This window comes from Agelaius tricolor, unplaced genomic scaffold (assembly GCF_023055355.1).
Source record: "Agelaius tricolor isolate 1412-34295 unplaced genomic scaffold, bAgeTri1.0.p SCAF_34, whole genome shotgun sequence".
NCBI lineage: Eukaryota > Metazoa > Chordata > Aves > Passeriformes > Icteridae > Agelaius > Agelaius tricolor.
Genome location: NW_027269294.1, coordinates 5163054 through 5235142, shown reverse-complemented (window position 1 = coordinate 5235142; position 72089 = coordinate 5163054). Strand labels below are relative to the sequence as shown.

At 41.9% G+C, this 72089-nt stretch overlaps 1 protein-coding gene across 1 annotated transcript; it reads left to right on the top strand.

The window, feature by feature from the left end:
• Positions 1-22132: 22132 nt before the first annotated feature.
• On the top strand, positions 22133-62188 carry ANKRD50 (ankyrin repeat domain containing 50). Its single transcript, XM_071452302.1, has 5 exons — positions 22133-22315; positions 23103-24380; positions 44431-44660; positions 53413-56960; positions 59192-62188. The coding sequence occupies exons 2-4, from the start codon at positions 23902-23904 to the stop codon at positions 56955-56957; spliced, it is 4254 nt and encodes a 1417-aa protein (XP_071308403.1). The 5' UTR covers positions 22133-22315; positions 23103-23901; the 3' UTR covers positions 56958-56960; positions 59192-62188.
• The last annotated feature ends 9901 nt before the right edge of the window (positions 62189-72089 follow it).

Genomic DNA, 72089 nt, shown 5'->3' with positions numbered 1-72089 from the left:
TCCTGATGCACTCCCACTGTGATACTGAGAGGTCTTTCAGACTTAAAGGGGCAAACTATCTGAAGCACCCAGAATTTCTTTAATTTCTTCTATTTGCATACAATCAGCTTGCAAGGCTTTACAGGTTAAGGATGCCAGGTAGGATGGCTGAAGATATGGTAAAATTAAATGTGATCTAGATAGCAGAGTCCTACATGCTGACTCTGTAAGTTACTGTCCCTGGATGGTTTTAATATGGCTTTGCTTACACCATTCACAATTTCAGCTCAAAGAGTACCATTACAGCTAATTTTCTGGTGGTTTTATGAGGATCTCGTGCCTGACTTCCTAAATTAGGGTAGCTCCTTAAAAAAGACCTTTTAAGCAAGCTCCTATCAGAACAAAGTTTCCCTGATGTTCAAGGTGATAAATCCTACAGTCCAATTTTTCCACTTGGAACCTTACAGGGCTTCTGAGGGAGTAGCCATTTGCCACTTGCTTCTTTGGAAAAAAATCCATTTTTTTACTGGCATGAGGAAGAGCCTTCTGGAATCCACACATTGCTTGAACTCTGGAGCTCCTTGTAGTGACTCTCTGGAACGTGGAGTGTGCTGAAGGCAAATTCAAACCACATAAAGACTAATGTTGACTAGTACATGATCAAATTATTGTTGATATCATTACTTAGATTCTTACTCCAAAGCATCAAAGGAAAAGTTACGGCTTTGTTGATTATTTTTAAAGGCAAGACTGACTAATGAGAAAAATAATCACAGCATAGGAAATCTTGGGCTTTTTTGGGCTCTACATGACAAAAGCCTCTTGAGATGTTTTTTTTCCAAGGTCAGGTTAAAGGCTTTACTTTGTACAAAAGGGAGAAATAGCAACCCAAGTTGTGCAGTCTCCAGTGCTTGAATTAAAACAAGATTCTACTGGAGATCTTCCCATCTTCTGTCTGGAAAACATGTAGCTTTAAGATCTTTTTCATTCTGTGTGTGTTTTGTTTTCCTTTGACTCGTGTTTGCTTAATGGAGAACATCTTATTGCCATAAATTGCTTTATGAAGTAATAACCTACGGATGTCATGAACTGGTGAATCAAACCAAGAATTATTTAAAACCTTATGTAGGTATAATACTTTGCTAGGTCTCCCAGAAAAGAAGCAGGATTCAGAGGTGAATGTCATCATTTGCTCATCTGATTAAACCATAAGATGTGATAAAAGAATTTGAGAGAGAAAATATCTAGATTGTGGGTGCAGATGGTTGATTAGTACAAAGACAAAAGCATGCAGAAAGTGTATGGCAAATACTGTTTTCTTTCAAGATGTTCCTAACACAAAACACTATCAATGGGACATCATCAGGAACACTTTCTGAAAAGGAGCCACGGAGATTTAGAAATTAAAATACTTTGTGGTTTTGAAAGCACGAGTATTAAAGCTGGAACTCATAAAATTTTGGGACGTTGTTTCTGTAAATAGAGGCTGAACTCTTTCATGCAGAGGAGCTGATTCAGTGTTGTACAGGAGCAAGAGAGGGTGTGTGTGTGTGAGATCAAAAGGAGCTTTAGAGGCCTGGTTGCTGTGCTGCACACTCAGTCCTGCTGCTCAGTGCTCTGTACTGCTTGGGGGTGTACGCTTGAGTGCAAGCACCCATTCAACCGTCTTGACAATGTTGGTCCTGTCTGAGGTAGAGAAATCAAAAGCAGTTTTCTGACATTATGGCTCTGCTGGAGACCATGAAGGTGACTGGGGCCAGCAGCACCTCCTGTGTGAGGCTGGGAGAGATGGGGCTCTTCACCCTGGAGAGGAGAAGGTTTTGAGGTGATTTAGGGCATCTTCCAGTACCTGAAGGGGCTACAAGAGAGCAGGACAGGGACTTCTTACCAGGACATGAGGGAATGGCCTTAAAATGAAGAGGGTAAAGTTCATTAGGGGTTGGGGAGAAATTATTCTCTACGAAGGTGGTGAGGCCCTGGCACATGTTGCCCAGAGAAGCTGTGGATGCCCCATCCCTGGAAGTGTCCAAGGTCAGGTTGAATGTGGCTCTGAGCAACCTGAGATAGTGGCAAGTGTCCCTGCCCATGGCAGAGGGTTGGAATGGGATGGGCTTCAGGGTCCCTTCCAACCCAAACCATTCTGTGATTCTATAATCATGTCACATGGACTAAGAGGCACATAGGGGACACTCAGTACTTAAAACAGGACTTTGAAAGCTGCTCCATTGCTTGCTGTAAATGGTGAGGCAGGGTGACAAGTGATCATTTGTCACTGACCTGGATTTTCTAGTAAGTGGAATGTGAAAACTGTGTATCCCTGTCATAACACTTCAGTCCTTGTAGGGGGATACAGTATGAAGGTGGTATAGAATGTAATCTTATCCCCTAAAGAGTTGCAGCTGGACCAGTTACTAAAGATCAGGAGCAGGCCTGATCCTAACAGGCCACACCTGTAGCCAATAAGAACAGTGGTATAAAAGAGTGGATTGGTGGGAGCTGGAGCCACACCTGTAGCCAATAAGAGCAGGGGTATAAAAGAGTGGATTGGTGGGAGCTGGAGCCACACCTGTAGCCAATAAGAGCAGTGGTATAAAAGAGTGGATTGGTGGGCTCTGGAGCCACACCTGTAGCCAATAAGAGCAGTGGTATAAAAGAGTGGCTTGGTGGGCTCTGGAGCCACACCTGTAGCCAATAAGAGCAGTGGTATAAAAGAGTGGATTGGTGGGATCTGGAGCCACACCTGTAGCCAATAAGAGCAGTGGTATAAAAGAGTGGATTGGTGGGAGCTGGAGTCAGTTGGCTGCTGCAAGGACCAGGAGCAGTCAGTGCTTAGAGGAGCTGGCTGTGAGAAACATGGAGGAGGTATGGAACTCTGGTGATAGGGATTCCTTGCACTATAATGATGATAGAACTCTTGATATGTGAGACAACAAGTCCTGGCGTGGCTTGTTCCCAGTTCTTCAGGAGGTGGACCAGTGGACAACAATTTTATTTGCTTCCTAGTACACCCATGCCTGTGTTTCAATAGATGGTAAAGCTAAATGAGAATATATGTAACTAGTGTCTCCCTCTGCATACATCGGGGGAAGTGTTTTGGTTTGACTCTAGGAAGAAAAAGCTGCCAAAGGAGCTTGGGCTGGAAAGTGCTGGGGTTTGAAACAGGCTTTAATTCTTCTGTAAATGAACTTCCCACTCTTTGGAGTACCTTCCAAGAGGACTGCAGCTTGAGATCAATGCCTTCAGCTGGCTGCAGTTCTGTAGAAATGCTGTGGGGAGTGGGAGGAATAGCCCACATTACCTCATTCCTCACATGTTTTGGATAGAATGACTGCACTTTGCCTTTGCCACCAGCCCTTACCCTGGGAGATCTTCCCTTCCTGCCTGGTATGCCAGCATACAGAACCCTGCTTCCAATTTCAGCCTGAGGAAAGCAAATCAAAGCAATCTGGGGACTCCTGTGATGTAGGTGCAGGTATGGAGCTAGCTGTGTCTCCCACCAGCACCCAGGCACCCAAAAGCTGCCTCTGCACCCACAAAACAAAATGCTGCAGGAACACAGGGGAGACCAGAGGCTGGGGGAAACTGGGAGGAAGGAGCACTGAGATGCTCTGGATGTGGAGGACCTACCAAACCAGCCTGCCTTCAGCTGGTGGCATCGCTTCCAGCCTGGAATATTCCTGTCAGGAAAGAGGTGACTCCATGCGTTCAGGAAAGGGCTGGCTCTCCTCTGAGCACGAGGAGCTGCAGCAGCCCAAGGGCTCCTTGTCCTTCCCAGGGCCTGAGAGGGCACCCCAGGGGTTGAAAGAAGAGTTTTAAAGCCTCCTGTTCGTGTGCTCCCCTCGCTGCTGCCCCAGCCCTGCCAGCAGGGCCAGGCAAGGAGCTCCTCACACCTCCTGCTCTCCTCTGACATTCTCATTGTGGCCATTTCTGCTGCTTTCCTAAGATTTCACAGCATGGATTCAGGCAGCCAAAGGATCAGAAGCAATGTCATGTGACACATAATCTGTCCTCTTCAACCTTTCAAATAAGACTTTTGAAAAATAACCGTGACAATTCTTCATAAGTGTTTCAGGAATCCTTTTTTTAAATTTTTTTTTTAGGTACATGAGCAATTTTTTTTAATCAAAGGTAGTAATTTCAGCAAGGAATGTTCATTGTCTTCTGAAGACAGTGACTTTGCTAAAAAGCAAATATTTGCTTAAAAAGAGCCTAATTATTTGATTATTGATCTTTCAGCCAGGCAGTTCTGAAAATGGAAGAGCACAAAGTATCTAATGGGACTCACGGAAACGCCAGAGCAGGCAGGTAATTAAAAAGGGAAGGAAATTTTACCAGTTGTACTTTAGATTCAGTCGTATCTTTTAAATTCTATTTAATGTTTAGGCAATGTTAAATAACATGAAAAACCCAATTCTTTTGAAACAAGTCAGTAATATACCTGCATCTGGTTTACATCAGGATACAACTTCTATGAGTTAACCCTTCTAGGGTTCATTTGAAAATGGATTGAGAATGTGATTTGTCAGGCAGTTTCTCAACAGAATGCAAACCATTTATCTCTTTTTGAAATTTTTTGTGTCTTTTGTTTGTTCTTTTTTGGGGGGGGGTTGGGTTGTTGGGGTTTTTTTGCTTCCTTGTAGTGTTGTTTAAAAAGAAACATTCAAATATCTTCATTGCTTTTGATGTGCTCCTGCAAATTACTACAACACAGCTTGAAATATTTTGTGGCTCTTAATTTATTATTGACAGCAAAATTTTAAACTTGCAAAATAAGAACTTATTTAAAATTCCAGGTTTAGAAATATGAATGTTTCGTTTGACGCATTAACTGACCAAAAGTGAGAAGTATATTGTAATAAATGTTTCATTTGGTTCTCTCACATGAGCCATTCAGACTAGTACATCTAAATTTTTCTTATATTAATTTATATTATATATGTGTCAGTGAAGAAGCCCAACTGATTTATTTTTGTTTTCTTGTGACTCTTCAAATTCTCACATTTAATATCCTTTTTCTCCATTCACTCTAAGTTTGAGGCAGGGATAAGGCCTAATGACTCATTCTTACAACTGACTATAAAGTACTTACTCCACTTTAATTGAACCACCTGCAGAATATAATACAATCTATTGCCAGAAAGATTATTAAAAATCAAACTTTAGGTGCCTTAGTCAGGTTCAAGACTTGTTTTTGTAGAGAGACAAGAAAATCCATTCTCTAGGAGGTTTTTTGAATCCCAAAATGCTTTCCCCGAATTACTTTTCCAGTGGGCCTTCCTGTATGCCACAGGAAGTTATGAAAGCACTCCAATACTGAAGATACATAATTATTAAAGCATTTATCAGTGTGCAATATTAATTTCTTAGGTGCTCATACATATTCTCAGAGATACTTGAAAAATGAAACTTTATCTTGTTGCAGGGACAGACAGGACAAATGGAAAGAAGGAAGGGAATTTTCTATTATTCTTTGGGGATTCCTTTCATCCTGGAAAAGGGATTTGTACCATATAATAGCATTAAATCACCTGTCCCTGCAAGTCAACTCATAAAACCCAGGCCATTAAAAATGAAGGTTGTAGACATTAAAATAAATGGAAAGAAAAGGTTTTAAAAATTGTTCAGTTAAATGTAAAAAAATTGCTGTGAAGTACTCTTTTGTCACAAGTTTCTGAGGGCAAGAAAAAGTGAAGAAAGGCAGAAAAGTGTAATTGTTTCTATGAATTCCTCTCACTTAGGGTTTTTCCTTAGGAAGAAAGGAGCTTTTCCTTGGCAGAAATTAGTCCTTACCCATCCTTTGCACCTTAAAAACTGCTGGGTATGGCCCCACTAGTAAAGCCTTGCTTATGGCAGCGGACAGATTTAAAATGATTTAGCAAGCTCATTTCACCATTGTATTTCACAAAATGTCATTAGATGACACACTTATTAAAGTTTGGCAACTATTTGGGAAAAAAAAAATCTGCCATGTCTAATGAAATCTAATAGTTATAAGAGAGGCTTAATTCACATGCTGCACCATAGCAAGGGGATTCAGTTCCTCTGGGGGAGAAAATTAATGAAGAGATTTAAATATGGTCTTCAAATCTTGGAAAGGTCAAGATCTAAGGATATTTATCTTAGGACCCCCTGATAAGGCAGTAAGTCACATGAACATGTTATTTCATAGTAGATGGGTTATCTTGCATTTTCATTGCCAAATGGAGAAAATGAAGCCATTCCTGAACTAATGCTCTTTTAAATATTTCTGTTGGTCTTCTATGGATGATGGTTTGATATTACAGAATTCTGTGTGCCTTCAGTTTTAGCTTCAGTTACTTTATTTACACTGAAACTGGGAAGCACATTTTGCTTTTTATTTATGTTGGGACTGGCAACTATGTTTGCCACTTGTCTTGAAAAGAAATGTGTTTATGAAAGTATTTAAACTCCACATTTGCTAAAGACAAGTATGTCTGTGCTTCTTCAGAGCAACCAAGCACATCCCAGCTACAGCTCAAAGCCAGAGGTGATGGCTTTGCATTCCAGCTCTGCTCCCTACAGGGGAAACAGGTTTGAAGGAGAATACTTCATCCAAGAGAATGGAAAATAAATGTTTGTGGCAGGGATATCTGTGCCATCAGGTGAGCAGCAATGCAGATCTGGCATTGCAACTGAGATCTGATGCTATCTGTGGCTGTCTCCAGTCGTGCCTTCCTCTCACTGCTGGTGCAGCCCAAAGCAACTGGGACAAATTAAATGCACGAGGTTTTGATGACTGCAAGAGGGAAACTCATTCTGAGGTTTCGTTTTTCTCCCCTGCCTTCCATCCTGACCACGCATTTTGCTTCAAAGCTGCAGGAATCCGGTGAGTGATTTGTTTCCAGATGTTTGATTCAATGTCTTTTCCCTCAGTAAAAAGACTTTAGCATGTCCTAGAAGTAGCTGACTGGTTTCCCAAGTATTTTTTTCCACCATTAAATGGCTTGTAGAATGCTTTGTTGGAAAATGAGGCGTCTTCCAAATCTTCCAAACTTAGATCTGTGTCCAGTCCAATAATTCCTTCTTTCCAGTAACTAAGTATGCCCATCAACACTGAGCAGCCAACCAGACACATGAGTCAACAGAGAAATTGTGAACAAATACTGCCATACCACTATCCCATGTCAGATGGTACATGGAAAACCTTGAATATAAAAGATGCCTTCTTACCTACAGATAGAAAGGTAATTTTTCTTTTTCTTCTTGGACACAGCTACTTGCATGGGATGGGACTCATGTCAATGGGAAACAAAAGGTTCATTTTACTACAAACAGGTTAATCTTTAAGAATGTGTCTAAGCACTTTGCATGCTCAGAGTTCTTCATGTTCAGGAATGACCATAAATTTGTGCAGAGCTGGCAAGATTCTAAATGTACCCATTTTTGTAGCCCTTCCTGACTGAAATATGGGTGTGGATAAATAACAGTTTTGTCCCTCTGATTCCCTCTGATCTGTTCAGAAAGCAGCAAGCAGCTTTCATGCTGGAGGGACAGAGAGAGCTGCCTGAGAGAGCTCATGCTGAAAGTGTTCACAGGTGGAGCTGCTCTCTCACAAGACCTAGGAGGAGGTACAAAGATTGTGTTCCTGTCACAGTGGATTGGCAATCTTGCACGTTTTTGGCCTAATTCTGTTGGATTCACTGAAGTTCAGTGTCATTCTCATTTCTACAGCCTCTCAGAAATCCTGAATTTAAGAGCTGGATGGTTATCTCACAGGATCCATCCAGTCCCCTGCTGTCATTGCCAGAACTATTTTGTCATGTCTCAGTTTCATCTGGTTCCTCACCCAAATCCTGTTCCTGTCATATTTGGTGTCCCCAAGTCACAGCCTATTGGTTTCTCCTGATGGTGGTGTTATCACATTGTGCTAGGACAAGGTTCCTGGGAAGCACTGACTGGAAATATAACTCCAAGAAACAGGGAGGTGCAAAGCCTTGACTGGCAAGTAGAAAGCCTTCCTGGTGTTCCCTTTCCCACCATTTAAATGAGAGGCATTTCCAGATGTCATGGCCAAGAACCTGCTGTCCCAGAGCTTAAAAAGAAATGCTTTTTGTCAGCTTGCTTGCAAAGCCCCAGTGCTGGTAGATCACCAGGAACTGTGCTCAGAGGTGATTCTTGCATAAGGACAGTGAGCAGCATCCTCTGGCAGATTGGTGTTTCACACCACTTCCCACCAAAGGACTAATATCCTTGGCTGGAGTCCAGGAAGCATGTTCCTGCTCATGTTTATGGATATTGGCGTGTTTACACCACATCAAGGGCTGGACCAATGTTTTAATTGTGGTTAAGTGTGCAAGGTGACCCAGAGAATCAGTATTTGCATGGGAAGAAAGCTGTTCTGAATTGCTCAAAGTCATGTCTTCAATTTTACCTGAATCAGATTATCAGTCTGTTTTCTTTCCAATACCTCACTCCCATCCTGGGGCAAAAATAGACTCTAAGCCTTACACATCAAGATTTCTTTTACACTTTCCTTGGATGCCATGAACTAATTTTAATTTTTTTTTTTGTTGCCTTTGGGTTCAGCATAAGGAGAAGCAGTCCCACTCGGCATCTGTCAAAGCATTTTCCTCTGAGAAATCTGCAGGGCTGTTACCCAAAATTCTCTTCACACATTTGCAGGGCTCTGCACTTGTCCTTGCCTCCAAGAAATAATGATTGATTTAGAGGGCCAGCTCTGTGCTGTGTTTAATTAAAGCCTACACTGCCCTCCTTTTTGCTATACTGTCTTCCACATCCCAGAACGCTTTACAGAGTGTATAGTCGGTGTTGTAATTAAATCCTTGCATTCTGGGACCTTGTTTTTTACTACTAACCACTGTGTTTTCACCTTTAGAGCAAAGTTTTGCTATTCCTAGAGTCCCATGACTTATGTCCTAGAGTACAGACTTCACTCTTCCCTGTCAAGGTTTCCTAACTTTCCTGCCCTGCCAATTTTCTGACTCTGAGGAGCCTCAGTACATCAGTGGCCTTGGTACACTGCTCTTGCCTGGACACGTGTGGCATGCTCGTGGTTTTATGGCCATAAACCCCATCTTTCCAGATATTCCTGTCCCTGTAACTCTTCAAAACGCTTCTCTAGACCCTCAGCAGCAGTCACAGCATTTCTAGTCTCATGTTTCTTGCAGAGGACCTTGTTTTCAAAGCTGCACTGTGTGCCCTGCTGGGCATGCCCATAGCCTTTTCCCCAGGTAAAGGCATTTATCAGCAGCTATTTAACCAAGGTGTGTTGGTGTGCACTGAGTGCTGCTTCAGGAACGTTTCTCAAGTTCACAATGCTGATGTGGCTATGTGAAGGGGTGCTTATTCTTATCCAAAGACTTGCTGGTGAGTAATCTTTTTTTCCTTTACCAAGCAGTTTATAAAGTTTGCCCATTTGTGTTATAAATAGACCGTGACAAAACAAATTTGATATTAAGTGATGCTTTAAAGAGGTCTACATATCAACGAAGACTTCTAGTGGGTTTTCCATATGAATATATTTATTATGTCTGAATCTGAATGGTTGCACACACTGAATGCCTAAAGGAAAGCAATTCAGCTTTAAGGATCAAATTTTTAATAGGTGTCCAAGTAATCCATGATATTCTTCCTTGCATAACTTGGGTTCTCAGAGGCAGACAGGCATCTGTGGGGTAGATAAGCATGTGCTAAATGTCTGTATTTACACACCTTCCTGTGGCACAAAGGTACATCTGAAATACATCAGTGGAAGTTTGAGACTTTGGCAGCATTAGCCTGAGGTAACCTTCACCTTTCTTCAAAGCCACCTCCATAAAGAGGTCTGAGAAAACCAATTTGAATATGGAACCTTTATTAAAAAATAGCATTTATGGTATTTATATATTATCAGGCTCCCTCACTGAGCACAATATGTGCAACTTAATCCATTTTTCATCCACTTTTATCTTTGTCCTCTGTAATCTGGCTCATTTCTTCAGTGTGGGGAAAAACACAGGGAGTCAATCTGCTTCACCTTCTCCTCTAAATATAGGATCTGTTTAATGCAGCAAAGAGAGCAAAGCCAACAATGGATAAATATTGACACATTTAAAATGCATCAGAAATCCTTCCTCTCAAAGTATCCCATAATTTTGAAAAACTAACTCTAAAAAATTATACTATGTGGAAGACAATTTGGGTTTTTCTCCCTTGACTTGCTAAATGAGACCTTTCCTAATTGCAATGAGCACAGTTCAAATAATCTAAAAAACCAATTTGATTAAAACAAAAAATTGGTTTCATTTCACTAATTTAAATGAAATATTTGAAGTACCAAAAGCTTAAATAGGAGAATGCAGATTTAAATTAGCACAGATGCTATTAGTAATAGAATATAAATTTGCAAATCACTGACAATGAGGATCATGCTTCATTATTAACTCAGCAGGATTAAGTCCAAAGTTGAACAACATTATTTGATGTGTGTGCTCAACACATTGACATCTTCAAGGTGTGATTTGAACAAACTGTATTGGATGTCATAAAAATGTCATAACATTTTTAAAGGAAATGTTGTTTATAATTCTATTTTTTAAGGGTGGTAGAAGAATCTTCAGTGACTCTTTCAGTTTTTCTATATTAAGGATGACTGCTTCTCAACAGTAATGACTAAATCTTCTTTTTTTTCTTCCTGGATGAAGTAATCCAAAAATACCTGGCAACTGTGAAGAATGATATGACTGAGATTCCACCTTCCCTGGGATTTTGCTTCTGTAGTGACAGTAATTAATAATTATGAAGTCATTAGGATTAAATGGAAATGTGACATTGATGTTATTATTAATGAAGCAGGTTCTCCTAGAGGTGACAATGTGCCTCGCTTACAAACCAGTGTGATGACAGCCACTACATATTTTTGTGGCAACTGGTGTGGTCCAAATTTTCTATGCTCCCAGGAACAGCAGCAACATGTGTTGGAGTCATCTGGCTCTATAATCAGAACATGAATGTAATTACAGACACACACACACACTGCTCTGACTCCGTGCCCACGAGGGCTCCTGCTGCTGCTCTCTCCTTGTAGCACCTGGGGCCAGCTCCCACTTCATGCTGCTTCCCGGGCAGGGAATGCGTTTATCCTGGGCTTTTGTCCCGTTCTGGAGCTGGAAACACTTCGTGTTCAGCCATAAGCTAAGGAAAAGTCTGGGTTTCTGAAACACTTGTGTTGCATTTTCCTAACTCGGCTTGTGCTCGTCATCCCTGCTCCCTCCCAAAAGCTGTGCATAAAAGCAGGCATTGGATTCAGAGTATTTAGGAATCTGATTTCCTGAGTTGATTGTAATTCTAATAGAGTTAATAATGTTTCTCAGAAAGCCAAATTATCCAACTAATTATTATACATTTATAGTGAGATAACACTGAAGCTGTCAGTCAGCAGCCAGTGATGCTGTATTTATTAAAAATGAACACAGTTTCTGCACTCCTCTGCTTGCCTTTAAGTGGTGGCTGGTTTAGTTTTGTTTTGTTTCAACTGCACAGCATCTACTAATCTACTTCTCATTAACAGCACCAAGGCAAATCCTTTCTTTCTGCTTTGGCTGGCAGTTTCAGAACTGTCTATACATAGAGTGCAAACAAATTTTGCCTCATTAACACCAACCGCCCACCTCCCGCGCATCTGATGGATCCGCCTAAGCCATGGCGTTCGAGAAACACCTATTGCCATGGTATAATTACATTGCCAGATTAAACAGCATCTGATTCCACTGGGAGGGAAACACTTCTTGTGGCATGGGTGGGTCTCATGGAAGTTTTGGAAGAAGCTCCTTAATGAGCTGCTGGGGGATTTAGTGGTGGTAACTCTCTGGTGGGAAGGCAAAGCACTGAAGAACGTGACCAGCCCGCGTTTATGGGAGAACAAGGAGAAAGTGAAAGAGTGAAATTGGTGAAAAAAGATATTGATGGGAGGATGGAGCCTTGCTTGGACCACTGCTGCAGTCCCCACCACCCTTGTGTACTGCTCACGTCTAACTTTGGTTTATGCCAATAGGATTATAAAGCTGTTGATCCACATGAATTCTATTACCTCCAGTAATAAGATGCTGAATTAGTAGTAAAATACTTAATCTTATTCCACTGAATTTAATGCTGTGAATATAGTGCAAGAGAAAACACAGACAAGTCTAAACTTCCTCAGAAACAGACATTTAGCTATTGACTTCCCTTAAAGGCACCTACTTGACTTCCAGGGATTTCTGAGATCTGGAACACTTGTCAAAGGAGGGAAATTATTGTTTTCCTGTGTTGGCAATGGCATTAATGAATGTCTTAACATGGACAGTTAATATAGTGGCTTCATACAGGGCCATAATTTATCATTGTTAATTAGAAAATCTTTGAGTTTGTTTTCTATTTTTTGACAAAACCTGACAGAACTTCTGATAAATATGGCTTGAATCAGTTTGGTTTGATTTACTGTAAGAGTAATAGTGATTAGTGGTGAAAGGGGAAGAGAATAAATAGCTGCTAAAAACTGCAGAAAAACACAGCAGATATGATGCTGAAGCCCCAGGCACCAAATGGATTCTTACCCCTTGAGAAACACAGATTAATCTGAAAACAGTTGCAAAAGTATTCTAAAATGAGGCTCTCGGCAACGAGATGGAAAAGCTGTTGATGTCATGGATACACTCTGATTTCTAGTGCATGTCTATCTGCTGTACAGGCAGCTTCCTCAGTTATTTTCAGACTACTTTCAATCCTCTCCTTTACAGTAAGATTGTCTTTGCCATGGTGACTAATGACTTTTTCCTACGTTTGTCAAGGTTGATTTTTGTGCTGCCCTTCTGTCTCACTTCACCGAGTCTCTAGTGAGACACTGAAGGTTCCTTCTCACACTGAGAATTATTCCCCAGGCCGGGGATAATGTGTGAGACACAGCTTCAAGCATTTCCACCACTGACTGTGTCACCTGAAGGGAAACTTAACCTGCACCAGCAAATACAAAAATCCCTTTAGTCCCAGCACTTCTCCAGCAATTCACACCTGACTCCCACCCTGATAATTTAATCTGTGGAGGCTTCAGAACTCTATTTATCATCTCTCCCTCTTCTCATTTACAAGACAGCTAAAGTTATCTCCACCTCCTTCTGCCTGGGTCCCATTACCCCCTTAATCCATTTAAATCCTTCTATTATTTTTTTTTCCCTCTGCTAAATCCTCAGCTTCAAGGTCCTATGTGCCACCCCTGAATGTTTCCAAGAATATTCAGCACTCAAGTACTGGAGTGGTTTTTGCCAAGACTGAGTAGAGCCTTGCTGGCAGTTAATCTTTGGCTTTTTTCCTGCTGCTTATGATTATGCAGCAAAATGGACTTTGGGGTTTTTTTTCCAGTCTTCTTGCAGGTTCAGGATCTCACCTATGAGGAAGTGAATAATGATTGGACTCAATGATCTTAAAGGCCTTTGCCAACCTAAATTAATAAATCTGTGAATGGTAAATTTGTTTAGTTGTGTACAGCATGTCAACAATAGACCAGTTTTGTTTGGTTTTTTCCCCCGAGGACAAATTCATGTTTTTTACTCTTTTAACCTCAACTTCATTTGTATTTTTTAGACCTTTTGTTATGAGACTTGTTTCCAAGAGAAAGCTAAAATAAGAAGATGCGTGCTGCTCTACATCTAAATATCCTTTTGGGCAGCGTACTCCATAAAACAATCTCATAAACTCTCTGCTGCCTCAGCCAGGCCTTTACCTCCTCTCCCAGGTTCCATTTCAATTGTCTGTGTTGTAAGAACGTCAAAAGGATTTTATGAAGATGACACACACACATGGAAACAGCCAGAACCCAAACCCTTTGATCTTGTGTCCTAGATTTTGACTTCAGTTAGGATTTCTACAGCGTGCTAATGCCACAGGGAAGGGGCAGAGAAGGGTGCTGGGGAATGCGAGCTGAGTGGTAGGAGATCAGCCAGTGGAAGATGCTCAGGAATGCACCACCACACTCAGGGCTGATGAAGAGCTCTTCCAAAGCTGTCATCGTGTTTGTTTCCCAGGTTCCCTGACACTGACTGGGCCAATCCAAATGCTACTGAAATCCAGACTCCTTTGGAAAAGTCTGCATCTGTCAGTTCAGGGGAGATTTGTGTCCATTACCAAAAAATAGGGAATTTGTGGAAGCTGTTCCTGTTATTGATATTACTACTATTATTCTGGTTTATGGCATTTCATAGGAACTGCCAACAAATATCCAAACTTAGTATCTGCCCTGAATCAACTTAATGTACTTTCTGAATCTCTCCTGAGTTACCTTTACCTTCTGAAGTGTCAGTATATCATAAGGCTTATGTGTTTGGTAAGTGCAGAAATCACTGGTTTTCCCACTATGACACAGCAAGTTCAATTCTACTTCAAAAACCCCTGATTATTTTTTTTTCATGTGGGAAAATAGCAAGTGGAAAAGTTGGTTGCTTTGATGCAAGTATGTGTCAAAAGTTTTGAGTTATTTTGTTGTGTTGCACGAGGAAACATAATTTGATTCTTTCCTTTTCATTCCCTTTAAAAGGGATTTTTTTGGATTCCTAAAATCCATTAGAATAAACAGTCTGGATGATGAAAAACAGAGCGAGTTCCTTATTTAGGGGAAGGGAATGAAATTCTGCTTATCAAATGACACTAATGACCAAACTAAACTCACTTCCACACAAAATGCACATGCTGTTTTTCAATCAACATTAATTTGTCTTTCTCGTTCTATTTTCAAAGTCTAATGGGACATTTCTAAGGATATATTTTAGCTGCCTCTTCTAGATTCAGAAGATCTGCAATTAATCTAAGCAAGCTTATCCAAAATATGCTCTAAAAATTCTTCATCTCACTGTGTCTCATCTGTGTTTAGAAATGTGTTAGAAGGGGACTAATCAAGTGGTTTCATAGATGCAGCGAAACAGATTAAAAATCTTTCATATTTACCCCTGTTGATTACAATTTGTCATGAATAATTTTATTTTCTGAGTGTCTACAAGGGTTTAGTAGCCTCAGCCTGGGAAAAAATATAGTTTATATTGCAATATTTTTTAGGATTATGCTGATTACTTGTATTTACTAACTTTGTGAGTACAAAAATGATTTTGAGTATTATGACTATTCAACTAGACCTTGGTGGAGCAGTGGAAGATGCTGAAACAGTTTTGCAGGGGCAAAGGCCACAGCTGTCCTATGAGGAATTTTGCCAGCAAGGGCCACCAGGACAGCTGTGAACTTGCTCCTTCTGCTCCTGGCTCCTCCAGTGCTCCCACTGAGCTCCTGCAGGTGCTCCCTGTTCCTTCAGCCTCCTCATAAGAAAGGAAGATCTGTATTTGCTATTTTGAGCACACTTTATGCTAAGGAACAAAGATGGGCATGATTGCATTCCATATTATCTTCCAAAGTGCTGATGAGTCTGGAAGCTGAGGTTATAGATAACCCCAGATTTGCATGTGATAGATGCAGCTCCCATACAGGTAAGGGGATGGAAGGCAGAATGCTGTCCCGGCTTCACAGGAAACAGGCTGGGTGGGTGAGGTTTGTTTGAAAGGATGGGCAAAATTAAATCCTGCCATTTTCTCACTTCTGAGGTGCTGATTTACAGAGCCCCCACAAACTGAGAAGAAGGACAGCAGTCAGAGCTAAGTGACCCGGGCAGCCTGCCTGCCTGCCTAAGGACTGCAGTGGAGGGCCTAAAATGCACAAATTCACAAATAGCACCAAACTCTTGAGCCAGGGTGAACTAGATGGAGAGAAAATGTGTTAAAATGACTCATGATAGTATCACAGTGTGCCTTCTTGCATAAAAGCTTTTGAGCTACTACAGGCTTAGGGCAGAAGTTTGTGAGAGCTTATACAGCAAAAAGTATTTTGGTTATTTATTACTCCTGGTTTAGCCTGAAGAGTTTATCTTGATTCAATAACATCAGTCAAACTTACCTGGTTGGAGCAAGTTTATGCCTATCTTGTGTTACTGAAGTGGTACAAAATATTTTGGCAAACCTTACTTTAGCTTGCTATTTGACCAGGCATAAGAAAGGAGATAGGAAAGATTTACTGTTTTTATTGTACTGATGGAGAAATAGAAGCAGGTAAGGTGACATGAGTTGCTCAAGATCACAGAGCAGGTCAGGGCAAGTGTTCAAACACTGCCTGTAACACAAACTGATAAAAACACTGAGATTATGTGAGAAATATACATATATATATATATTTCCTTATGTTATTTGTACTCAAAATTTCCCAAAGTTCACAGCTTATTCATGTGTCACATAAAGCAAATATTTTGTTAGGTTTCACTAGGTTTATACAGAATCTTGTGCCAGCATAATGTCTTTTCTAATTGTAGTTATTCTGCATATTCACATGTGAATCAGTTGCCCAAGAATGTAACAATTTCATTCATTCCTGGTCTGAGAATGGTACTGAATATACTTCTGGACCAACTCACATAAAAAGTCACTTTCATGATTTAGTTTTCTCTTTTGACTTACTGCTATGGATTTATTTTCTTTCTACTCCACAGACATTTTCATGCCATCACTTAACAGCATCTAAATTCTTCCCTTCCCAAGGAACAGACAATTATATTTTCATCCAACAGGACAACTTATCAACTGCAGCACCTGTTTTCAAGAATATCAATTGCTTTGGTGTTAATTTTGGCTGGCCTTGTGCATTGTCAACTGTTATTAAATGGAAGGGTGATGTTACACCACAATTCATATTGCACAAATATTGGGTAACGTGTTACTTCAAGGTAGGAGGAAGCTGAAGCAGATTCATGTTCCTGTACACACAGAAGTATTTAAAATAAGAATGACACAGGCTGGGCAGACCACAGCACTCCAGAGCACTACACCAACTTGTATTGCTTGGATACTAAAAGCGGTTGTTTGGGATTTTTTGGTTTTTTGTGTAGCTGGCTAAAAATTGTGATGCATTTTGCAGACACCCAGCTAAACCCTTGCCCAGTAAGTATCAGAGGTTGAGCATCAATTATTAATCAGAAGATTCCTATCTTCCTCTGTGAAGATGCATATTTGTGTGGGTATAAATATTACACATACATATAAAAAAGATGTTGCAGCAAATCTTTAAAGCCAATGCCTGAGTTTTGCTCAAGAGGCACAAAAAGTGCCTCCAAGCCTATTGACTAAATTTAGTGTGCAATTGGGAGGACGGTGCTCTCCTGTCAGCACAGAGCAAGAAAAAAAGCTACTCCTGAAGGAATTCAGAGCATTTAAACTGATGCCCTATTTTGAACAGTCACCTGGCAGAGTGTTTTCCTTGACAGAGTAGCAGTGAGGAGCAATGGTACCAACAGGATGATAGCAACACACAGCAGTAGTAGATGTAAGCACAGTTATAACTACATGTGATCCAAATTATCCTTTCCAGCCATGGACAGCAGGTCTTTTGAGTGTATCTTAATTCTGTTATTAAGCTGCGAAATGAACATCCACCACTGCTGGGTATTTAATGCACACATGTATTTGTACAGAGGACGAGGATATGTGGGTGCAAACCTCCTGCTTTCTCTTTTCTGTGGCTACAGGACAGACCCCGGCCCCTGTGTATCAAGGGACAGAGAATTGCCTTTTCTAACCCAAAGCACAATAGCCATTTCTCAAACAAAATGCAACTAGATTATGTTGTGGTGGCAGTTCTGTAATGACCTAGAAATGAATGCTGTCAGCCTGGAAACTGGAACTATTTCCTTTTCAGGGAAAATGCGAATTCAGCTCCCTCCTCTCCCGGCCAACTGTTCCAGCCACCACATGATCCTATCCCAGATCTTTTGTTTAATTTTGCTTCAACTTAGTCATTCTTGCATCCTTTGTTCACAGAGCTCCAGTTTCAATAGATGGGATAGATAGTACTCCTACCCAAATTACCTGGTAATGAGGAAGGGTGAGGAAAGAGCTGAAAGGAACTATTATGCTTCCTGGCTATATTCTTATGTAAAAGAACACTATTACCTTCATCTATTGAAAATCGAAATTGTGAGTGCAAGTCCCTGATAGTTAGGGAAAAAAAAAAAAAAAGCCAAACATAACCAACCTGCATTCTGTTCCTCTTTAAAAAAGACGAGAAGGAACAAGATGGTCAGCCTCACTCAGCTCCTGAGGAGCTCAGGAAGCACATCCTCTTGGAGTCCATTTCCAAGTACGTGACTAAGTCACCAGCTGACTCTGAAGGATCAAATAATTGTGAGTAAGAACTAATCAGCCCTTTTTGAGGCCTTTGACATCCATCCCATTTAGGAGCTGAGGGATTCTGACCTGGGGCATTGGATGACCAGAAATGGATGGATGGATGGATGGATGGATGGATGGATGGATGGATGGATGGATGGATCAGAGACTGGCTGTGGCTGCCAGACTGGACATGGGGCATTCAGGAATGGGACTTCCAGGTGATTTTATGGAGGCATCTTGTATGATACTGACAGTCCCAAGTGCATCTCAGCCTAGACAGAATTTAGGACTAAGACCTGAAACATCAGTATCAGAGGAATGCTTTTGCCTGAATACTTCACGTGATAAGATTTTCACTATTTGCTTGGGAAATTATAAATTTTTTATGTTTATATTCCTATGTTATCCTAAGTCTGCACTATCTTTATTTACCATCAACCTCACTAATTTTACCTGTCAGAGAATGAAAGCATCTGAATTAAAAGACAATGATGCATGAAAATCAGTAACTCCAAAGTTACAAAAGCAGTAAAATGACTACTCCGTGCTTAAGCAGATAATCACGCCTCAGGCCCACCCTTGCAAAACATTTCTTTCTGGATGTGAATCGCGGCCTGCCCAAAGCTCTCCCCAAGACAGGAGGAGCCGGGGAGGACGTGCAGCCCCGGCTCCGAGCTGGCTGGGAGCTGCGTGCACCCCGACCAGCCAGGGACCCGCACGGGTGAGTCATGCCCCAAGCACCGCGGAGGGAGCAGCGCTCCCAGCTACACACAGAGCCAGCCCAGGTTTGTGCACACACGGGATGGGTCAGATCCTGATGGCTTCGGGTGGGATCCGTCATGTTCTCCCGTCCATCAGGACTGCCTGCTTCCACACCCAGGGAACATCATACTGACACTGGTGAAATAACTGAACAGCACGTAGCAGCCTTTCCGAATACTTTGCAAAAGATGTGGCAAATCATAAAAGATTTTTGCTTAACCCAGCCCCTCAGGTTTTTCCACTGTTACTGCAGACTTCTTAATGTTACAACTTTTTGTTCAATCTTTTGACTCAAAGTTTCTTCTTTTGTTAGCCTTAACTGGCTAAATACAAAACCATACCTAAAATCACGCACAACACAAACATCGCATCATTTAAAATCAGGTGCCTCCATGTGGCTCAGATCAACCAGGAAGGTTCCCATAGCTTCAGACCACTGAAACAAAAAGTATAGAGTGTTTTTGAGTTGGTTTTTTGTTGGGTTTTTTTTTTCCCAGATAGGAAATTTTGCTCTGTTTCATCTTGTTTTAGGCCTTATCTGTCAGCCCTGTAGCCTGCAAGGTTGCAGCCAATTAGATCATGGCTTGTTTGCTATCTGTGTCAAACTCAGTTATACAAAACCACAAAAATAAGGTTTGGTTCTTATCCTGATACTGTCTCATTAACTACAACGTTGCACAATTGTATCAGAAATAATCTGACCCTCAGCTATAATAATTCACCAGGATGATGTCATCTGAGCTGTCACCTTAGGTATAGGAGGTACTACACAAATAATCTTAATAACAAAATGCCTCCCTTGCTTTTGAAGGTTGACTTCAGGGTCTTAGTTTCTTGTGTACAGATGAAAGATTGTGGCTGCTCCTCTTCATGACAACCTTGAGTTTTTAACCCTTTGAACTTATTTTTAAGAGTTTTTTTCTTTTTTCTAAAAAAAAAAAAAGGGATTTACCACTGAAAGCGTATATGCTGTTGCTTCCTAGTAGTAATTTGAGGGGAGGGTCAGTGCAAGGCCATTCACCTTTAGCTTGTACACAGAAAGTTTTTGGAAGGTCACACTTTGGACTTTGCAAGATTTTGCCTAATTATACTTTAGGCCTGCCACTTTTTTTTTTTCTAACTTCTGTTCCTCTCTCCCTTCCCCCCTCCTTCTTCCATTTGTAATTCCAGCAAGTATTTCATACTCCTGATGTCATCTGTAGGAGTGATATCCTGAAGGGAAACTTAGCTGAGATACAGTGCCCACCAGTCAGTTTTAGGGGGTCAATTATTTCATGTCCTCTGTACCACCCAAAATCAAATTATTGTCATCTGGTTTGGGATTTATGTATTAGCATAAAAGGTTAACTATTTTCACAGTTATTATCTATAACTCCATCATGCTAAATATCTGATTATCTGATTTTAGCAAACCATGCTGTTATTCCACCTGCTTCACAATATTCACACTGGATGTTGTGAAATCTGACAGCGCCTTTTCATCTAAATTCGGTTCTCACTTGTGTCTTGGTCATCAGAAAGGCAGAAGTTGCATTTTCCCCTGCATCTGTCCAATTTCTTGTCCAATTTCTTTTTTCTTCCTCCTTGGGTCACCAATCTAATGCTTGTGCCAAGATCTCCTTCTTAACATGTTGAATCTGCAATTATTTCTTGTGGGGTTTTAACCTTTTTTTCTCTCTATCAACTTCTGTTTTTTCTCTAGCCTGCTCAGCAGACTAGAGCTGCAATACCATCACTCCAACCATTATCTGTCTCTATTCCTTTATTGTTAAAAGAAAAAAAAAAGAAAGAAAAAAGAAAATATTTTACAGTTCAAAGTCTCTTGAACTTGTATTAGCATTAGTTTTGGAAGTCTTGAGTTTCCACAACCTTTCGAAATGGAAGGGTGGTGCAGCTAGGAAGAAAAAAAAAAACAAGCCTAGAGAAGATTATTTGCCTAAAGTGTAGGGTTAAAAAAACCCAACCAAGTCAGAAAACTTAAAAAACCCCAAAACAAAACAACCACACAGCATTTTCTTACTACTAATCTTATTTCTGTTTCTCCCCCACTCCCCATTGCTCTGCGAATTTGTAATTCACTGCTTCCAAAGGTTCTTCAAACTTGTTCTACTGGTTTTCAAAAGCAGACAGACTTGTTTTTCTAAGCTCTTCAGTACACCAACTGAATTTATTTAATTTTTCATTTTGCTCCTGCAAAGAACCCCGGGATGCTCCTTGAAGGGCCCTAAATCAATCACTCCGTTGTATCCTATGGATATATTCAGTGTGTACTCCACAATGCCATAATTACCTGGTGTACAAAGCCAAAGCCGTGCTCAAATGAAGGCACTATTTAACAACCATATAGACCTTGATCCTTGATGGAAAAGTGCTTTATCATAACTAGTGCAGCCAGCTGCAAGGGGAGCAAATTTTAATGAAAATCCTTCCCTTGCTCTATCACAGACAAAATAAAGGAGGAGAGCGATTGCTTTGCTGTCATGGGTGGAAGGGGCTTCACAAGGGCCCCGTAAAGGAGCCAGATCCACCCTGTTTTCTTCCATATCAAAGTTGTCCTGGAGGAAGCCCTACCTGGTTTTTTCCATATTAAGGTTCCAAGGGTTGGTTGGGATTCCCCAGCTGTAAAGCTCAAGGGTCATTTTAACATGGCAGGATGTGGGATGCCCCTTGGGAGCTGCCAGAGCCTTGCAAACATGATTTTTGCATGTGTGTAAACCCCGAAGCATGGTTGGGAAGGTGGAAAAGGTTCAGAATTGCTGCTACGATCTGGGGAGGCTGTCAGGGTAATTAATGGGAGTTCTGTCTGAAACGGGCCAGTCCGGGGCACGAGCAGAAAAGGCAGTGAGAAAATTTGAGCACTCTGAGGTCCGTGCTTGGCTCGGAGAGCCGACTGAGCCAAGGGCCCGTGCCAGCCCCGCGGCGAGGGGGGCTCACCTCCAGCCAGGACCTTTTCCGCCCGAGTCCCGCGGCCGCGGAGCGGGGCCGGCGCCCCGGGCCCGCGGCGGGAGGCGCGGCCGCCCCCTGCAGGGCCGCGCCGGGAGGCGCCGCGGGAGCGGGCGGGACGGGGGCGGCCTCGGGGCCGGGACAAAGCCCGGGGCGGCGGCAGGGGCACCGCCCGTCTCCCTCCGCCCCAGATGTCCCCGCCGCCGGAGGGGAAGGGGGGCGGGCCGAGGCGGGGCCGGGGCGGGCGGAGCGGGGAGCGAGGGAGGCGCCGAGCAGGGAGAGCACCGGGCGGGCTGAGGCAGCGGCGGAGCGGGGTGGCCGCGGCCCTGGCACGGCGGCGCCCGGGGGCGGGAGCCCAGGGGCCGGGCGGAGGAAGAGGAGGGGCGCGGGCAGCGGCGAGAGGAGCCGTCTGGAGCAGCCGCCGCGCCGAGGCGGCCACGGAGGTGAGCGAGCGGCGGGAGGAGGCCCCTGCCCGGGCGGGGCTGACACCGGCCCCGGGGCTGGGGGGTCCCCGCCGGGCGCGGAGCGGGTGCCCGTGCGGAGCCGGGTGTGTGCGCGGCGGAGGGCGGCGGGCACGGGGTCGGAGCTGAGGCAGGGCTGGGGCGGTCCCCAGCTGCTCGGGGTTCCCCGGAGGGAGGGGGTCGCGCTGCCGGGCGGCTCCGAGCCGTGGCTGCCCGGGCGGGCAGGGCAGGGCTGAGCCCGGGCCGGCTCGGGCGGTGCTGGGGTGCGCGGTGCCGGCGGGGCACGGGGCGGCGGCGCGGGGTGCCACGGCGTGACCCCGGGGCTGCCGGGCGCCGCTGCTGCCGCGAACAAAGAAGCGTGCGGGGAGCAGCGCTGCCCTGCTGCTGCACAAACTCCCGAAAACGCCCGCAGCCGGCAGCAGGAACACGGGGTGAGGAGAGGATTCGCTGGTGAAGCCTCGCTGGGAGGAATGTTTCTAGGATGGAAGGATATATTCGGTTCTCCTCGGGAGAAGATGCAAGACTTGCTGTGGTTTTGAGGCCACTGTCATATCTGCTCATTGTTTGTTGTTGGGGATTTTTTTTTGCATGTGGCTGATCACGCCTCGTAACGAAAAATTTTCTTTAAAACGGCTCTCTTGATTAATTCAGCAGTATTAGGAAGAATAAGGAATACGAGCCCTTGACTTTGGTCTTTGTTGTCTGCGTTTGCAGCTGACTGAATTATGGCTTGCATGTAGGGTTAAAAGTGCTGTCTCCTTTATTTCAGAGCTCTAGGGGAAGATGTTGTCTCTTCTGACATCTTGCGATTGAGATACCTGAGAACAGGTTCAGTAAGAATCAAGTTCCTGAAGAAGACACTACGAATGTATTGAAATAAGAAGCTGTAAACATTTTTTTCCCCCCTGTCGCCTGTGCTGCATAAGAAACCGTAATGTGAAGCACTTCTCGGACACTCTCCCAGATGTATGAAGTCTGCAAAGCTCGCCGGCCAGACTGGCTGCTTTAGTCAGTGGTACTTGCCACATTTGTGGTGTGTATATAGTACTCTGAAGAGAAATCGCTTTTTTTTATGAAATTCCCAGAAGGAACATTTTATTATGGACAGCTTTTTCTGTATGTATATCCAGAGAGATTAATGCCTAGAGTTGAAAGGCGTTTAGTATACACTGCAGAGTTGGCTTTCCCTCAGCTTTTCCAGATGTATAGTCTCCCCTGTACGCTGGGAACACGCACAACTGCCTGAGCCACAGATGCAGCCATGGAGCTGCGCGAACTCGTGAGCCACACCAGGAGTCTCGCCGAGGGCTGGTCCCAGCCGCCGCTGCACGATGTCAGCTGAGCTGTGATGGTGCCGTGCTGATCCCGGCACAGCGCACAGATGGACTGACACCCGTCCTGCAGAGGAGAGGCCGCTGAGTTTTACCCTGAGCAAGGGTGCCCGGTCGCCGTCACCTCTGCCAAGTTCTGCGCGCAGGATCGTCCCGTGCCGGAGGCATCTCCCCGCTCCTGAGATGCTGAAGATGTGCTGCGGCTTATGACACATCCAGGAGAAGAAGCTTTATAAAATGGCTCAAACCAGCTTGCTGCAGGGAAAGCAGTTTTACTGTAGGGAGTGGGTTTTCCACAAGCTTCAACACTGCCTCCAGGAGAAAGCGAGCTGCGGCGGCAGCGCTGCCAACAAACCATCTCTCGTAGCCAATCCTGGGAATAACAGCGGTGTTGTCTCCGGGAAAGGACCTGCCTGGGGTGTGTTGTTGGTAGGAGGGCCCGGCAGCGGGAAGACAGCCCTGTGCACTGAGTTACTGTGGCCAAGCTCACCTGCAAACCTGCAGCGAGGCTTGCATCGCCAGGCCCTGGCCTTCCATTTCTGCAGGGCCCAGGACTCTGACACGCTCTGTGTTGGAGGCTTTATTCGAGGTCTAGTCACACAGATATGCCGCAGTGGACTGATCCAGGGATACGAGGACAAACTAAGAGATCCTGCTATTCAAAGTCTCTTGCAGCCCGGGGAATGCGAGAGGAACCCTGCTGAAGCGTTTAAAAGGTAAAAACAAATTAAAAAAAAAACCCCAACAAAACAGCCCTATTGAAAACAAACCCAGAATAAAACAAACAAGAAAACTCTGCTGTTTAGGTCTTCCTTCCAGTGAGCCTAAGATGCAGATAGTTTAAAACATGTTTGTTTCATGGCTTGTTATCTCTGTCAGAGCGTGCAGACTTACCATGGAAAAAACTAACTTTGTCCTTATAGCTGACATAAATAAATATTTACTTTTAAAACAAAGTTTATTATTAATAGTGAATTTATTTATATTTGTATGTTAGTACCCTCAGATGTTACTGGATGTTTTGGAAAGACTTGAAAGTAATTGACTTCAGAGTGGAAAATACCTAGTCCGTGGTCTCTGTGTGCCATAAAGGTAGGGCAGTTGTCCTTCACAGACCTGGAACAGACCTTACAGGACCCTTGGAAAAGCTTCCAATAACATGCTCTGTCTAAGAGGAAACTGAGCTAATGGATCTCTGGGTCTGATCCAGCACATCGGTTTTATGTTTGTCTAAAAATATGTGGTAGGAAAATGTCAATTAACTCCTTATGTTTCTTCTCACAATATGCACAGATTGTGTCAAATCTTTATTGCTGCTTCTTCTGTAAGTACTTCAAAGTGTTGATGGGATCAGGAATTGATCAAGAAATTGATCACCCTGCCCCTTAAGAGGTTTGTCAGCTGTCTAAGCTGAATGGAAAAGAAACAGACTTTTTTACTCGTGTTCCCTAACAAACCATAGTCTCCTGAGTATGTCACTGATAATTCTGTTTCTGTGAGGATAAGGGTATATAAAAGGATACATTACATGTATATATAAGTGTATATCCATAGATCTACTTAGAACAATGTACAGTCTTGAGCACAGCCCGTGTCAGCCTGTGTCTATTGGTCTTTATTCCTTTGGGTCACAGTGAAGGAAAATTCATGAAGGGTAAGGCTTGTCTTCATCAACAGAGCGTCAGTTGAATGTGCTGCCAGCATAAAACTTGTCTGGAATATTGGTTAAACTGAATTTTTTTTTTGGTACTGTATAGTGGTGTAACTTTTTTGTGGTACTAGAGGGTTTATTGCATGTTTCCAGTATAAAATTCCTCTATTTTTTTCTCTCCTGCCTACTAGGATGGTGGAGGCAAGTACTGAGGTTGAACTGTGGTGCTTGCTCTCATTGTCATGGTGGTGTAAAAGAGCCTTCTAGTTCTGAAGGCTGTTATGTCCTTGCCTGCTGAATAAACAGGATGCATGTCTACATTGTTCTCAGCATAGTGTCTTAAAACAGATAGTCTAAACCGAGACTAGTTCTGGATTTTTTGTTTGCTGCTAAGTGAATATGCAACTTCTAACAGCTATTAGGGTCCTAATTTCAGAGGTATTAAGCCCTCTTAAATTCTAATGAATAAAAACTGGGTGCAATTAAGTGCCTATAAATGGAATAGCAGACTGGCCATCTAGCTTTAGGCAGTCTTTTAAAATCATGAAAGTGGAATAATCTGGTGTGTAAGAGCCTGTTTATGTTTAAAAGTCTATTACAGGGAAATCTGACTAATTTAGTACAGCCAAGTTCTCAGTAAGAGCTGGAATCATTCCTCTTGTGAAAGTGATTGCTGACTGCACAGAACAGGAGCTAGGTAAATATCTTTAGACGAAAATGCAACCTAGAAATATAAAATACAAGCGATATTTGTTTAGACTGATTTTTATAAACATAGGGTTTATAAATGATGGGCTGGTTCGAGGAGCTCAATATACATGGTTCTTGGATTTGTACAAAAAAAATAAAATAAGCACAAGATCCAGCAATGGTCATTTCCTTCTCAAATTGTGCAGCACTGATTGTGAACTCCTGTTATTACCCTAGAAATACTTATGGGGTAGTACAGCAGCTTCAGTCAAGGAGATTTTTCTTTTCACCCTTCATGTATTCCCTTGCTCCCACTTATGCTGATCTGCTGCTCTCAAAAGCAGCCGTGGTGGCTGGTCCTGGTTCTCCTGTTTCAGATTTAAGGGAGATGAGGTGTTGGAGACAAGGTGCTGTGCAGGGAATATAAGTTTTCAGCACTGTTTTCAGCAGGGGACCAGGAGGTGGCTGCTGACAGCGGCACCAGGAGCTTGTTCTGCTGGGTGATACAATCTGTCCACAAACAAGAGGCACTTGGCCACCCCCTTCCCACCATCAGGCACCTCGATCGTTTGTTTGATTGAACTTTTGGTAGTGTATGAACCGTGCAGGGAATGTTTTTACAAAACTGTAATTTAGGATGTTCTGTGGTTTCTAAGACTTGCCGCTGAGCACTTCCATCCTGGGCTCCGGTGTGTTCAGAGTTTATGTTAAGTGGAGGTTGTTGTCATGTGAAATGAGTTCTAGGAAGACTTTCCTGTCAGATGATTGCATCCCTCATTGTGTAAAGGCACTGAAGAAACACCAAGTGCTTCATCGATTCTTGCCTTATTTTAGTTTATTCAGTAGAAGAGGAGAAAGGTTTTTCTTTAGAGGCACTGTCAAATTTTTGCTCTGCTTTTTACAGCTGCTCCAGACCCAGCCATGTATTCATGGCCTAAAATGGAAAGACTTCTCTTCATAAGTGCTAAACAAGATGATACCACTCTATTTTTGTGCTGATTGTCCTGGAAATACTGAGAAAGAAAAGCTTCTTAAAGTCTGGTAACATGCTAGTTTATAAACAATGTAAAGTTTGTTAGCTAAAATGGTGACATGTTTTCCTGAAGGATGTTTCCTAAATAGATTTTCAGCAGTCCTGATGGTCTTAGTGATACATAGGCAAGGAGTGACCCTCAGAGTTAAGATGTTTCTCACACTGTTTAAACATCTCCTCTTAAAAACTTCTTATGAATTTATAATATTAAAATGCCCTAAAAATTCTTTTGGGGTAAATCTTTCAAAGAACCAGAAAGGCTGAATTATACAAATCTATTTAACATTTTGAGTTTGTTGCTGCACTGACAGCTGAGAGAAAGAACAGCTACTTGCAGCACTTTTCTTATCAGGCACTCAGTGCTGGAGCAGAAAGCAGCTTAAAATGTGAGGGAGAGTGCTGAACCCTCACACTCAGATTTTCAGTGAAAGTAAAGCAGAAGGGAAGGAAAAGATGTTACAGACACCAGAAGTTAAGAAATGATGTGATAAACAAAGAATTTAATTCAAAAGGACCATTAAGCTCTTCTTGCCTGTTGATACAGAAAAGTTAAATTCTGAATAACCCAAATTTTGTAATGCTGTCTCTAGGGTTGTTTTGGTTTTGCTGCAGCAAGTTTGTGCTTCCAGTGATTGGGTAGGAATACAGGCAGATACCATTTATCCAAGGCCATGAGGGCATAGAGCAACTCTGATACAAGCTGTGGATAATGCTGAGCTTTGTGTAAACCAGGCTGCAGAAAGGCATTTCCCTTGTGTTCCTGGTTTATGTTTTCCAGACAGAGGAGATGCCATTGAACACCTTCAGGCAGTAGGGAAAGGAACACCATTCCCATGTGCTGTGATGCAGCTGGGATTATTGGTGGGAGGCAGAGCTTGCTTCATTCACAGCCCAGAGAGTGTCTGTCACTGGAAGTGTGGGCATAGTTTACCCTGCAGAGCTGATTCTTTTTTCCAGCCATTGCTCTTGAGTTTGAGAGATACCCAAGACCAGAGAATTTAGAGGTGGAAGGTATTAAATAACATCATGTTTTTAAGCTCCTACCAAACTCACCTTCAGTGTGTGTTGGTCTGGTACAAACTTAAACCAAACTTGGAATTTTGCTTGAGTGTGTTGCTGCAATTAATAAATCAACAAGTAAAAATGGTAAATTTCCACATCTCCCAGCAGGTTGGTGGAGGTGGAGCTGCTTTGTTCTCACTCACAGGTGAAGTTTCTTTCCAGCTTCTGGGTGTCTTTTCAGGGAATTTCAAATCTTGTCAGACTTTTCACATCCTTATTTCTCACGTACTGAATTTGGGTCAGTGGTGTCCAAGTGGTTTTTGCTTGTGAGGTATCCTAACATGTAATTACTAAAGTATTTCTCATGCAACTACTTTAATGTAAGAGGGTCTAAGTGATTTTTATCAGGGAAGAGAATGAAGCCGTGAATTCAGGTTTCCACTTACTGTATTGCTGAAGTTGCATTCCCATGCAAGTAGATGTCCCTGATCAGTAGAGACCCAAAAAACCCAGAAATTTAAAAGAAATAAAGCCACAAATCAGAAAGAGCTGCTGAACAAATCTATTACTCTTTAAGAGCTTCACAGAAGTTCTCTCAAGCTGATCTTACATCCTCTTTACCAAAAGTGAATGTAGGGAAGCTGTATCCCAGAGCTTAAGTATATATATATATATGTATTTTTTTTTTTTTTCAGAAAGGACACCAGATTCTATGCATGCTGGTGCTAAATTCAGTGCAATGGTTCCTTTTGCAGATTCCCAGACTATCAGAGCTTTTCTTCTAACTCCTCATCTCTTCGTGAGCATCAGGTTTGCCTTGTGATTTAACGTGACCAATAATGTTAAGTGATTAATAGTTTTATAGTTCTCTAGAATATGCAAATACCTGTAGACTTGAGTGTAAGAAAGGGGTGTGAGAGGTCATGTAAGGTTCTCTGCTGACTGCAAGTTTGAAGCAGGGGTTTATGTTGATTAAATCTGAAAGCCTTGTATGAGTTGTGTGAGTCACTCCCTTGGACAGCGTTAAAGTGCAGCAGGGCCTGTGCCAATTGCTGTTATCTATGTAAAGTTCCTTCTGCCTGCTTGGAGAACTCCAAAGGGTTGAGCCTCTGGTGTTTTGTCTTTGGCAATGTAATGGAAACCTCATAAAGGGCAGAATTCAGAGGAAAAACCTCTGAGTGTCAGCCAGAGCTAACAAGTATTTCCTTCCCCCAGCCCTTCACCTGTATTGCCTTTTCATGCTACTAAGTTATTTATCTTCCTTCTTCCCTCAAAAGTCATGTATCATCAGAAAGTTGCAAATTGTAGGTGATAGAGTTTTTACTCCTATCTAAATTATATGGGAGTAACAAGTTTTATTCCAAGTTCTGGATTCTTTGTCTGACAATGTAGAAAAATAGTGGTTTGTTCAGTAAACCTTCTGTGACTTTTGTTCAGGGACTTTCAGTCTGCTGTAGTGAAGTGCATTTTTCCTACTTAGATGAAGGAAAAGATTCAGACATTGAGTTGTAAATGATGACAGATGAAGTGTGAAGAAGCTGCTCATTTTTAGATCTCTTTGTACCATCTTTGAAGTCAGTAATATAATTAAAATTATAATGGGTTGTGTAGGCTTTATTGAGCAATTAACTAGTGAGCTTTTTGTTGGTTTGGAGTAGCCTATTCTTAATTGCAAAAATCTGAGTGCATTTTGGAGTAAATTTGAGATGAATTAGGAGTATCCTGACTTTGTAGGGTACAACCCTACAAACTTGGGAGTTTCCCTTGCTATGAATTAACCAAGGTATGTGCTTCTACTGCAGTTTGCAGCACCCCAGTTCCAAGACTGCTGTGAAAAGATGAGAGGCAGCACATTGGAGACAGTTAAAGATACCTGAGCTTGGGCTACTGGAAACCCAAAAGCTGCTGGGATTTCTATCAATTTACTCTAGAGGACATGAGTAATTCAGTATTAATCTTTCATAGGTGATAAATGACTCAGTTTTTGTCACGCAGGTCTCAGACTGTCTGGGAGTGATCTGCTTCTTTTTTTCTAATCTACTTCCTTCTGGAAAGGGCTGCTGCAGAGCCTTTCCCTGTGCTTCCAGAGCTTCAGTACAATCTTGGGAGCTGTAGCTCTCCAGTGGTTGCAAGAAGGGTGTGAGTATATAGATTTTGTTAGACTCTCTTAATTTTGTAGAGCTGTAAATGGTAGAAACAAAGGCAAGCACTAACTGTATCCTGTGTTAAACCTTAAACCTTACCAGGATCCTTGCAGATCATCATGCAAAGAAGGATCTGAATGCATAATACATTAATTTGCAAGATTCTTTAAGAAGTAAGTTAAACCTCCAGTGTGTTTGTTATACATTTACCACGTGTAAAGTTCAAATGTGCAACTGACAATTGAGAAGGTTGGGAGTTCAGAAAGATCAAGTCCAGCATCTCCTTCACCAGACAGGAAAAGCTGAAGATGCTGCCTTCATCTGCTCTTATGCTTCACAGTTCTTCTAGGAAAAAAAAAAAATTCCATATGTTAGCCTGCATTGATTTCTTCTTGCTATAATCCAAGTTTTTTACTACTTAGAATTTATTCTCCATATTTCTGGAGAACACCCTTTCTTTCCTTTTTGGGACAGCCTTTTACGTCTTTAAATACAGCTTTTTTCTCTTTCATCTCAGCCTGAAATTCAATAATTCATTTTGTTAGTGTGTCCTCAGAGGTCACACCTAAGAATGTGGCATTAAAAATCCCTTACCTAAATAAAAGGGTTTGGTTTCTAAAGGGAATTTTTCTTACCAGTGTTTTAGATGTGTAAATAGGCAACATTCTACTTCTGTACTTTGCCAGATTTTTGTCCATTCCCGCATCTTTCACTTATGCTTGACTAGAATCCTGAAGCTAGTTGGACCCTAGCCCAGAAGATCTTGATCTGGTTGAAGATTGAATTCTCCTTTTAGTAGGAGTTTTCAGTTAAAAACTATCTCATTACAGTTAGAGTCATGTTGTTTTATTTGTGGTTTATTTAATACTCAACAATGATGGAGGCAAGACACCAACTGAAAATCATAGCAATTTCTGGGTGAGATGAGAAACTGTTTCTGTAAGAGCATGCCACAAGAGGGTTAAAAAGAATCTGCCAGCTCAGCCTGTCTTTCCAGTGGAGTTGCAGAAGGTAAATTTGCTTTTGTGAGAGCATCTTGACTGTGCTGGAACTTCTGAGTGTTTATGTGTAACCAGGTCTTTGGGCTTTTAGCTGGTGCTGGGTTTCATAGGAAGCTCTGTGTTCTGGTGTTCTCCAGCCCATTAGAAGCGTTGAGCATTGCCTGAAGCTTAAGCACTTTGTGGCATGTTTCTCTTTAGGCTTTTCCCTTAAATCTGTGGAGTTAACGGGTCACATAGCAGCAGTCAGTGTTTCTGCAAGAGCAAGCTGTATGTTCCTCTTTCATTGTATGGAAGCACAGCCTACAGACTGAACATAATACCGTTTAAGGTTTTAACCTTTTCAGATTAAATTACCATAAGAAAGTTTCCCCGAGGCATTTTAATAATGACAACTTACATAGACCTTTTTGTCTTCTACTTCTATAGGCATTAACATTTTGGCTTTAATCAATGTGGCTCAGACTTAAACCTTACAGGTTTTCCTATAAGCTGTTTAGTTAGATGGACCTTCATAGCAATTCTTACTTGTTAATTATTTCCCTTCCCTTCAGTTTTCTGTGCACATGTTCATAGCTTGTGCAAGGGTTGAGGTTTCTTTTCCTGTCTTCTTTTTCAATGAAAAAATGAAAAGGATTTGGTGGATTGTGAAGTAGAAAGGATGTAGTGTGTCTTATATACTGGGAGAAGGTAGTATTGAAATACTGCCTCCTGAAAGCCATGACTTGAAGAGGTTTCAGTTTCTTGTCTCTGATGATGTATACAATGCACTGGGAATGGTGAAAGATCTTCTGTCTTTGTCCAGGAGCAGGAGTCTCTCCAATAGTTAATGTCTTTACATTTTGTGATTGAAGAATGACTGCTGAAAAAGAAATAACCGGGCCAAAAAGGCAAGAAACTAATTACATTGACCCCAGGGTTGAGTTGTACAGAGGTGTTCAAAGTATTGCAGAGGAGGTGCCAGAAAGAAGGAAGTGGGTAGGTTCCTGGTCTGCTTGTTGACATCAAAATGTGAGAAAATAGCATGAAAATAGAACTGAAAATGAGATCATGAAAAGGCGGCAATTGGGGAAACATACATAATGAAGAAATAAAAGGGGCAAAACAATTGCTATCAAATTCCTCTCTCTGTCACATTTGCAGATAACTTCACACAGAGCGAGGACCATGCAGGCAGGTAGGAGACATCAGACTTTTGGGCTCAGTTGTGGTTGCTGCTGTTTAAATTGGTGGGAGTGAGAGGAAGGATGGAATAAAGGATCATATGTGATGAGTGGACTTTGAGTCCACAGACCACCAGCAGTGTCTCTTCCTTGGGTTTTTTACTTTGTCATGTCCTAATAAGAGCTGGTAGTGCTTATGGGGAGAAGGGAAGGTAGGCACAAGATGCAAGTTGTGTGCTACAGATCTGTGATATCTTAGAACATGAGAGAAGGAAGGGGCCCTGGCAGCACCTTATTTTAGGTTATTTGCAGCATCATGGAGTTGTCCTGGAAGAAATAGAGCACTGTTCAGAAGTTAAGGAAAGGAAAATACCAGCAGTGTAAAGATGACAGTAGCAGGCAGGTAGGAATGAACCTCAGGAGGAAAATCTGTTCAGAATGGGATTACAGCATGATCTCCATCTTAGAGCAGTTAATTAACAAGTCTTGGTTTAACTACATCAGCTCTCCTCCAGCGATAGTGAGCATGATACACTAAGCTGTCTATCCTTTCTCTACACTTTCCTGGAGTAGAATTCAGCAGGACATTAGAAAAAAAAGTTCAGTTTGTAGGCAAAGTGAAGCTGATCCATGGTAAGAGAAATTGTGTCCTGTAGGATTTTGGATTACCCTAAATGATCAAAGTCTAACAGATGGAAACTTCAGCAGTTCACAGCACAACACCAAATCATTCTGTGTTTCTATGCTTTTTTTGTTAATACCTTCTTTAATTTTAAATGGTGCTTTTCATCCACAGTAAACAATTTGTGTATGAATAATTGGAGGGAGGAAGTGGAAGTTGTAGTTTCTATCACTTGTATTGTAGCTAAGGCTAATAAATATTAGGCTACAAAATCAGTTCCAAAGCTAAATACAAAAGTGCAGTAAGATTATAGAATCAGGGTTACACAGTGTTAACCTAACAGTGTTTCTTGAGAGTAAATTATGGTGACAATACAGAAAGCATCAATTGGAGCTTTACAGGCAAAACAGAAAAACTCTATCTGCTGGGGGCTGGGGATGAAAAAACCCAAACCACAAGGTAGCTGATAAGGTCCCAGAGTGATGCATGAGGAACATATGCTGTGAATTGTGCTTTGGGGAGTATGGGAGAATAATTTTGAATGGGACACAGGAAAGCTGCTCCATCTGTTGCCTCTTCAACTAAGTGCAATAAACATTGGGATAGTCCGTTTTACTAAGATGGAAAATAAGATGGATAAAGATATGTGGTACCAAACAGGAAAGCTGTCTTAAGTGTGCTTGACTTAGGAAGGTAAATTCTCAACAGCTTTTCATCTGGTATTTGTGCAGAGGATTTTCTCAGAATGAGGTTGGACAGTATAATCCTGCAATCAGTTCAGCAGTGGAAGTGTGAGGTGCTCTGTGATGGTGTGCAAGACACGAGGCAGGCAGGTGTGGAGCTGCTTGATTAGGGAAGGATCAAGATTTTCAAATGTCAGCTGTTGGTTAGCCTGGTTCTTCCAGGCTGGCAGATCAAGAGCCCCCTGTTCTGAAGGAGCAGTTTGGTGTTGAAACAGCCACTGCAGCTCCTCGTCTTCCTCCTTCCCAATCTGTAATGTTGGGCTTTTTTTTCCCTTTGGAATGCATAGGACAAATCTAATTAATTTGGGGATTATCAGACTGAACTGCAGTAATGGTAGTGGCTCTTTTATTGTGTGTATTAATCTACTGTATTCTCTTTTATGGTCATGGAATAATAGAACATAGTAAAGAAGCATATAGCCTGACAACAGGCACACAATTGAATTTATTCAGTGCAGTTTTCTACCTGCCTCAGCTGGGAGTTTTTCTGTTTCTTTTTGTGCTTAGCATTTCTCTCATGCCAGCAAATACAATCATATACCTGGAAAGAAATATCTGTTCCTTCAGTTGTGTTTATGCACTGCATAAATAGAAACAGAAAAAAGAAAGGGATTTTTGTCTATCTCCAAAATGTAGAATAATAACCTACAAATTCAAATGCCTGTAAAGCTACAAGAATTGCAACTCCGTTGCGTAGTAACGTGTTCAGATAACACAGCTTATAGAAGTTATATTCTTGTTTAACAAAGAAATATTAGTTTTGCTACAACTAGGGAATCAGGTAGTTAATAAGGAAAGCTGAAAAGACTGAATGTATGTGTATGTGTGTGTGTATATATATATATATATATATATATATATATATATATATTTCCCTCATTGTAACTTTAATTTCATAAATGATTTAAAACTAACCTTGTAATTTTGATACATTCTGTTGCATATATAAACTTGGTCATTTTATTATTGTGGTGCCCCACTTTTACATGTTGCATTTCAACAACAGGCTTTTGAATATTTGCAAAGTAAGTTGTTATCTTAACTTTACATGTATGCAAAATAATGTGAAGTATAGGCAATTCTCTCATTTCTACTAATGATAGTTTTCAGTGAGTCTGATTTGATGCTTTCATCTCATGCATTTGATCTAAAGTGTACATTCTTTGGCACCTCCTACTTTTTTTTAAAAAAAGAGATGGATTTGCAGGAAAAAAATAACATTGAGAACTTAATTGATGCTTAATAGAAAGAAAAACACTGATTTTTGACCCTACGTAAAGAGCTTTAAAGCAAAACCTGGTGGATGACAAATTCCAGGAATAAATCTAAATAACAGCAACATAGACAACAGCTCAAAAACTGGGGATGGAGGAGGAGGGGAAATAGGCTTAGTCATGTAGGTCATGGGACAGGCCAGAAGATAAGTCAGGGAGTAATCAAATGCCTTAGGTGTCTTCATACTAATGGAAAAAAGGTAAGGGGTAAACAAGCAGAACTGGAAATTTTAGTGTACAGTCAAGATTGAGTTCAGTGCTCCAAAAGATCTGTCAGGATAACTTGTATAACAGGTATGTGTTTAAAAAAAGTAGCTTGTTTTGTACATAATATGCTTGCTTGTAGTTCTAGACTAAAGTAAAGAAATTAAAGCCACTGGAAAGTCTGATTAAAATACATATATCACATGTGGTGGTAGTCCTACATGTGGGGTTTCTATTTGAAGGTTTGTTGGTCAGCCTCTTCTTCCATGGACTGTAAATCAAACTACCTATCAGACCACCTTGTGTGTCTGAGAGTTTACCTGCTTTGTCCAGATTGGGTTTGTGGTAACTCAGAGAGATTCCCTCAGCTCAAAACTTCTGTAAGATTCCAAGTGCTTTACCCCACCAAAACAGCAAGCTCAAGTAAGCAAAGCTGCTTTAAGATAACAAATGGTGTCACCCATGGCATAGAATTTGGATGATAATGTCTGTCTCTGGTAGAGTTAAAAATCTGAATAACAAATAGGAGATAAACATCAGCTGGGAAGGCGTGATACAAACAGGAGTCTGCCAGTGACCATGCTTCTGATGTCAGGAAAGAGAGAATAGTTAGTGGGGAGACATAGATTAGCTTCAGTCAGATTGGGAAAAATCAGCTGGGGAAGTGAAATCTTTTGGATACAGGGACTAGGAAATGATCTTAAATGCTTATGTTGGGTTAATGGTTGGACTCAAAGGTCTTTTCATAGAATCCTAAATGATTCTATGTTTCTTTGCTTAGAAGGGCAGGAAGAAGAAAGGCAAACTAAAAAGGATGGAGATGTTCACCATCTCAGAGGGTTTGTGAGTAAGATCTGATGAAGACAAGTATAATGAGAGAAAGGAACTGGGAAGAGCACTGAGGTCCCAAAGCACTGTATTAAATGTCTGGTTCGGTGAAACTGAGCTCCTCCTCACTCACATGTTAAACTCCAGCAGGAAGGAGGCAGGAAGAAAATAGAGCAGCCACTAAATGTGAAAGTGAAAGAGTAATGTAAAAATGAGAGCAAGACTGCAAGTTCAAGGTGCATTGGTCATGTTTCCTGTGAGGTGTGTTTTACAAGAAGTAACTCTATTTATGTTAGCAGAAAAAAGACAATATCCAGCAAGTGTTAGCCTGCTATTCCTTGGGGAGAAAAAACTGATAACAGTAGGCAAGATAAAATTTCAATGCTCCTATGTATTGCCCTTTCTTTAAAAACAGTAATTTTGCAGTCAGCTAACATAATTAAAAGTAGCAAGAAATAGGTAAGGTTAAAGAAAACCAGCCCAGGCCAAAAACCTCAAACAGATATCCAACATAGAATAGGTGAGATGTTCTCAAACTTACTGATTGTCTGCAAAGGAGAGGTTATCTTTATCAGGATTGCTGAAAATTCAGAGTTGAAAGAAAAAATTGTGTATTTATTGCCTTGATTTAAGAAGGACATAAAAGGCGTGGGGAATTAGAAGTGTGTCAGTGGAGATGAGAAATGCCAGAAGAAATTATCAGACAAACTATTTGCAGACAGCTGGGAGATAACAAAGAGGTGAAAAGCAACTAACACGGTATGACATGGTTTGGTTTTGAGAAATTTAATCTAATGTCTGTTTGGAGGAGTCACAGGACTGATGGATAAGAGATAACCATAAATGCCATCTTGTCTGCAGACTTGCATGGGACTGCTGCAAACAGCCCATGTGCAAGGTAGAACTATATTTGACTACATGGAATAAGAGGTTAGTAACTGTACTTAATTATCAGTACTCCACTTTCAAACTGACACAGCAAATCAAGTTGGTTTCATACCAGCTTTTTCTTGTGGCTTTTTTTTTTTCCCCAATCTGTTCCCTAATTCTGTCAAGTGACTGGAGAGAAATGATTGTAAATTTTGGGTACTGCTGGCTGCCTTGTAATCACCCTGGTGTTATCTGTGGGGCAGAAGTTACAGGGCAGGAAGTACAAGGTTTGAATTGCAGGAAAGCAGGTAAAGGTTAGACACAGGAAGGGAAGGAAAAAACTTCTCAGTTTCAAGAATATTGAAGCACTGGAATGGATTGTTTAGGGAGATAGTATTGATTTGTGGAAATCTTCAGGAGTGCCTAGGCTTGTATCTCAGGGATGGCAGATGTAGAGCTGATGCTGCTGAAGGCGTGGCAGTGGACTAGGTGACCTCTCTATCACTATAAAACAGAACTGTGACAGTTTGTTTTGAATACAGTGCCTTGTTTTTTTTTTTTTAATTACATGTTTGGGGAAAATCTTTTCATTGTCTTGTGTGCTGTTCCTCTCTTCGCCTTTGGGGACACAGATTTTTGTATGTCAGACTCGGCGTAATTTAGAATTTATTTTATATGTTAGGACATATGGCAAGTATATTTCATTTAAAATACAGTCAGTTTGCTCCTGGTAGCAGTTGTGAATGGTTTTCAGCCACAGTTGTCCGTCCTTTATAATAGCCAAGTTGTTTGCAAACTGCTCTGGGCAGTGCACTATTACACCAAAATATTTGCTCTTAAGGCTTCTATTTTCTGAGGTTTCAAGTAAATCCACGAGTAGATCTGCTGGCTGTGCTTTGTAGCCAAAAATCACCTCTGTGTTTGTGTGAGACTGTAGGAGGGCTCTAATCAATACCCAGGGTCCAGCCTGGCCTGTTTCTGTGGGACCAGTGGCACTGGTTCCACCATCAGCTCTGCTTTTGTCTGGCCTGATGCCCTAGAGGTGGCTTTTGTGCTCTCCTGCTGGGGCTGCAAGTCTGCCTTACAATTGCAGATAAAATCCAGGTTGCTACAAGACATTGCAAAATCAGGTATTGAGTTGCACAAGACTTGCCTGCTGTTTCTAATTCACCACTTCTGAAAAGGCCAGACCCTCGATTTACATCTGTGTACTTCACCTAGAGCTTTCCCAATAGGTGATGCTCAGGGTGGGTTTTGTTTGGTTTTTCTGCTTTCTGCCCCTTCCTTCATAGGATTAACCATGGTCGGGTGAAATTGTTAGAGCCAGTTTGTCTTCCTGTGCAGCCTGCAAATAAATAATTTACTAGAAACAATAATCTGTATTACACTGTAGCCCAAGAGTGTGCCTTGATTTCCAGTATTACACTTAGTCAGAAAGTGATAATCAGCTGCAGTGCACTTTATCTTGTTGAGAAAGTCCAGAACAAGTACCTCGATAACCAGATCAGATCTGTCAGTGTGTACACAGGTGTGCCCACATCCAGCTGGGTCACTTCACTCTTGCCTTATGGGTTCTATTTTTTCCAGCTTTTTAAAGTGTGGAATTGTTCTGTGCTTCACAGCCCTCGTATTTCATAAATATTCCCAGTTAGTTAAGGGTCCTGTGTGTCTGTTTTTCTGGATGTTATTACCAGTATGAGCAGCTGGGCAATTAGTAAGAAGGAAAGGCCTGTATTCCACATGCATATAGTGCCAAGAATTGGGGCAGTGATATATAGAAAGCAGCTATTGATTTGATCATTAATTTCCCTGTTAATCATTAGCCAGAATGCATTATAAGGCAGGTAAATAACCTGTTTACTGTAAGTCATCCATAAGATGTAAATGCCTTGTCACAGGACAAAATAAAACTCACTCTTCTACAAACAGTGCTACAAGCAATTTGTAAGGATGCTCTAGTTTTTCTTTCTATGTGAATACAGCTGCTAAAAGTACTTGGAATGAGGGTAATATTTCATCAGCTGAACAGCAGGAGTTGTCAATTTTATTAGAAGTTAAATTCACCTTTTCTTTTTTTTTATTGCGACCTGTGCCCCAAATGCAGTTTGGAAAACAAAAGAGAAAAATGCGGCTATTGGTGTAAGTCTGTCTTTGCTGAAGCTTCTAACAGTCTTTAACAGCTTTATCTTCTCTGGCTCCATGCTTTTAAATGCAAATTGAGAACTGGGGGTGGTGGGGACAGACAGCTTTAATGGATTATGCTCCCTGCTAACCAACCCCTGGATTATTACAATATACAAATGAACATGTGTCTGTAAGCATGGGAGAAGCAAGCTCTGGTGTTTGCTGTCGCTTGTGAGAATTTTTCAAGTAGGGATGCTTACAAAATACTTGGAGTTTAGCATTTTGTTTTCTATTCTTAGGCATTTAGAAGCTCTTAGGTTTACTCCATGAGCAGTGGAAGTAGTGAAAACTCTATTGTATGGATTCCTGCCCTTGGGTACCTCTGTCCTTAGGTGTCCTGCAGTGGCCTGAGCTCCCCTCTGTAGTGTCTGTACAACATAATTCCTTCCCCTTTCCCTGGCTTCTGCTGCATCTCATTTAGAGGCAGCAGCATCAGCTTTGCCCTCAGTGGTTAGGATTTTTGCTAGGTCTCAGTGTGTGATTTTCAGGCAAAAATCCCACTGCTTCTTATGTTGCTGGCAAAAATTGCCACAACATTATCTAAATATAGTTGGCTTATTTACAGTCTCACTGTGCACTTTATTTTCAGTTTTTGCCAATACAACATAAATGGAAGTAAATTTCTCAAAAATCACATTGTGAAGGGCTGTGATATGTTGTAAACCACTTATAAGAAGGTTAGCTTTTAGCTTGTTAGCTTTTCTGAAGATTGAGATGAGTGCTTGGAGAATTATTTTGTTATACACCAAGTATTGTTAAACTCTTTATATATAAATACATAATCACAAAGACATCGATCCAATATCTACAGAGGCATATTCCTGATCAATATGCAGGGTTCAGGAATATGACAAATAGCTGGTGAATTTCTTCAAGGAATCTGGTGTAGAAACGTGGGAAAAAGCAGGAGGAGGCTGTGTGGAGTAACGATGTTGTCTGCTTCTTTATGAACTTTCTTTGGAAAGAATAGTTTGTAAATTCCTGATGCAGACCTCTGGGATGGTTCTTCTGGAGGCTACAAATTGGAAACATTAAGATGTAATCCCTTGGGAGGTGTCCCAAGAAGCACTTTGTTAAAGCATTGTTACACTGTTTAGAAAAGGAGAAGTAGGAGCTCAGTAGTAGTAGTAGTACAGCAGATTTCCAAGTATGTCATTTCTGTCATAAAATTTGAAGCGTGTCATGCTTTGCTAAAAGTAGCAGCACTTGGAGTCTGACAAATCGGGGTAGTGGTTGTGTTTTTCTTTGGGTTTTTTTTTTTCCTGCCCCTGTGTCTTCTGGCCTGCTTAGGAGATGATTTTTGTACCCTTGTTCTGTGTGTTTGTCAGTAGATAATGCTGACAGCTGGGTAGAGAAACAGGAGCCCTTCTAGGATGCTGCATTCCCAATTTAAGTGGGGCATAGCTTTTTTATACACCAGAGACAGTCAAGTATGAGGAACACATTATGATTTCTTTTGCCCCTAGAGCCACTCATTAATTGCCACTTGGCAATGTGTTTGCTTTATTCTTTTTTTTCTCTTTTTAAACAAGTATGTGCACTCCTCTGTGACTCCTTTCAGCTTTTGTGGATGGTGCCGCTGTCTTTCTGCTCTGTTCTGTTGTGTCTTTGTGTTTTTGTGGATCCAATCAAAATCTCAAGGCCAGCCATAAGCAGAACTTCGGCATGGTTTGTATATATTCCTTCCATGTGTGGAAAATCATGTTTGCATGGGTTGAGTCAACTCAGTAGCAATCCTGAAGAATTCTATGGGATGGCTCATTGTTCTGAGGAATTCTTGTTTGCTGCAGAGCATGTAAAACATCTTTGCTCTGCATAAGTAAGTCATTAGATTGCCATTAAAATGAACTCCGTCTTTTAAAATAACTAATCATGCTGTTTTCTCTGGAGATTTTGTATTTTTACAAATATCCAGGTTAACTTGGGGCTTTTTTAATGATCACCACTTTTATAAATATATTAAATATAAAAGTTGTAAAGATAAAGCTGTTACCCTTTCAGAAGGTAAAGAAAATCAACTTCCAATCTTTTGAGAGGCACTCTGCAATTAAGCAATCTGTTACAACAATCTGTAGATGAATCACCCTTGAGGGAAGTGCTTTTAAAGACCTTGTTAATTCCGTGTTGATTTATGTTATTTTCCTGTGTAATCAAGAAATGGTAGGGGAGTGGAATTACTACGTCCTGCTATGGAGGCAAACGCAGACTCATAGGATGGTGTAGAAGAGACCTCTGAGATCACTGACCCAGTACTGCCCAGTCCACCACTAAACCATGTCTTGGGACAAGAGACTGACTTGGGGAGGGTTCACTTGGTGCCCCTGTCCAGATCAGCGATAAAGAAACAGAGCCAGCCCCAAAACTGAGCCCAGGCAATGCCACCTGTGACCTGCCCCCAGCTGGGTTTAACTCCTCTCCTTAGACTCCACCATCCAGCCAGTTTGGCCAGGAGGGTGATGAGGGTGACACTGGCAGAGGCTTTGCTGAAGTCTGGGTAAATGACATGCACAGCCTTGCCCTCGTCCCCTGAGCAGGTCCCCCTGTCCTACAAGGAGATCAGGTTGCTCAGGCAGGACCTGCCTTTCCTAGCCCTGTGCTGTCTGGGGCTGATCCCCTGGCTGTCACATAATGGGGCTTCTGGCACATGAGCACAGCACTTCCCAAAAAGTTTCACTGCTATGTTCCTCGGCATCCGCTCTGAACTTGTGATGTAAAGCGTCTCAGAAGAACAGAATTTTATCAAACAGTTTCAAAGGGCACTTAAAGAGAAAGCCTGATCAATATCTTGTTAATGCCACACTTTTATTAATATTGCTCTAAGCTGGGAGAAGTCACTGTGCCTCATTTCTTATGTGCATATATTTTTCCTAGTGGAATTTAAATTATGTTAAGATTCAGAAGTAGAAGTTTTGTGAAGTGGAAAGAAGCAGAGCACAGGGAGACAAGGGGCTGTGGAATAGCATTTTGTGGAGCAGCTTCAATATGCTAGGACTTGTCTGCCTGGCAAACAATAGCTCAGAGAGGCTGTGGCACAAATGGCATAGATTGTGGGAATATGACATATTGCTCACTGCCCCTTCCAGTCAGAAGTTGAAGAATGTCAAATGGAACAAGGACACGTTGGTTTTTAAACCACAAAAGGAAGGGTTATTTCATGCAGTGTGCAGCTAAGCTGCAGACAGCCTTGCTGTTGTGAATGCCAGAGCTTTAAACCAGTTCCTACAAGACTTGGACAGACCTGTGGAAGGAAGTGTGGTCAGTTAAGGGCTGTTAAATGCAAAGGCTGAATCTCAGAAAGTCCCTGGAAGCAGTGGTGGCTGAGAATAATGGTAAAATTTGGTCTCCTAGTGCTTGCCCAGTGCTTACATTATTCCTTGGACATCTGCTTCCAGCCTTGTTTGGAGGCAGAGTGATTTGGGAATCTTTCCCAGACAAGACTGTTTGCTTTTCTTGGTGGTGTTCCCAACAGGTAAAAACTGACACAAGAATGTTCCTGGATGCTCCTAAGGTATTTCGTAGGCATTTTTGTTAGGGTCACACGGATTTTAAGTGAGATTTTTAATTTAAGATAACCTTTACTATTTCTTCATATCTCATAGTAACATTCATTCTCAAAAAGTAATTTCATACAGAGAACTATGTGAGAAGAAAATTAGTTTTGATAGGGAAAGAAATGTTGCAGGAAAAATGCCTTGACACAAATAGCTGAGGGGGCAGGGCAGCATTTTGGTGGGGGAAGGGGTGGAAAATGTGGTCATTTCCAACTGCCTCCTTTCATTGTGGGATTGGCATCACTTGGGAAAGTAATTTCAACCTCATGGCTACTTTAATTTCCTGTTCTGTAAATTGGTAGCTGCTTAACTTCCCAGCCTAGTGGGCAGTGATTTCAGCTGGAAGTCAGGCATCCTCTGAAGGAGTACCTAGCTGGGGAACTACCAAAGAGTTCCAGAAGTCTTGTGCTTCTGAAAAAGAAAAGGAGGGGAGGCCATGTTTCAAGATCCATGTAATACTGAATATTTTTAGATCACAGGTATTCTGTACTTGCTTTTTATACCTCTGGGAAATTTCCCCTCTAGTCGGTTCTGCTAAATTCTGTTGTTACTGTCAGACGTGAAAAGTGCACCACTGTTTCCATTTTGCTTTTTTCTCTGTCAGAAAACCAGAAAATAACAAACCTCCCCCTAACAAGGCTTATGAATAATTTCTGAAGTGGGTTAAATTCTTGCATTAACAGGCAGGATTTTCCTGTATTCCCATTTGAATGCTTGGTAGGTGATAATGTGTTGACCAAAGTCTTCTGAAGGTAAATTTGTTCAGTAAAATAAATGAAAAAAGGTTATTATGGTCTTGAGTAAAACAAAAAATACTTATGATGGGTATGCCTTCTGGGCATGTGCAAACAGCAAATTTACAAGAGAGTAAACCGTCAGATATGTATTTTTCTCACCTCATTTCATTTTCCAAATCCTTATACTATAAAGTCAAAGTTTACTTGCCAAGTGTATTTAAAGATAATTTAGTCAGTGAGACTTACAGGCCTAAATCACTATGAAGTTTCCCAAAAAAACAGTAGTGTAGTGTGGAAATACTGAATAGATGCATGATGGTTATGTAGTGCTATTTAAAGATACATGTAAATGTAGTGAGGTACATTTTTAAGAACCAGCTGCTAAAGAGAGCAACAGTAGATGCAAATTTGAAATTTTTAGCCACACAATCAGATGTGTTGTTAGAGCTGCATCCCAAGGATGCAGATAATCCTTTCCCAGTAACAGGAGCTTGGCAACTTCAATATAAATAAAAGCTAATACATCAAAGTCACTACCAAATGCCTCAGTCTGCTACTAATTTGCATTTTATTTGTGAAGGTATGGCAGAAATTCTGTTCTTTGTAATAGTGTTATTCATTCTGACTTGAACTCTTTGAGCTTTGATATTTCATGTGTCTTTCAGATTTTTCTTTCATGACCAGCTATTGTTCACTATTAGTTTCTGATAAGCAGTAGCAACAGCTTTGGCAGAGACAACAGTAGTGAAGTTCTTAGGCTTTAGGCCAAGTAGCTTCTTAGTGAAGCAATGTTTTTCCAAGTCTTCTAATTGAACACTATTACATAATTTTAAAGCACTGTTATAAATTAGAAGTTCATGAAAAATAATAGTGCCTAAGAAAGAACTACATCACTACCTGTTCAAAGTATTTCTTTTAGTTTAGTCCACCTCAATATTTTGCATGGTAGCAATTTTCCAAAAGTAACTTCTCATTTGAAGTTGATCATAGCTTTACCCTGGATGCCCTATGTGACAGTCAATGTATTGTTAAGTGCATTTAAAACACCGATTTTGTGCTGTGTTCCTTCCAGGTGCATCCTGCTGCCTCTCTTGGGAGTGAAGCCCCCTCAGCAGAGCCTCTTCATGCTGGTGGACTCGGTGGACGAGGGCTGTAACGTTTCTGAGGGTGAACAGACTTCCACAAGTTTGTCTGGGACAATAGCAGAGATTTTGGCCAGCCACTTCGAGTTCTTCCCTCCCTGGCTGCTCCTCCTGTGTTCTGCCCGCAAGCAGAGTAAAGCTGTTACAAAAATGTTTACAGGTGAGCACAGAGCACAGGAATTGTTTGGGACCTGTACCTAGGATGTTGTATTTACCAGCCCTGGGGATGGTGGAAAGCACTGCTGCATGCTTGGTTCTAAAAAAAAATACCAATAGCAAAAATAGTAATTGTAAAAAACACACATCCCTCTGTGGTATTTTCAGGGTCCCCCGTGGCAGGAAGGAAATGATGAATCTGACTCCATGTTCTTAGAAGGCTAATTTATTATTTTATGGTATTATATTATATTAAAGAATGCTATACTAAACTATACTAAGGAATAGAGAAAGGAAACAGACAGAAGGCTTAACAAGATGCTGATGAAAAACTCGTGACTCTTCAGAGTCCCAGCACAGCCTGACCATGATTGGTCATTAAGTCACAACAATTCACATGTTGGATAAACAATCTCCATCCACATTCCAAAGCAGCAAAACAAAGGAGAAGCAAATGAGATAATTATTGTTTTCCTTTTTCTGTGAGGCTTCTCAGCTTCCCAGGAGAGAAATCCTGGTGAAGGTATTTTTCAGAAAATATGATGGTGACATCCCTGTTTCCCAAGGACTATGGAAAGCTTAAATCCAAACATTTTAGAGTTAAATTTTATCTTTGCAAAGCATCCATGTTCTCTTCAGTGTCTTGAATTCCTCTTGCTTTGCTCATTTTAGGAAGCTTCAAACAGCATAGGTGATGTGTAACTGCTGAAGTATTTCAGCTGCATACACCCATTCCTTACAACCTCAGAAACTTTTCCTTTCATCTGCCATTACAATCTCTCCCCATGTTTCCAGAAAGTGGGTAATAATCTCTGAAGGTGAAATTGGAGAGAGGAACAATGTAGATGTGAATTCTTGGACTGTGCTTTTGGCAAAGGTTGCACAGTAAAAAAAAAAATTTTACAGCTTCTTCGTCCAGGCTGTACTGTGTCATGAGAACATTTCTTCACTGTAATGACATTGTTACTGGAAGTTCTCTGAAATTTAATAAAAGGCAATATCTGGACTGGATTCCAGGCCTATGTATAAAGCCTGTGTGTATTAAGGACACAATTAGGACAAAAAATGTGATTATAGAACTTAGACCCATAGGCTTGCTCATTGCCACAGTGGCAGAAGGTCAATGGGATAATTGCACTTTGGAATGAAGTACTGTATTAATCAGAGGCAGACACGAAGACTGGTATTTGGGAGTATGTGACAACTAAAAGAAGCTTTGGGGTGGCTTCACAGGGTTCCTTCAGGCATTCCTATGGGACTAGTTTTGGAGTTTGGCTGATTAGATATGTTGTTATTGCCAAAAAACCAGGCAAGACTTTCTCACAACGGTCCTGTTTCCTTTACATTGAATCGTACAGTGTTTCAGACTAGCCCTAAAAAATTGCTGTTGTCTTTTAAGTATATTTCCAGATGGAATTCCTGACAGGAAAAATCAGCAGAACTAATGGATATGCCTTTAAAATAAATTTAATTCCAGTGAGTTAATTTTTCATTTCCACAGAGTATGACTTGATGAATAGCATAAAGGAAATTGGTGTGTGATACTATAATCCCATCTTCACTGTGGAAAAGGTACAGCAAAGAAAGAATTGGATATAAATTGAGAAGAAATTTTAGGGTCTGTTTGGAGGCAGTTGTGGTTTTGCCACTATGAAGGGAAAATGTGACATTACAGCCAATGTGCTGGCTGCCCATTTAATTCACTGTTGGAGGGTTTTCCTGTTACCAGCCAATATTCAGGTTTGCAGAAGGTGTAGTAAGGATATATGAGGAGCGTGGCTGAAGCTTCTGTTAACTTCAGAAACTGTGCAACTTGGTGTTGTAAAACTGCAAATAACGTGGATTTCTTTTTGGGTTCTGGCCTGCAAAGGATTGACTGACATTCACTCTTCTACTGGGGCAAATTCTTCTCCTCCTTTGTGGTATTTGAACGTTTACTTTTAGCTGAGCCAGTTTTTAAAGCTATTTCTGTTTAGTTGGTTGGCAGGCAGAAGTGGAGATCAACAATAAGTATTTGGACCAAATAAAAATCAGTTGCAGTGTAACTTGGTGAGAGAGATTGGGATCCTTTCAGAACTTACTAAGAAAATGTGTCCCATCTGTAGTTTTTTCTGTTAAAGAAGTTTTGGAGTATGGTATGAAATATACATTGACCAGTATTAATTTGTTTGCAGTGAGTTTGTATCTGTTTTCACGTAGAATTTTCATTCAGTGAAAAACTCTTCTGAATCTGTCTGACAAATAGGTTTAGCTCTCATGTCAGCAAAGTGTTCTCAATAACTGGAAGCAGGCTTGCTGCAGTGGCCTTATCCTGATGATGCTCTTTTTTGGGTGTGCAGTACAGATGGGAGTTGTGCAAGCAACTCCTGAGCCAAAAATAGTGATGACATGGAAGAGAGAGTCCTCATGGAAGAGAGACTCATCCTGAGGCTGCCAGTGGTGAATAATCTAGCACTCTTAAGAATGAGAAAAGGAGGAGGGGTGTTTGTTCTGGTCCTCTTTGTTCTTTCACTTCTGGTGGCAACTTATTTATGAAAACTGAATAGCCGTGCCTGCATCTGCTGCAGCTTGTGCTCTGGGCCCTTCTGTATTCCCAGATTCTGTAGTAGCACAATGTGCTAGGGATTTTTCCCCTTTGCTCAGATTCTCAGCTTTCATTAATTTAAAAAAAAAAAAAAAAAAAGTTTTGCCTCTTGTGGCTACAGAGACAACCTCAAAAATAAGAACCAAATGTGAGATGATGCCTGGCTGAGTCTGCGGTCACCCTCCACAGCGAGCAAATGCCAAATGAGTTAAAAAAGGAGAGGGACAGATAACTGCCTTCTCTTCATATGCTCTGTCACCAACTGCCACATGCTGCCTGCTTGCTTTTCCTAGTGGCTTTTCCCCTAAATTTAACAATTTTGTCTTGCACCCATAGTTATCCACGTTGTCTCCCACATCATCGTTTGTTAACATTTGGCTCCAAGTGTGGGCACTCAAGCAGCTACATCAACACAGCCTTTCCAACATGAAAGTGGCACAGAGCATAAAATGTGCCACAAAAAATTACTTTTTTTTTTTTCATTTTTAGCTAATGAGCTAATTCTAATGCTTTTTCTACAATGAGACTAAATCTTGAAAGCATAGGAGTCATGCTTTTCAAAACCTGTTTTGAAAATCCCTCATAGTAGTTGGAGAATTTGAGGCATTTTAAAATCAGGCAATTTGACATAAATAAGTTGGAGTGAACAGCAGATAATTTCTCATTAACAGCATAAAGGTAAATAGGAAAAAGTGCATATGTACAAATGGTTTTAAAAGGCTTCTTTTTTTAATAGGCATTTACCTAATTTCTTCTTTTTTTTGCTAGACACATAAATCAAGTATCTGTGGCATGTGGCTTGATTATACCCCTCAGTTCAACACTGACATTCTTCTGAAGAATTCCTTCTCATGCACGAGGCAGCACAACCTGTGCAGGGTCACATCTCAGGGACCCATAGTTCTCATGAAGTTAATGGCAAATACCAGAAAGATACTGGAAAATTCAATAAAAAACTGAAAGTGGAGGTGAAAGGGTTCAGTTTAACCCCAGAGGCAGCTTTTAAGGTCCATTCACCTACTTGTCCATAGGCAGGAACTGACAATGTCATCCATTTTTCACTCATCCTTTTATTTGTCATTCAGTTCGAGACAGACAGGAACTTTTAGGAGTTGGTATTTATCTGAATTTGTTCTTGATGGGAAATCTCAGGAACATGTTTTTTCTCATGTTTCTGCTGTTTAAATGTCTGAATAGATGTGGAGGGTTGTTTTCCTTACAGCCTTTCCAAAGAAAAATTTAAAATTGGCAAAATTGTGAAAATTTTAGAGAAATGCAGTAAAAAATCACAGTGCAGCTTCTCTCAGAAACCTCTCTGTCTGGTGATTAGAGCTACTAAGGTAATTCTATTGCTGAATCCCCAAAGCAAATCAGTTGCCAGATTTGAAGCTGAACCTTTCTGCCATTCCAGAAAATAAATGGCATGAGACTACTTCAGGAGAGATTGCTTCCAAAATAAAAAATCTAAGTTGTCCTCTAATTTTTCATTGTAGGTTGGAATTTATTTGGGTGATTTCGTGTTTCTTTGAAGTCTTTATGGGAGTTGGATTCTTACTGTAAAAGATAAACTATACATTTATGTGGTTGTAAAATTTACTTTTATAATATTGAAGCTTTGAAAAGGTTTATTTCTTGTTTAAGTTTGGGGTTTGGGAAGAAAAATTCTTTAGAATGCTTGGGAAAATATAGGGAGCTTTTAATTACTGTGTCCTTTCTTTTCATTACCACTTTGAAAGCATTGTACTAGGGAATTTCATATTTCCTTGTAAAAAGTTGTGTGTGAACTTGGAGTTTAATTGCCTTGTAATTAAAGAGGGAAGACTGAATTGTTTTAAATGGACTATTACCTGTAGATTTAATTCAATAAACTTCTGTGCAGTGACACGGACCAGTGAGAGCAGCAGATTTCAGCCTCAGTGTCTCGTAGCACCTGCAGAAGAGGCAGAGAAATTTGTAATGCACAATATACTGCAAATGCACTAAAAGCTAAGTGTGCTGCCTGAGTCTCCAGGTGCCCTTTACTCTGCTGGATAAGTTATTCTCTTTGAGCAGGTGTGCCTAAATGGCCACAGAAGTACCTAATTCAGTACGGGTTTAGATCAGCAGCATAAATTATTAATGCCAAATTACTGCCATGTTTGTAATAATTTGGATTTCTCTAAAGCTTACAATTCAGTTAAATACATCAAAATGCATTTTAAACTTCTGTTATGTGCTTATGTAAATCCATTTAAAGATATGAAAGTGGAAGGATATTTTTAAATACTGAAACTTGCTAGTTAATAGCTTTTTTACTATTAAAGTATGAAAAGGTTGACATGCTATAAAAGTATTTATAACCAAGATAATTTTTTCCCCCTTTTGAATGGCCCTAGGTCTTGCCAAGGAATACATTTGGAACAGATTTGTTTACAGAACTGCCAGAAATGTAATAAATTAGAGCAATCCATATTGGAGCTCCCATTGGGTTGAAAGTGATGTGTTGTAAGAAAAATTTTAACAATGCAAGAAGCATGGTCATGGGACTGCAAGTTCTGTCTACTGTAACTTCTGTTTTGCTGAGCTTAAGTAGTTCATGGGAATGCATCTGAAACAAAATGAGCTTTCTCTTAGTATTTTGGTACTTCTTGTCCATGAAAGTGGCTTATTGTATGGAGCAGAGTTGAAAAGCAAGTTTGCAGGAACTTTGTTTGGAAATGTAAAATGACTTCATTTAAGCAGATATTTGGGGGGAAAAAACCATAGCTTTGTTTTCTAGCAACAAAAAATTCAGACTTTAAAAAATTCAGTTCTATCTATAAGGCTTCTTTTGAATTATTTGCTTATTATGGTATGGCCTGATGCAGTGGTTAAAATTAATATCCTGTTTCATGTCCAAAAGTCTGCTACAATGGCAGTTTGTTAATCCCAGCCCTTAAAGGGTGTTTTATCCCTGGGATGTGTGAAGGTCTGTATGAGTGTAGTGTGCTTCTTGCTGTCCAAGCTTAATTTCAGATACAATATATAGGATCTCATTAACAAAGAATGTATGGAAATACTGCAGAAAAAGGGAAAAAAGGCAATTTTTGGCTTCCATTAACATGTAGCCAATCAAATAGTTTAAAACTGCTCTGAAGCCTTCTGAAATTTATTTACCTGTCTGAAGTGCTTAGATATTTGGTGTATCTCAGGTAAAGAACAGATCAGGGTAATATTTTTAGCTCTGGTATGGAATAAAGTAATCAGATCATCTTGGAATGTTTTATGTTGGAAGAGACCTTAAAGATCATCTCACTCCAACCCCTTGCCATGGGCAAGGACACCTTCCAGGTTATTCAAAGCCCCATCCAACCTGGCCTTGAACACTTCCAGGGATGGAGCATCCACAGCATCTCTGGGTACTGATACATCATTTAAAGGGAAAAAACAAATGCCAAACATACAAACCATTCCTTTTTTACTTTTTTGTTTGGAGGGCTTAGGGGTTTTTTGGTTCACTTTCCCACCCATTTTGGGAAGCAAAATGAAAATTTTTTTTCAAAGAATGCTTGCAGGACAGGCAAGAGTCTTTTGTTTTTGAAGCAGAGATACAGAGACTGAGACAGAGGCGCTTAAACAGTTACCACTGCAAGTTTTCCTGGGAAGGCTGGGAGTCAGGGGAGGTGATGTGTAATCATTAGTCAGGCAACACTGAACATCAGCTGAAATCTCAGGATTGCTGTTGTGCCAGTCCATTGGGGGTTTTCTCATTGCAGGGAAATGAAATCCACTGCTCAAAAAACAAACCATGGAAAAATAAAAATAGCTTACATTTGCAGGTGTATATTGGGAGGCAGGATGTGGGCATGGGATTAATGTGAGATGTTGGGGATTTTGTGAGCAGGGTCACTTAGGTCTAAAGACATAGAGAATGATTTTGCACATCTCCCTGCCTGTTCTTGTTGAGCCAAGAGATGGGGACAGATCTGTGGGAGGCGCAGCAGGGCAGTTCAGGGCAAGGTGAGTGAGCAGGATGCTGTGTTTGCTCCAGATGGAGCAAAACAGAGCTGTTCCCTCTGCACACATGAGCCAGGCAGAGGGACCCTTGTCCCTAATTACAGCTCCTTGGATGCATGTGACCGTGGGTCCATGCACCAGGCAATGGCTTTGGTGTTACTTTTTCACTTCTGTGTCTTCTGAAGGATCCTGACCTAGAAACAGCCTTTCGCTTCAAGTGGGAGCTTGGGATCTGCACAATCACAGGGCACTGTCTGCTCTTACTCAGCAAAGTTCTTTATTTGGGTTATGTGCAAGAATTAAGGGCTTCACAAAGTTACATAGAGAATATTTTATTAAAATACATAGTAAAGCAATGAATTATGCCATCCTATAAGTCAGGTAAGGACGTTACTTGAATTTGTTGCACATTATGGTGGATAAAGCTGTTTCTGTGTTTCCTTTTAGAGCCAAAAAGAAAAGCCTCTGGAATGGAGAAAATAATCTTTCTTGTTTCTGGCCTTTTGATTATAAAATCTTGAAGTAGTCAATCTCACTTGTGTAGTCTTATCCTCTGAACTGACTGTGCAAAAGTGTCCTCTCCAGTGATTTCATTTCATGGAGAAGCATGATTTTGTTTTAGGTATTCTATTGGTTCAGTCCTGTTTGTAGTGCTTCTATAATTACTAAGGGAAGCAGAAATATTTTAGTAACACTTCCATAGTTGGCCTCTCTGTTCTCATCTGTGGTGTTTGTACAGTGCACATGTAGACTAAACAATTAACAGGGTGACCTTAACGGGACGTTCAGAACCTCTGCTGAAGCCACTGGGCAGCAAAAACCACAGCTCTGTTACCAGCCTGAATTTGCTGTCAGAGACTGAGCAGTGTGATCCACAGAGCGTTTAAATACAATAAAAACATAGATCTACAAGCAGCATGCTACAGAGGCTCTCTTAAAATGATTTTTTTTCTGTGGAGATGGGGCTAGAATTGAATGGAACACATCATCGATCTATGGTTGCTTTTCCTTGGGTATAATTTAGAGATTAGTAACTTAGCTTTGGTTTGAAGAGCAGTTGGTTTTGTGCCTGACTAGCTGAGCTGGCTGTAAGGAAGGGATGACAAGCTGTCCCTGGAGAGGCGAGGTGCAGTTCTGGCCTGAAACGCGGTCACTGGAGCTGCTGCCTCCGTGACCTCTGTGGTTTTCCCGTAACTTCCTCCAGGGCAGTGTTTGAACACGCGGTGTGTCATTAATGAAGGAGGGCAGGTCCTCATCAAGTGCTTACCTTGGCCCTACCAGAGCAAATGTTTGAGATGGCAGAGGCAGCCCTGTATCCACACAGCTCTGCCTGGGCTCAGCCCCATTCCCGAGAGTCCTAAGGCAGCGCAGGGAACTTCCCTGCACGTGCTGCTGGGAACAGTGTCCCTTTCCTTGAGTGGGGAGGGGACAGACACATTCTGTGTGCATGAAATAATGTCCCTTTTTCCTCTAAGAGTAAAGAGGCTGGAAAAACAGAGATATGACTACGAGAGAACCTATGTCTTTATACAATGAGTCACCTACCTGAGAACCAGGGTGTTTATCTAGAACTCAGTCCTCACTTGGAAAAAGTAGGTAATTTCAGTGTGCAGAGTCTAAAGATGTTTAAAACTATTTTTGATTGTCTCTCCTGTATCATAAAAGCTTTTAAAAGGGACTGTGGTGGTCAAGTTAGTAATTTATATGCATTTTATCATGCATATGCAGCAGGTGTGAATACCCTCTTCTGTAATTAAATATACATAATAATTGTCTTAAGCTAAATAGCTGAAAATTACTTAGAATTCCATTGTTAACCACACTGGAGAAGGGATTACTCCTTTAATAATATAATAATACTTAATAATCTTATTTCAGTTGCAGTTTTGATGGTTTTGCTTAGGTGTTTAGTATTGTCCAAGGCAGACACACAATGCCTAATTCAGAGTGGTTTTCAATATTATTTTTGTTAATAGCACCTATTTTTTTCTTATAATAGATGACAATAACAGTGCATCTAATTAACAAACTTTTCTGCTATTATAATTAATTTATATTCACTGTGTTTACAGGGGAAAATATTTTATTGTGGGTGTTCCCCACCCAAAAATGTCTTGGCTTTTATTTACTCTTCTTTGAACATTGAGTTAAGCAGAGCTGGATCAGAAATAATTACAACTTTCTCTCCTCTCAACAGGTTTTCGAAAAATAAGTCTGGATGACCTCCGAAAGGCTTACATTGTGAAAGATGTGCAGCAATACATTCTGCATCGTTTGGACCAGGAAGAAGCCCTGAGGCAACACCTCACAAAGGAAACAGCAGAAATGCTGAATCAGCTTCACATCAAAAGCAGCGGTTGCTTTTTGTATCTGGAGCGTGTCCTAGATGGAGTTGTGGAGAATTTTATCATGTTGCGGGAGATCCGTGATATTCCAGGAACATTAAATGGCCTCTACCTTTGGCTCTGTCAGAGACTTTTTGTGAGAAAACAGTTTGCAAAGGTCCAGCCCATCCTTAATGTAATTCTTGCAGCCTGCAGGCCCTTGACCACCCCAGAATTGTATCACGCGGTGTGGACCAAAAACATGACGATGACGATGGAGGACTTTCAACGCAAATTGGATGTCCTGTCCAAAGTGCTTATTGATGGCCTTGGAAATACAAAAATCCTGTTTCATTACAGTTTTGCAGAGTGGTTGCTGGATGTAAAGCACTGCACACAGAAATACTTGTGTAACGCCGCAGAGGGACACAGAATGCTGGCCATGAGTTACACCTGCCGAGCAAAGGATTTAACGCCCTTAGAAGCTCAAGAGTTTGCATTGCATCTCATTAATTCTAATTTGCAGTTGGAAACTTCAGAGCTGGCTTTGTGGATGATCTGGAATGGCACACCTGTCAAAGACTCCCTGTCAACCTTAATTCCTAAAGAGCAAGAGGTGCTACAGCTGCTGGTAAAGGCCGGGGCTCACGTCAACAGCGAAGACGACCGCACGTCTTGCATCGTCCGTCAGGCCCTGGAGAGGGAGGACTCCATCCGCACCTTGCTGGACAACGGCGCGTCCGTGAACCAGTGCGATTCCAACGGGAGAACGCTGCTGGCCAACGCGGCCTACAGCGGCAACCTCGACGTGGTCAACCTGCTGGTGTCCAGGGGGGCTGACCTGGAGATCGAAGACGCCCACGGGCAGACGGCGCTGACCTTGGCTTCCCGGCAGGGCCACACCAAGGTGGTCAACTGCCTCATTGGCTGCGGGGCCAACGTCAACCACACGGACCACGACGGCTGGACGGCGCTGCGCTCGGCCGCCTGGGGAGGGCACACGGAGGTGGTGTCCGCGCTCCTCTACGCCGGGGTCAAGGTGGACTGCGCCGACGCCGACAGCCGGACGGCGTTGAGGGCGGCGGCGTGGGGAGGGCACGAGGACATCGTGCTGAACCTGCTCCAGCACGGGGCCGAAGTGAATAAAGCCGACAACGAGGGCAGGACGGCTCTGATCGCGGCTGCGTACATGGGGCACAAGGAGATCGTGGAGCACCTGCTGGACCACGGCGCGGAGGTGAACCACGAGGACGTGGACGGGAGGACGGCGCTGTCCGTGGCCGCGCTCTGCGTGCCGGCCAGCAAGGGCCACGCCTCGGTGGTCAGCCTCCTCATCGACCGCGGGGCTGAAGTCGACCACTGCGACAAGGATGGCATGACTCCACTGCTGGTGGCCGCCTATGAGGGGCACGTGGATGTGGTTGATCTGCTCCTGGAAGGAGGAGCTGACGTTGATCACACAGACAACAACGGCCGGACGCCGCTTCTGGCAGCAGCCTCCATGGGCCACGCCTCAGTGGTGAATACTCTCTTGTTTTGGGGTGCAGCTGTTGACAGCATCGACAGTGAAGGTAGAACAGTCCTGAGCATAGCATCTGCGCAGGGCAATGTTGAGGTAGTACGGACTCTGCTGGACAGGGGGCTAGATGAAAATCACAGAGATGATGCAGGCTGGACACCTTTGCACATGGCGGCTTTTGAAGGTCACAGGTTGATCTGTGAAGCTCTTATAGAACAAGGTGCTAGAACAAATGAAATTGATAATGATGGACGGATACCTTTCATATTAGCTGCGCAGGAAGGTCACTATGATTGTGTGCAGATGTTATTAGAAAATAAATCCAACATTGATCAGAGAGGCTATGATGGGAGAAACGCTCTCCGGGTTGCTGCCTTAGAAGGTCACAGAGATATAGTCGAGCTACTGCTCAGCCACGGAGCAGATGTGAACTACAAAGATGCTGATGGCCGGCCGACACTTTATATCCTAGCATTAGAAAACCAGCTTACAATGGCTGAGTATTTTTTAGAAAATGGTGCAAACGTCGAAGCCAGCGATGCTGAAGGAAGAACAGCACTCCATGTTTCCTGCTGGCAGGGCCATGTGGAGATGGTGCAGGTGCTGATAACGTACCACGCTGACGTGAATGCTGCAGACAACGAGAAGAGATCTGCTTTGCAGTCTGCTGCATGGCAAGGCCACGTGAAGGTCGTGCAGCTTCTCATCGAGCATGGGGCTCTGGTCGACCACACTTGTAATCAAGGTGCTACTGGACTCTGCATTGCAGCCCAAGAGGGGCACATTGACGTTGTCCAGATATTACTGGAGCATGGTGCTGATCCCAATCACGCTGACCAATTTGGGCGCACTGCTATGCGGGTTGCAGCCAAAAATGGACACTCCCAGATTATCAAATTACTGGAAAAATATGGTGCATCGACTCTGAATGGTTGTACTCCATCTCCAGTCCACACAATGGAGCAGAAGCCCTTACAATCAGTCTCCTCTAAAATGCAGTCCTTAACCATGAAGTCAAATAGTTCGGGGAGTACTGGAGGAGACATGCAGCCTGGGATGAGGGGATTATCCAATGGGCCTGCACACGCCTTCAGTTCTCCTTCGGAGTCTCCCGATTCTACTGTTGACCGTCAGAAGTCATCTTTATCAAATAATTCCCTGAAAAGCTCCAAAAATTCCTCTCTCCGCACCACGTCCTCGACGGCCACCGCTCAGACGGTGCCCATCGATAGTTTCCACAGCCTGTCCTTCACGGAGCAAATCCAGCAGCATTCCCTGCCACGCAGCAGAAGCAGGCAGTCCATTGTCTCCCCTTCTTCCACAACTCATTCCCTGAGTCAAAATCACAATTCACCCAGCAGTGAGTTTGAATGGAGCCAAGTGAAACCTAGCTTGAAATCAACTAAAGCGAACAAAGGGGGCAAAACAGACAACTCCAGCAAGTCTGGGTCAGCTGGAAAAAAAATAAAGCAGAGTAGTTCCTCCCAACCCAAAGTGCTAGAGTATGAAATGACTCAGTTTGATAAACGAGTACCTATTGCCAAATCTGGCACAAGCATGCCACTGAAATCAATGCCTCCAGAGCCACAGTGCAAGATTTTGGTCCCTCCGGCTCAGCAAGAAGTTGGTCGATCTCAGCAGCAGTTCCTGATTCACCAACAGAGTGGGGAGCAGAAGAAGAGAAATGGCATTATGACAAATCCAAATTACCATCTTCAGAGCAATCAGGTTTTTCTTGGCAGGGTTTCTGTCCCACGAACAGTGCAGGACAGAGGGCATCAGGATGTGTTGGAAGGCTATCCCCCCGCAGAGACAGAACTCAGCCTTAAGCAAGCCTTAAAACTTCAGATTGAAGGTAGCGACCCAAGTTTCAACTACAAGAAGGAAACACCATTGTAAAAGGTAACTTACCTAGTCACAAAGGAACCAAATGCCTGCATTTCATTTAAAAGGTGCTAAGATTACATTTTATTATCATTTACCATCATAATTGCTTATGTGATGGATGTTAAAATCTTTACCTGTCAAGTATTTCCTTCGCTGTCATTTAAAAGCACCAGCCATAGAGGAATTGGATCACTGTCATGTTGTCTGTTGAATTCAGTTGCTCAAATTGTGCCCCACTGTCTTTGATAAGTGAGTTTCAGGTGGCAACGATTTGGAATTTGATTTTCATATGTAAGGACAGATGAGAATTTCAGTTCTTTATATTTTCAGATACAGTCTTTATTGCATTATTTACAAAAATGCTCCTCAGAAAGTTTCTGAAGGTTCTTATAAGTTATAGGCAACCATTTCTCTGAATGTGGATTTCAAGGGTGAAGCATAAGTATAAAATAATATTCTAAAGCTCTGATTTTATATTTCTGTTACTGTAAAGGTAATCCTCCCATAAAAGTGGTGGCTTTTCTTAGTGCAAGAATATAATCTATGTTATAGTACCAATTTTCTGACCGTTCTGTTGTTCTTAATCAGTGCAGGTCATTTAGATATCTCACCTCCTCTCCAATACTGAATTTTAAGCTGAAAAAGTAATTATAAGTCTCCTTTTCAGACATAAATTGTCAGTGAGTCAGCTAAAATAGTTCTATTTTTCTCCCTCTTCCTGTTGAGGTGTATGATTTTTAGGGCATTTGGAATGTTTTAATGTTTTCTATTGGAATTTCAGAGAAGCAGAATAACAGGTTTGCCCACCTCTTATTGCTTGCTCACTTATTTTTGAAAACCCTTTTTTGTGCATGAATGCAGCATTTTGGACAGCTCAGGCTGCTGCTCCTTAGAACAAGAATGTTCTTGCCAGTTCTGACTCAGTTCTGCTGCAGGTCATCAGAGACAGAGTGTTTCTAGGACAGTTGCAGGTGGTGCAGAATCCATACATGGAAGGGCTTCGGCTGTCAAAAACACGTCAACAGGCATTTTCCCAAAATGTCCTGGAAATAATTGATTTTAATGGAATATATCTGTAGACGTGGCTGAGGTCCCTGGAGAATTGCAGAGCTATAGAATATTGTGCAGGACCCAGTTGGGCTGGCATTTTGGTTCAATTAAAATGTTTGGAACAATACAGTGTTTTAGAAACATCTGCACTAGAGCCTGCACATTTGTAAAATACAAATTTTACCAAAGGGTCAGATGAGCTGTGGGGCAGGACAGCAGGAACAGTCATAGAGAGGAATCATCAGGTGGGAGAGAAAAGTCCTTAAGTCTTCATAAAAGTTACAAGGACTTCAGATTCCCACAGTAGTACATCTTGCCCAAACAGGATTAGAATTTATTTGTAATTTTTCCTGCTTCTGTAAAGCTTTAAAACGTGTAATTAAGGATTGTATTTCCTAACTCTTAACGTGCCTCCACCTGATGTTCACTGCTTGCTTTCATGTTATACTTTATTGTAAATCCATTGCATGGTTCTGATGTAGAATGTATTCATCTGACCTGACCTGTCATCAAAAAACTGGTTTGGGTGAATTTTTCCATCTTCCTTTATTTTAAAATATAATCAGCATATAAAGAAATCTGAACATTCCACATATAATACTAAAATTTGGCTTTGCTTTGTCTGGAACAAATGGTGTGTTACTGAAAATTCAGGGTTTCTCTCAGTGAAGTTCTTGGTTTTGCAAATGGCTAAAAAATGAGGTGTGGATAACCAAATGGTTCCTTTTGCTTTTCTCTTGACACTTTCCAGAGCGTCACTTTAAAGATGGGAGTTTAGAACAATTCTGTGTGGATTATGAATTGCTTGGCACAGGCTGTAATTTCCCTGCTCTTTTGCTAAATCTCAAGCAGAAAAATGGGTAATTTCCCTGACTGGTGGATAAATGAGTCACCTGTGGGAAATCACATCAGAAATACTCCATGGGAGCACCACAGGAATGGCTTTTCTTTCCTGGCTGCTGCTTCCCAGCCTTTCCAGGAAGCTCTCCTGTTGTGGGGACTCTGTAGGAGCTTGGGTTGGCAGAGGGCACAGGGAATCAGTCACAGGACTGGGGTTAGGCAGGAAGCACTTTTCCTCATCAGGTTGTTATTGTGTGCTTTTGACTTTAATTAGGGATGATACAGCTCCGTTTCTGACAGTGCTGTTTGTGTTACAGACTATTTCAAAGCTCAGTGTTTTTCTTTTGTACTTGCAGGCCAATTCCATGATGCTGTGAACAGAAGCGCTTCTGCTCCCGATGATTTATCAGCTGGCTGGGATGAAAGCAAACAGTGCTTGTTTAGTCCACCTAGAAATTCAAGAATGTGATTCCTACAGTTCAGTTACCTTAATTACTGTAACGTGCCTACATTTTCAGGCTGCCTTCTCAGTATAACCCTCTGTGCTTCGAAATTTTATTTTGTGTACTTTGTATTTAATACACAGAATGAGCACTTTTTTTAATTGCAGAAAGATATATGCTGTATTTCCCTGACCACAGCTGAAAATGGTAAGAACCAGGAATTCTGATTTCCTATTCCAGATCGCTTGGTAGAGGTGCATGTGCCACAGTGAACTGTGTTATGGAAAAGGCAGTGCTTTTTTGTATTTATTTTTCTGTGGCTAAAGAAAACAAGCAACGAGTTTGTCACATTTGCATTGTTGTCATGTATTGTCAGTTCCCCGTGTACTTCAAAAGGTTCCCTCCAGAATTACAAGTCTTGTAACAGTATTTTATAAATACTGTACTTGTGTGTTCTGTCTGTGTAATTGCTGTTCAGTGGTGGCAAAGAAGTCGGACTGCAACCACCTGCAGTGTCTTTGGGATTTTTAAGAGGCAAAAATCTACTCTCTGGTACTATAGCACCAAATCTGGATGGCAGACTGGGACCACTGAATGCAATAGGCAAATTTTGGACCCTTGGTCTTCAATAGGCTTCGTTATTGCTACGGTGATGAGGTAACTAATGTGGGTATGTCTGAGGTGCTAAAAGGTCTGATCCTGCTTTCTTGTATATCTCTATACATTAGAAACAGCTCTTTCTCTTTTCCAAGGTAAAGGACTATTTTTGGGAATGTCAGTAAAGCAAACCATGGAAAATGCAGACCCTTTGTGAGCGAGGCTGAGAGAATACCCAGCAGGAGTGCAGTGGAAAAGCACAGCGACAGCGTTGCCTGGGGAGTACAGAGGTGGCTGAGTTAGCCCTGTCCTGAGACAATAACTCCTTAAAGCACAAACTTGCATGAATGTGGTTACTGCTTCACAGGGATTAGGTAGAGCCAGCGTGTCTCTGTACCTGGAGCACGGTGAATCAGCAGTCAGGAGAGCCCATCCATGGATAGGGGAAAGCTGGTTTCCTGCTCTTACAGCAGAGGTATTTTACTGGTGTGAGAGAGAGCAAAGTCAAGGGCACTGGTGTGAAAGTGAGCAGTGTGAGTTTTCCCTTTGAATGTGCACATCTTACTTGCACAGTTCTGCAAGTGATAAAACAAAACAAGTGGGTTCTTTTCTCCTACAAATGCAAGCTATATTCTACTATATTCAGCATTACACGGCCTTGCTCTTTAGAAAATAAGCCTATTTTTGTATGCAAGTGTTTCTTCTAAAGGCTTGGGTTTCATCTTTTTCATACTCTAATTCTGATCATTCCAGAAATAAGATGATGGAGAGCTGAGGTTATTTTTCATAGATGAATAATTAGATCCTTAAACTTTGATGAATGGCCCCTGGATGTAGATGTAGTGCATATTCTGAGGCACTGAAGGGCTCCATGTCTGGTCATTATGATCAACTGTCATCAGAACACTTTTTTGCTTTTAAATCTTGCACCTCCATTCTTATTTGCTTTTCCCTAAATGTCAAAAAAGCATCTTTTATAGTCAGGCATTCAGCATATAGTAAAATTAGATGTTAGAAGCTGACACACGGCAATATGGATTATTCTGAATGTTTCATGTATTGAATTTCTTGTCCCCGTGGGACAATTATAAAATAAACATAACAGAAGTCTGGCAGAATGGCCTTAAGAGGGTTAGTGGTTTAGAAAAGAGAAAGTACCAAAATGTTCTCAGCAAACTTGTTCCAAACCTCAAGAGCAGTACATTTGCAATACTGTGCAAGAACACGACTTTCCTTAGTGATTAGATGTATGTTTTGTTCTGTGGAAAGGGATCCCTGAATGCCAACATTTTTTCTACTGACCTTGACTGTCATTGGGATTATATTTATTTAATTTTATTGTGTTGTTATTAGTTGCACCTTGTGGACAGAGGACGTAAAAATATGGCCAATTTCACAAGGGGCCACAACTGACAGATAGTCTGGTGGGCTTTGTGTGAATAGTATTTACATTTGAAACAGTCACTGGGGAAACCCTCTCTCCAAATCAGCAGAAGGTAGACCTGTCAGAAATGTTTTCAGAATGACAATTCTGCCACATTTGAATATCCCTTTGGAACGGGGCATGAATTGCTTTAAATCATCTATTTTCTCAGATGGTCTGTGTAATTCCACATTGCTGTTGCGTGTGATTTTTAGCATCACCATTTGTGAGGGGTTTGTGTGCCAAGCAAATTTGCTGTTCCCCCATTGTTCCCTCTGCCCTGCCCTTTCCCATCTGTAAATGGAGTGGAGATGAGCAGAGAGGTGCAGCTGTGACTCAGCACAGCTCCTTCTGCCAGGGCAGCAGTTCTCACCACCCAAAAAGCCTGAATAAAACAGGAATCCTGTTTCTCTTCATCCCATTTCGCTGGTCCTTCCAAGGTCATCTCCACAAGACATCCAAAATTCTTGATGGGAGAGCTGGGGAAAAAGACTGTTTTGTGGACATGGATATCAATACCGTGTGCATGTGGAAAAACTCATCTGGAGAGAAATGCATTAAGAGATACCAAGGCACAATTGATGCATTTTTGTCTTCTCTGTGATCAGTATTGAAAACATTACCATTTCTTTAAAACTAAAAAGGTGTTTTCCCTCCTCAGTTACTCTGCTATGCAAATGTCTGTTATGCTTAATATTCCCCATCTGAACTCCTCAGTTAACTTGGTTTGCAGATAGACTGTTTTTTCCTGGAGTGGGTTGTAAATAGCCTTTAATGTACATTGAATGAATTTCACATTGTAAAATTTTTATTTTATTCCTTGTATTATATTAAGCGAAAATCCCTGTGTATATTAAAGTGCATAATAAATATATTTGCTTTTCAGCAGACATCTAACTGTTTTAATTTTTCTACCTCATTTCCTGGGACATTTCAGGAAAAGGTTATTAAACTTGATTAACTTTCATGTAGTACTAAATGAAGCGTGATGTGTGTTTCCAGTAAGCAGCCCAGGCTAGCCAACCTCAGACCCTGGCATTAATTCCTGTGGCTTTGAGCATGTGCAGGAGAAGATTTGCTGCATGTCCTTCTCTTTAAAGTGACCATTATGTACTGTAAATAGCACAAGGGCCAATAAATTAACTATTTCAGTTGCTGTAAGTTCTTAACAAGTTCAAATGGGTTTTGTTAATTATTGCCTTGATGAGTGTTTCTCTACAGTATTTTCAGCTTAAGCAAAAGCTCTCTTACTGAGGGTGGCTACTCATTTTTCTTCAATGTGTTATTAGAAAAGGTAGGGGAGAGAAGTTTCCTGGTCCTTGCAATAATAATACCCTTTGTGATCTTGTCTCACTTCTTCAGATCGTAGAGCCACCATGATTTCTCTGCAGAGGCTTTTTGAGTGTGCAGGAGGAGTTTGGCTGTGCCTTCTGCAAATGATGCTTCAGGTTTCTCCCCCAGGTATTCTGGTTCACACAGCTCGACTGATTCCTGAGATTAGGTGAATGGCAAAATTGTCATTGTCTGCTGACTTGTTTTCTGTGGATTTCTGTTGTTTCTCACAGCAATTATTGACCCTCTTTTGTTAAGTTTTCAGTCTGAAACAACAAAGTATGAGATGCTTTAATTCAGTGGCTATTTTTTACTGAAGCAAAGAATTTTCACTTAATTAATCTTTGAATAAGTTTTATTATGTCCCAGAGACAGACATTTTCTTCAGATAAGCACTGTAATAATATTTAAATAAAATTTCTCAACACCTATTTTAAATCTCTTATTCTGTGGAATATACACAGTCCCATTAAATAATGCTTCACCTCCTCTGTGAGATCCCTGCTACAATTTGGCTTGTGTATTACATGTATTTTCCACAAGAAAGCTGATATTGTTTGGCAGAGCAAACTAAAGCCTTTCAGTTGGAGGCCCTTGGGGAGACAGCAATGAGAGTTTGGCCTTGATCTAAATCCTAATCATCTTGTGCTACAAAGAGTCACAGAAACAGGGTATGGGACTCCATATCCTATTGGCAAAAGAGTCCAAATGTGTATGTAGATAATATAAACAGATTGGCCTTTAGAATTACAATGTAATTTGCTGGTTGCCGGGACAGAATAAGGCATTGGGGTCTGGTTGTTGGTTTTGTTTTTTTATTTCCCCCAATAACTTTTTTAATGTAACAACTTTTAAGCCTGCATCTCTTAGTGGAAAAGTTGTTTTGAAATAGTAAGATAAGTAATAAAATTCTCTCCTCTTAGAGTTAAGGCTGTGAGCAGAGCTGTTGTGTGTTTGTTATGTCTTGGTGAACATTAGGCAATCTCAGAGAGAGACTTTAAAACTCAAAACTTTATCCATAAATGACAGAGTGTACCTTTATTATGATTTATTCTGTCATTTTCCATTATGCTGGCTATCTGGTTCACATTGTGTTTTCCCCAAGAATAAAGCCCTCCAGTCTTGCTCCAGCTTTGATCATAGTGTTGTTGATAGTTCTGTTGCTCTCACAAAAGGTGTTACTATTCGCCAGTAAATCCCAAAGCGCTTCACAGAAACCACAGGAGAAATACTGAGATGAGGATGCATTTGCTCTGTCAGTCACTGAACAGGCTCAAAACAACGTCAGGAAAAGCCCCTGGGCCTCTCCCAGCACTAGGCAATTCTGCTGCCTTGGATAACCTGTTGTCTGGCATTAACTCATCTCCTGCTTTTTTTCTTTTTTTTTTTTCCTGTTGCTTTTTTTAGTTGCTTTTTGTGCATTTGCAGTGCAGCTCGCTGGAGGCTGTCCATGCAGCTGGGTGCTGCCAGCTCCAGCTCCTGGCTGGCTGCTGGAGCTGTGGGAGAGGAGTCAGCTCCACTCTGGAGGCTGCTCTGCCAGCAGATTCCTGCCTGCTTGGGCTGGGGACCAGGGATCACCTCACTGCATCTGGCCCGTGCTGAGCAGCGTGGCACAGGGGGACAGCCTGCCAAGCTCTCTCTGGACTTGTGCTCATTTTTCCTACTGCAATCAGAGCTTTCAGAAAAAAAATATAAATAGAAAAAAACCAGGCTTATCCAGGAACCTTGTTGACAGGTGAGAGCTCTGTGAGAGGCAGTACTGAGCATGCATCCAAGCCTTTGTGTCCTGGTGCCAGTTTTCTGCTAATGTAACACTCTGAATTGAAGGGGAGATAAAGCAGGCTGAATGTTTCTGTCTGTGCTAACATTTCACATCTCCCCCGTGCCCTGGTTAGCTGTCAGCCTGCTGACGAATTAATGGGGATGCCTGCTTCTGAAGGCTGTCATTTGATGGTATTCATGGTGTGGAGAGACAAGATCCTTCTACAGGCACCGTGCTCAAAGCAGAGAAGTTTTTCAGAAGCTGAGGAGTTGCATACTCTCCCTTCCATCTGGACTTCTCCCTACAGGAGCAGGAGCAAAAAGCACCTGGACCACTGATGTACAAGGTTTAGTTGCATGAGAAAAAAGCAGGGAGGAAAGGCTCATGTCATCTCTGAAGCCTTCAAAATGCAGCTCACTCTTTGCCACGTCCAAAATCTTCACTGCTAAAGCAAATCTTGAGATGATTAGAGGGTGCATAATTGAGAGTCCTCATTTGGCTGCCAGAGCTGTTGACTGCAGACCCAGAGCGAGGCAGAAGCGCATTTGCTCTGACTCTGTTGCAGTGTTGGCCCTGGTAACACCATGGTTAATTCGCTCTGCTTGTGCTGAGGTTTCCCACAAGAGCACTGGATGGAGTTGGTTTTGAAATGCTTTTGCTAATTACTTTTTATAACATGTGAAATTAATGAACAATTATTCACAGACATTCTTATCTACATGGGGTCGAGACTTCAGCAGTTCCAATCCACTTCCATAGCAGTATTTGAAGAGTGTGGTTCCCTTCACCTGAGGAAAGGTAGCAAAATCTGTGCCTAAATTGATACTAAAGTGCTTTTTGGCTCACACTGCTGGCTCATTTACATGCAGCCTATTTTCTAAAAAGGGTAAGTCTTTCCTCTTTGCCAGGATGGGATGATGGATTTAAGAACAGCCATTTCAGGACACACCAGAAATTCATCCAGCCCTGCAATCTGTCATTAGCAATGACCAATATGTGAATAGAAAAGTACAACAACAGGGTAAATTTTCAATGATTTATTTCCTCTGAATGTTCTCTAGCTGTTTGTGGTTCTGGGATTTCCCAACTCAGAGACAATGTTTTTATCATTAATATTTCCTGTGTCAATCAGTGCTAACTAAACCAGGAATAAGTGGCTGAGGTTGAAAAAGTGCAGTGTAATTTATAAATAATATTTGTTCTTTAAGGGTAAGACCACTGGACAATCAGCTACTGAACACAAGTTTTAAGCTGTGAGTAGATTGATACCTGGTCTCTATATGTCCAAAGGAATTTGGTCTGCAGCGAATGTGGAGCAGTTCATATGAGCATTATACAATGCAGAAAGTGAAGATAGTATTTGAAGCATAAGGATTTCCTTGCCTCTGCTGCAAACCTGTTTTGCAACGAACTAGAAGGAGCATTTCTGTGCCCCAGATCCGTGTAGGGAAGTTGGTTGATCTTTTTGCATGGAGACAAGACGATCCCAAGAACATCAAAATTATTCTTCCCTTATTAACATGAACAAACTTGAATACTGATTCACCACCTCTCCAGCTCTTAGCCAAAGCCATCAGATGCTGGTAATGGGGAATGCACACTCTCAAAAATGAGTGTTTTCCAGATTAACAGTGGGCACAAAGGGGAGCACAGGGGCAGGAGCATATTTCCATGGTACTGCTCGGCTGTGCAGCACGGCAGGAACCAGGTGAAAAAGAAAATTACTGCAGCAGATGTACTCCCTCTGTGTTTCCTAAGCTCCCAGGTTGCCAAGCCGTACCCCCAGGATAAAGCGCTTTCCCTGCAGAAATAATGACTGTGTTTGCCTTTTCAATCTGTTTTCATTTAACTCTGGGATTTTCACAGATCACATGGACAGTGACTAGAAGGTGCCAAGTAGTGTTGAGCTGCTTTAAACTTGATATTCCCCACACTCCTAATCTACTCCTTCAGGAACAAAACAGGTTTCCACAACTTAGGTAACGCCACGGTCCAAGTATTCCTTGGCTCCTCCAGTTTTCCCACTCTGGCAGCACCGCCAGGCTGTGGGCACTGTGCCTCACATGGAAAAGCCAGTCTCAGTTAAATCTGCTCTGTTCTCATTTAGGCATCCTAATTATCAGGGGGTGGGGCAGTGCTGAGCGTGGAGATGGACAGACAGAGGAGGGATGTGGAAAAGAGGCTTGGTCTGTACATGTGTGTTTGTTACATCCCAGGGGAAGCGTGGGATGCCTGTCTGAGCAGCCAGCTCCACGGTGGGCAGCACTGGCTAACCAGAGAGCTGTGCTTCAGGATCAAGTGAGAGGTGACACTGGGAATCAAAGCCTTCAAAAACACACCAGGGTTGTGTCAGTATAGGACACGAAACAACATGAGCGCACGCACCGCTGCTCTCAAGGTGAAGAAAAGGGAAGTTTATTTTCTGACTCTAACATTTATAGTTTTCTAAAAGTGACAGTGGATTGGAGGGTGACAGTGCCACCTCTCCAATGACACTGGACAAACCAACAGTCTATCAAATTTCTCTTCTATAAAAAGCATGCAAAACAATAAGTTATTTACAGAAAGTGTATGAGAAAGTTTGCTACAAGAATGTAAACATCAAAAGACTTAGAAAATCTTAAAAAATCAAAGCAACACAGGGGTGTGTCATTTTTGGCACATCAGAGGAGGGGCTGTCAGTGCAAGAGCCAAACTAGAAAGGTGTCCTTGGGCTGGATAGAGCACGGGATGTGAGGCATGGGAGTTTTACCTTGGGAGAAGAGAGCATTGCTCTTCTGCCCAAGAGGTTGCTACACAAGAGGCCCTGCGAAGTTAAGGTGTGATCTGATGATCAAGTTAGGGACAGAATGTCTTCATCCTCCTCCTAATGTAGTCTGGGCTGTCCCCTGCTTGGGAACAGCTGGTGGGAGGACTTTGGATATCAGGGCGCTGCCGTAGCCCCAGGGTGGAAAGCAGGCTAGCACAGCGTGCTGACCCCTCCCTTAGGAAGAGGAGGACTCTAATCCAGGCGTGTATTAGTTTGGAATTACATAAGGCTATTTGAGTGTGTTTCTTCCCTTCTGGGGACGTTTGCAGTCGGGGTCTGTTGTGCAATTAAGGGCAGCAGTAGCTGGTTGTGTGCAGCTCTGCTGGGGCTGCGGTGTGGCCGCTGCACCCAGGGCTGGAGCTTTCCTATGGGGATAACTCCAGCCACCGCCCGGAATGCTGGCTGCCAGCAGGCTTGGCTCCCCTGGGAACCAGCTGAGGGCTATTCAAAGAGCTTGAATCTCTCTCCAAACATGAAATGCAGCCAGGTTATGACACACAGCTCATCCTCTGTTAGCTGAGATTAATCAGGGAGTCTCCAGGTACACTCCCTGTGCCATCAGCGCTGCGGGATGTGCGTGGGAATGCCGAGCTCACACATCCACACAGAGAACAGCAGGATTACTGGCCCCAGGGCAGCGCTGGCTTTTCCTGACCTGTGCTGGCTCCTACAGGGCACATTCATGCGGGCAGGAGGAGGTGGTTAGAGCCAGCACAGCATCCTCGGAGGCAGCACCAAGTGGAGAGACCCAGCGTGTCTCAGCCCAGGGCTGCCATCAGCACAGAGCCCATCTCCACCTTCTTGGCAGGATTCCCCCTCCAGCACCAGGTACAGAACAACATCTCTGCTCATTTTCCATAACCTCTTTAATCCCCAAATAACTGTTCAAACTGAAGTTTACTGTGTAGTGAGAATTGGTTTAGTTTAAAGTAATCCAAGCTGAGCATGATGGAATAAATACTGCTTCACTCACTGTTACTATTTCATCTGGCAGTGGGTGAACGGCTGACTAAAAGGGGAAAGCTACTTCACACAGCAAGAATTTCCATATTGCTTTTAAAAATTAGTTAAATAAAATGAAAGAAAGCAACCCTGAGTCCCTTTCCTCCCAGCAGACTGCAGCATCTCAGAAAGAACAATGCAATATCATGTATGAAAATGCAGGCACAACTCCCAAATGCTTTCCCTATCTCTGTTTTTATTGCTTCAATAACAGCTTATGAAACATTAGTGAAAAAAGACTCAAAGCATGAGTCTGAAAAGAGGCAGAAAACAATAAAGTAAATCCCACGGGAACAACTGTCACTGTCCTTCAGCATTCCATTGTTCAGTGCAAAGGACCAGAATGTCAGTCATTTATCACTTATTGATCACTTTACAGTAGGCATTAGTATAAGAGTTCTGTGGCTGAAATTCCACTGAAAGAACAGCGTTTTATTGCCCAGTTCAAAACCCATGAAAAAATACTTCCAGAAACATTTATGATTGCATTTAATCTGTGACAAATCACAGCAGAATACGGTTTGGCCAGTCCTTGGCTTTAACCAGATGCAGAGGGATCCAGGCTTCTCCATTGTACAAGAAAATGACTCACATATTCCTCTTTCATCCTAGGGGACAGATCAAAAACTGATTGCAGGCTTTCTTGCCACTATCCTTTTTTTGCTCTTGGACCAGTCCTGCGCTCAAGCTGGGTTTAAGGAAAATAAAAGATGTTTATGTCTAAGAGATTAAATATGCTTTGGCTGTAGCCATGAGTTAGTCCCAGCTGTGGCACTGTGCTAAACTTGTGCTGTATCTCAATCCTGAGGCATGGTGACAGGGAAAAACCTTGAGCATTTGTCCCATCCCATTTTTATGCTGTTTTTCCTCCACTAGCTTTGCAGACTTTCATAACCACAAGACACTGGAGATTGTGCTGGCAAATTGCAATACAGATTTAAAACATATCTATATATATACACTCTCTTTTCAAAATCCTTACATCCAGTGGAAGTTTGGCCCCGTGAATTGATGTTTATAGTACAGTATTTTGATGACTATAAATGCTGTTGAGACTCGGAGCCCAATACAGCTGCAGTCATTACAGACCCAGAGAAATTGTTTTCAGGCTCGTGCCAACAATTTGTGATTAATTTCTTTGTTGTGGTGCAAGCTGGTTTCTGAACACGTTCCCCATTAGCTCTGTGAGCAGCCTGTGCAGTCACTGGCACGCTCCACAGGGCTCATCCATCCTCCCTTCCACCTCACTGCCTGCAAAATGCACTGAGCAAAGCTCTGCCTGCCTTCCTTCCCTCTGTCTTTACATCCAAACTAGAAACTGCTTCTTTTTTAACTCCCCTGAGGAGGCATTTGAAACCAGCAAAGATGAGGGTACTGCTGTTTTTTATAGCAATTACATATATAATTATATACATAATATATACATTTTTATTATACATTGCTATATATATGAAAATAGCAGCAATTCATCTAAATTGAAACTCTTCTGTGGAAAGAAGACTCAGAGTCAGCTCCAATTTTAATTTTCTGCGAAGTTTGAAATCACTGAAGCGTTTCCTTTTGTGATTTTGTTACTTCAGCTTTTTTAAGTAAAACTTACAGAAATAAAAGGCAGGCATAAAAATGGGGACCTTGACATGAGCAGGCAGCATTTTTCAGCTGATTTGGTGCACGTTTTTTCCCTTTAGATCTCTGGGTCAGGGTGGCTTTTGGGTGTTGAGCCTGAAGTCTTTATACATAAAATTTTAATCTTCACCCAGCTTTAACTCTCCAGTCTTTTCCCTATAGCAGCTTGTAAATCTGCCATGTGCCAGGTTTTCTAAAGTGTAGGGTTTTACCTGCTTTTATCTTGTTTTATTCATCAAAAACACTCGGAAGTATGAGCAAGCATATTCCAGTCTCTTGTTGCTCTGCTTCCTGGCTTTCCTCTGGCTGCCATCCATCAGGGACATGGGAAGAGGCACAGACATGACTTGGCTTTGTGGGGAGCAGTGGTGAGGCTTAAAAGCAGGTGAGATGGCACCAGGGAGCATGGGGGAGGAAGCTCATTTCCTCCTCTGGCATATTTTTCCCTTGATTTAATCATTCCAAGCACCCTATGGATCTAAAACCTGAGCACGGGCGTCTTATCTGCTGAGGTGTAACATTTCAGAGATTCTGCTCAGAATAAACCAAATGAGGCATGTGTGCTTTCACAGAATAGATTAATTTGTATTTTTGGTCCAGCTGAAGGGAGTCGGGTTCATGGTCATAAAAAACACATAGGCCTGGAATCTGGTGTGTCCAACAGGCAAGGATCATAAATCCTGATGCCTTGTCCAGGAAAAAAGCTACAAGGGGAGGTCATACATATATAAGGGAGAGGTTTTCAGGATGAGGATGGTGAAACAGGTTGCCCAGAGAGGTGGTGGAGGCCTCGTCCCTGGAAACATTCAAGGCTTTGTTAGATGGGGCCCTGAGCAACCTGAGCTAATTGAGGAGGATTCTCCTCTCATTGCAGGGGGGTTGGTCCTTTCCAACCCACACCATGCTGTGATTCTTTCATCTCAAATTGCCCAGAAAACCCACCAGGTTTATAATCCTCAGGTATAACCATATTTCCTTTACATCTAGAGTAGCTTCATTGAAGTCAGCTTTAGATTGGTGCAGCTGGAGCCATCAGGGGTGAGGAAAAGAAAGGTAATCTCTATTTGTAGGAAAATGTTATGGTGAACTGTGCTGAGCTGATTAATAAGAACAGAAATAATGCCTTTGTTCCTCCATAAGAGTGGATAACGATGTTTATTTACTCACAGCAAACTGTCTGGAGCTGACTACAGGAGATGAAGTAGCTACTGTGTAATCTCCCTCTCCATGGGTCAGGACTTACATTCCTCTGTCTTAAAACCTCCATCAATAGCAGCTTCTGAACAGTTAACAAGCCTGGTAGAAGATCACACAAATTTGGCATCTGAGGCAGCTTTAATCAGCCTGAAAGTCATGTTGTACAGAGCTTCTGGTGCTGTTATTTACTGCACTACAGTCATTCCTCTCTTCCTTAGAGGCACAGCTCTGCCTAAAGTCATATCACCTACTGCTGTGATCAGATTTCACAAGTTAAGCAGAGTCACACCAGATCTGTAGGTGATATAAAAAATCCCATAAAAATACATCTAGTGCTGCAGGCAAAGGCATCTGATGGATGCTGGATGCCTGTGCTGCTTCTTGGGGGTCTCTCAAGAAGAATTAAAAGATATTTTTTGCACACAGCCTGACTGCAATATGAAGGAAAAAGGGTACAGGAAATGCTCCTTCTCTTTTCTGTCTTTTTAATCCCTTTCTACTTTTGTCCTCCTGTTGTCCCCATGCCTTGTGTATGAAAACCTTCTCCTGAGATGCTCTGTAACCTCACCTAGGGGACAGGCATTTGTGGTGATGCCTCCCCAGAACTGATAAGGTGCCTCTCTACCTCCTGGTGATGCCTCCCCAGAACTGATAAGGTGCCTCTCTACCTCCTTGGTGGTGCTTCTTCATTCCTCACCACCAGCTTTTTGACAGACAGAAATGTCATTACTAAACCAAACCTAGTTGCTAATGATGTTGTTGTTGTTATTATTATTATTATTATTATTATTATTATTATTATTATTATTACTTATTTCAGTTAGGGGAACAGAAGTGTCTTTCTTCCCAGCAGAAGGAATCTAGCAGAGGTTCCTTGAGTACTCAGGACCTGCAGAAAATGATAGTTCACATCCTCCTGTATCCTTCTTTTATTAAAGCAGGTGTTAAAGCTAATTATATAGACCCCAGGGCAATTGCTGGCTCCATTCAGACACAATGAGTGTTAATGAGAACGATGCCTTTTTTTTAATTCACCATAAAACAAGGCCTGTTGCCTCCAGCT

Coding starts and splice junctions, on each gene's coding strand:
- ANKRD50 (XM_071452302.1), top strand. CDS start 23,902: ATGGCTCAAACCAGCTTGCTGCAGGGAAAGCAGTTTTACTGTAGGGAG. Junction 24,381..44,430: donor CCTGCTGAAGCGTTTAAAAG/GTAAAAACAAAT, acceptor TGTTCCTTCCAG/GTGCATCCTGCTGCCTCTCT. Junction 44,661..53,412: donor TGTTACAAAAATGTTTACAG/GTGAGCACAGAG, acceptor TCCTCTCAACAG/GTTTTCGAAAAATAAGTCTG.